A 71,713-nucleotide genomic window follows, 5' to 3' on the forward strand; every position below is an offset into this window, starting at 1 on the left:
GGAGAAGATTCGAGTTTGGAGCAACTTATCATCTGAATAGTAAACACCAGGGACGACAATGGCAGGGCAAAATGCAAGTTGTTCATTCTCTGCAAAGAAGTTATCAATGTTCTTATTCAGAACCAAACGGCCAACTGGCTGCAGGGGGAGAATATCCTCAGGCCAGGTCTTAGTTACATCAAGTGGGTCAAAGTCAAATCTGTCTTCATGCTCAGGATCAATTGTCTGAATGTAAAGTTTCCACTCAGGGTAGTTGCCAGCTGCAATGGAGTCATAGAGATCCTTGGTAGCATGGCTGTGATTAGATCCTCCAACCCTAATAGCCTCTTCCTCCAACAAACACTTGACTCCACAAGTGGGTTTCCAATGGAATTTCACATAGTGTGCCTTCCCAGTCTTGTTGATAAGACTATAGGTATTGACACCAGAGCCTTCCATGTGCCTGTAATCTTGTGGAATTCCCAAATCATCAAACAGGAAGGTGAACATGTGCAGGCTTTCTGGATGGTGGGAAAAGAAGTCCAGGATCCTCCAATCCTCTTGAATGTGGGACTTGGGGTTGGGTTTGAGAGCATGGACCATGTCTGGGAATTTCATTCCATCGCGGACAAAAAAGACAGGGAAATTGTTTCCCACTAGGTCAAAATTACCCTGTGTTTAAGAAGAATAACGTCACAACAGAAGTAACCATAGCACAAAAAACTAACCTATATCATTACATGAAATTAATAATAATGTTACCAAGAAACAACTATCCGCACAAGAAAAACAAAGTGCAAAAACCTTCTGTAATGTATGCTTAAAATTATGCTTAAATTTTTTTTGCATATAATCTGAATGAGCATTCTTTTACAACCTAGCCACCACCCCCCACCATCCCTTCTTTATTTTCAAATTAACAAAGAAACGAATGAATACCATCATTCAAAGTTGTAAGACTACATAGTTTTCGGATAAGTATAATTAGTTTAAATATGACTGAAGTACTTCATATGTTGTCCCAAGAGCCACCTGAGCTGCCACTACAGACACGACTAAATATCCCTTGATTAGAATTATGGTCATCCCTAGTGTCAAACTCATTTGTGGTTATACATCATAGTTCAGTATATTCGGGTCATACAAATTACAATATTATTAAGCCATTGAAACCTCACCTCTCTAGTATAAAACTTCACTGCAAAACCACGAGGATCCCTCAAGGTTTCAGGGCTGCCACGCTCATGGATAACAGTGGAGAAACGCACAATTACAGGTGTCTGAACTCCAGGGGCTCGAAGGAAGTCAGCACATGTAAGGTGAGAAATATCATGGGTGACCTCAAAGAATCCCTTTGCACTGGCTCCCCTAGCATGGACAACACGCTCTGGGATTCGTTCTCTATCAAAATTGGCAAGTTTCTCCACCAGATGATAGTCTTCAAGGAGAATTGGACCTAACAAATAGACACAGAATTTAACTTTTTAAATGCATCTACTCAACCCAACATATTTAAGCATATAATTCTTACTATGAATTACTATCTCTTTAATTAAGCAAAATTTTATGGGTCCCATAAACATTAAATGGATTACAGTTTTCACGTAGCCAATATAAGATAAAATAAAATCAGCTCTTATGCATTCTAGAAAGTGTGAAAAATCAGACATCAAATAAAGATAATCGCCTGCTCAGTTGCATAGGTCATTCAGAAGGTAGGTTTTGGGACAACCAGATGATCACAAAATGTAGCTATGGCAACCCAAAAATGAACCAAAAGGTGGCTGAAGGAATTAAATGAGAACAAATAGATTGGGTGAAGGTTTCAACTATAGTAAGTAGACTAATTTTAAAACAAATTACAATAAGTAAAAAAGAAAATTCACTTCAAATGCAAAATATATATATATATATCTTTAAAAAAACATCTCAAGCTGGTAGTTCGACTAAAATCCAAAATCACTTTGCAAGTCATAATCACATCAACAGAATATCGCAGTTTTGTTCATAGAAGTTTAAATTAGCCATCAAAGAAATTTCAACACCCAGGTAAGCCAGAACCAATGATAACAAACATGGAAAAAGTGTTTGGGTGCAAGTGCAAGTGTGCAAGTAATAAGAACAAAAACAAAACTGTATAGCAATTGAAAAGCCAGAAAATAAATAAAAGGGTCCATGGATATACCTCTAGCTCCAACAGTTAAAGAAGAGTTGTTGTTCCAAACTGGAGCACCAGAATTTGTGGTCCAGAATGGGGAATTGAAAGCACTTGAAGGGCGGTGCTGCATCATGTAACGAAACAACAAAAGACCATGAGCTAAAAGAACAACAAACACAGAATTTTGAACTAAACTGAATGGACAATCTAATTAATAATATAGCAATAAGCCTCTGTTTGGTTGCCAAGAAAATAGAATGCCAGAAATAAAAGCATCAGGTGTTGTTTGCATAAGATTTCTGAGCAACCAAACTGAATAACGAAACCACTAAAACTAATTTCATAAACAAAAATAATTGATGAAGAAATTATAGTAAAACGAATTAGGTGAACAAAATCCAAGAAGGTTTGGGAAATTAGTACCTTGTAGGGATCCATGGAAGAAGGTCAGGTGAAAGCAGGGAAAAGCCTCTTGAATTATGAATGGTGTGGGAAATGGCGATCGGAGGTTGAAACGTAGTTTTGGGGAATTTATAAAGGCTGGTGGGACTCGTGGCTCTCCTCAGGTCATCTTTATCCACACACACGCGGTGGAAGCTCAAGACGTATCTTATCTTCGCCAATTGAGCGTCACGACTTGCGACTCGCGACTCACGAGTCAGAATGGGTAATTTACTTTTCTTCCCTATTTTAGAAGGTATAGCTCAAAATTCTACTTTTATTTTAAAAATGGGTATTGCTATATTCATCAAATTCGTATATCAAATTACATTCACTAAATAATGTGGCATTTGTAATTCAAATTAAAGTTATAGGACCATCCAATATTAACACTCTCATGTTAGTATTTTACAAACTATGTCACTTGACCAAAAACATTAAACCATAGGCCAATTACAAAAACAAAAAAAAAAATTAATAAATATTTTCAATATTACAAAGTAGTCAATGAATTTTTTTCAAAATACCATGATAGTCATTATTGACCAAAATGAAATTAAGAGAAACTAAGTGAATTGATAACTAGACAAAAACTAACAAGAATTTACAGATCCTGCCACTATGCTGATATGCTGATGTCCAATTTTAAAAATTATATATAAGTCAATAACAACCACATACTGTTTTTTAATTGGTAACTGTAACACAGTTAACGTTTTTTTTTTTTAATTGTTAACTACCACATAATTGTTCTTTTTTAATTAGTAACTATCATACAATTACCGTTTTTTTATTTAGTAACTGTTTGACAATTACCATTTTTAAACTCAGTGACTTTGAATCAAACTATTTTTGAAAGGCATAATAGTAATTTAGCACGAGGAATAGTATAGGGCTGCCAAAATTGGGTTGGGCTCATTGACTATTATGTAATTAGAAAATATGTACAAGTGACCATTATGGGAACCCAAATTGTATTTTGACTATTCTAAAATTTTCAAATATTTTATTGATTTATTTGTAATTTTCTATTAAAGCATTAGGTAATGTTTTCTTTCCTTTTTTATCTAATGTTGGATGGTAATGATAAACAAATAGCCTCCTTATTAAATTCTTGTAGAAAATTCACTCTTCTACTTATATTCTTAGGGGTCTTGCCAATTAGAGCATGCCCATTGCAAGTAGCAATTCAATGATAATAAAAATAAAGAAAATTACAAATTTGATTCACTTATTTTATACCTATTTCAATTTTGGTTCACGATCTTTTTTAAATTTAATTTTAGTCCACTTATTTTATATCTAGTTCAATTTTAATCACGCTCTTTTTTAAGTTATTATTTTAAATCTGAAGTATAAGTTATATTTCATCATTTCTTAGTCATATGAACCAATTTGAAGTATTAAAATAAAAGAGAATTGAAGTTTGGTGAAATTTGAAAAGTCTGAAAAATTTTCTAAGCAAATTGGTAGTTTCGGATACCCTACTTTGGGGCCAATTATCTTGAGTTTTAAAACTCTTATTTTAATGATATTTATATGGTTGTAAAGAGGAGATATATAGTTTTAAAACGAGTATATGTTTGCTGAATTTGGCTGAGATTTGATAAGGTAAAAAGTGGAACAAATTTAAGAAAATAAATCTTGATCTTTATTGAACAAATGGAACAATTAGTGGACCAAAACAGAACTTAAAAAAGATCATAGATCAAAATTGAACTAAGTATAAAATAAGTGGTCCAAATCTTTAATTTTCTCATAAAAATAATATAAAATATCATATGGACATCCAAATGCAAAGGTTGAATTAATCTCGAGTGTTGGCTTTAATGCATGGTTGCAATAGCCTTTTCAATGTTAAAGTTTAATAAATACGTAAAATGTATAAATTTAATTATTTTAAAATTTATATCATTGTAAATATTTTAATGAAATCTTTAAAATGAGTGTAATATTTATTATAACTATCATTAATTGTGTGGCTATCTATTATCCTGTTTATTATTTATCTATTGTATTTATCTAGAGCAAATTGTATAGATAATTGCAAAGAGTCTAATTCGATATAAAATAAGAGATTTTAAGGCCTTATTTATGGTCATCTAAGAACGTATAAATAGAGGTCTTATGTAAATGAAAAATATACATTGAAATCTCTCTACTTCTCTATTGTGTTCTCTCTCAAAGTTTCTTTATTTCTTCTTATTTTATAACAATATTGAATATATTGAATTAATTTTATTCTAATACTAAAATTAGGATTCGTATTTTTTTTTATTCCATAAATTTTCTTTCCTCTTATTTTTTCCCAATATTTTGTACTTTACAATGCTTGAATCATGAAATTAAATTTTGAACGTTTCCTCAAACCATTTTTTTGAGGTTTTGAAATATTATCAAATCGAAATTGTCAAAATTTTATTAAAAGTTTCAATTATTTTAATTTAAATTTTTAACGAAATCGAAATTTTTTCTAAAATTTTATATTTTTTACTTCTTGAAATTTGAAATTTAATTCTTTAGTTTGAATCGATAAAAATAGTCAAGATCAAAGTTTCGTCCCAATATCCCTACCTTTAACAACACGAATGTATCGGGAAGATATGTGAGATACTGACATTATCGTCAATGTTCTTGTTCTAAGGTTCAGGGGTGGGACCCACTAAGAAATATTTTTATGACAAAAACTGTAAGAAATATTATTATTCTAATTATCTATTGTTTATATTTGATCTAGAGATGGGAAAATGATCAAAATAATTGAGAACGTCATGACTCATGACTCATAGTTCCTTATCCTGGTTTTGGTGTTTAGCTAAATTTAACGCACAACCATTTATGACATGGTCGACTTACAAGATGCCACGATTGCAAAAAAGGGCCTTGAAATGTGTGCTCGTAGCCTCTTAATGAGTGTGTGTGTGTGTGTGTGTGAAAGCTGACAATACTTCGAATCTGGCAATCTGCTAAGGTTGGAATGGGTGAGGAGAGAGCTTAGCCACAGAGCCTTCCTCTCTGGGCCCACTTCGAATTTTGTTACATCGAACAGTAAGGAGGAACATCGCCTTAAGGGATTAATCTTCAATGGGGCATGCCCCGTGGAAGACCCTCTCTCGCCTTAAGTCATATACGTAGCCAAGCATTATTGTTAAATATCTATTTTCCGATTATTTTATGCTGAGCATTTATACAGCATACAACATTAAAAAAAAAAAAAAAAAACGTGTTAATACTATAAAAAAGTGAAGTTTTCAAACAAAATGATAAACAGATATTTTCCCTCTTATTATCCCAAAGCACAATATTTGGTCCTAGTTAGTCTAGCAGTACGTCGAGCTATAAAGCCTATAATCATTAGTTGGGCAACAAAAACAAATTATAACCCCAAAAAAACTAACAGAAGCAAACAAATTAATTTGACCCTAAAAAAAGCTAAAACTTAATTATTATTGAAGCCCTTGAAGTAATTCAATAAGTTCGATTTTAATGTGTCCAACGGTGGCAAAGTTTTCAGTTCAAATAATGGAAGAATGCTAGTTGTTTTTTTCCTTTGTGCCTTCTCTCTTCTTTTGTCCATTCTGTAATGTAATCTCGTGATCAAAACCATTCATTTTCTACATCGCCCTTTAAAGATCATATCTAAAAAAAAATTAACCAAATCGAAAATCGTTTAGTTACCTAACTGATATCAAATAAACAAATGATGAATCTAACTGCTCCTAAAATTGTATATTTATTTGATAATGCAACTAAATGATTTTTTATTTGATTAATTTTTTGTATATATGATCTTCAAAAGGTGATTTAGAAAATAAACACTTCCGATCATAAGACTACACAACAGAAGAAAAGGCACAAAGGATAAGGTAACTAGAATTCTTCATAATGGAATATCATGACCCCGGTTAACCAAAGACATTAAAATCCAACAAAAAAAAAATTATTGAAAATGAACTGGAAAATCTTACCTCTTCATGCTCTGCTTTTTCCCATGGCACAATTTGTTTGTCCATTAATGCAAAACATGCTTCTATTTGCAAAGGAAATAAAAACAAAACAAAAACACAAAACACAAATTGAAGGCAAAATTACAAACATCAAACTATAAGCCTGCTTAAGAACATATGTAAATGTAATGCATTAGAACTTCCAAAAATGAGTATAACTTCCAAAAATGAGTAAAACTTCAAGGCTCACTATAAAAGCTAAGTATCAACTTATTATTGTCAAATGGATGCAAGCTCATTCATGGATGGGGCTGCAGTAGCCAGTGAGATAGCAGCTGTCTATGATACACTATCAGTATGTCATACTATCAGTGTGTGATACAAACACTGATGGTGGATAATTTATACCCTAGTAGTAGAAAAGTGAACCTGTCAACATATGAGGGTTAGAGGTGTGTTTGTATGGTAGAATTTTTTTGATAAATAAAACGGATGTCTAAAATAATTGATCCTGACTATAACTGAACTAATTGCAATACAACCTCTTCTGCCGTGGAAAAGTATAGAAAGGTACAAAAGAAGAAAAGAAGAGAAAATAAGTTACCCCTTTCCGCTAAAAACATTTTGGGGTTTTCTGAATTGAATTGAGATAATATACTGGTAAGACTACCTATTGTTCTTGTTGAGAAAAAGCAATGGACGGCATCTTACAGTAGAAGAATCAGCAGCAGTTCCTCAATGTGAGAGTTGCAGTAACAACACTACCTGAGCTATAAAGTAAGACTTTGCTTCTCACTTCTTGCTTCTTAATTGCTTTTCACTTTTGGGACTGAACATGCTAAAGGCTAATGAAGAATTGCATGTCATTGAAGACTTCCCCAATATATTAAGAGCCTCCATCCTTTGTATCTCTTTTGCTGCATAATGCATTGATTGCTAGAGTTAGTCAATTAGATCAATGAAAGAACCAGAAAATGAAAAGACTACCTTGTGCCATAAGGAAATAAAGGAATAGGAGAAATCAGAAAGGTAAGTTTGATGCTTTAAGAGACCCCATCCTAAAATGAATGGGAGGATTATGACTTTTGTAAAACAATCTTAAAAACAACTGATAACTTGTAAAATAATACTTGAAATGTTAACAAATATTTATTCTTCAAAAAATTTTGGACATTTTTATAGAATTACCTTCCTCAACTGATAGCTGCATTGATCTTTTCTCTAGCTCAACAGCATGTCTGCTAAGGTCAGATGGAGATAGATAACGAAGCACTAACATTATGAACAAAGAGCATTTTCAGTACTGGCAAAATTAAAGGAAGAAAAGTAGGTATCAAATTTTGTTTTGAAGCAGCACTGCTAGAATACAATGACGTACTCGTGATGTATTCACTCTGATCAGATTCATCAAAGTGCCTCAAGAGATTCTGTAGACATAGAAACCGTTCGGTCCTTTGCTCATCAATGTTCCTCTCAGAATCAACCAAATGAGGAACCACAGATTCAGGAGTAAATCTATGGTGCCTAGAATGAGCAGCTGGCAAACCATTGCCAGGCTTTCTGAGAAAATTGGAAACCAATGGTTTATCAGGTGAAAAGGTCATGGGAGAAGCCAGAGGAATTGGTGCAATTGCAGGTACACAAGATGTCTCATGCTCCTGCTTATCGGTTCTTTCTTCAGGTATGCCGGGCTGCTTTTGTAAGAGATGTCGTTTGGAATTGAGACATTCAGCATTTTTTCCTGTCACGTCTTGTATTCTTCGCTTGCCTAGTTCTGAATCAAATTTCCTCCCAGTCCCACCATGCATGACATGGTCACTTACACCACTGACGCTCAAGAACTGGTGGCAAGAGGGTTTCTGAGGACGCTCAGGGGTGAGTAACTTAGTTCCAGAAACCTTAATGGGATCCACAACCGGTCGTCCTAAAATACAAGAATTCTCAGGATGATTAGGCACATAGCTTCTGTTGTCATTCTGTACCTCTCGCAATGCTACCTTTTTCGTTGTTAATGTTGATTGCTTATGGTACATAGACGAACCACCAACCACACTGTTTCCCAGTACACTGTTGTTGAGGTTAGAGTTCACCATTTGAGGGACAAGCCTAACTTAACTCAGAGGACCCTGACTCCTGTCTGCAAAGGAATAAGCAGAAGAAAGATAACATCAACAAGGATGTCCTTGCAATGAAGACATTTTTAAACATCAAACATTATTTAAGTATATCTTAACACGGTTGTCAAAATGAGATGCAAATTTCTAATCAGATATCAACTGTTTCTTAACCAAATTATATTATAGTTAAACCTATAGTTGATAAAGGGAAATTTTTCCTTCCGCAGCACAACTCGAGCTGCAAGTTTCATACAAACAAACAAATATTTACCTGCTTTTCATATACAAATAGAGAAAATCATGAAGAAAGGGCCACAAGTAAACACATACTAATGATTTTAACTACGTAGATGTAATAAACATCATCCATAAATCCACAAACCAGCTCCCTGGGTCTGAGATCCTTCTGCTTTACAGATGCTTTAATGTGCAAGACAATATTGAGGTAATTCCACTTTGGCAGAGTGTAAAAGCCCGGTTACTCTTTTTCAAATCGCATAATGGAAATATTTCCACGACCCAATCTCGACAATTGGTAAAAAGAGAAAATAAAGTGATGAGCCCGTGAGTCCAGGTTAAATATATAACACTACCAGACTTTTCATAACCTATAAAAATAATAAACAGGAAAAAAAAAAAAAAAAGAGCCCCTTATATCTCAATTTTATGGTCTAAACTGAGAGTACAACTACGGATCTAAGCTGGGCACTGATTAAATTTTTTTTTTTTTTAAGGCAAAGTACGGAATCGAAGAGAGTTGCAGTCAAAACGGAACAAGAAAAGGGGAAAACATAAACTATTACTCTTTTATAAAACTACAAGAATCTCACAATTCATCTTATTTGCTTTTTTCTTGGCCAGACCAGAATGCAGAATTCAAGAATGCAAGGACATGTGAAACCAGTGGTACACAACCTTAAATGCCCGATATATAAACCCTAAGTAGAACAACTTCAAGACCCATATAAAATTAAATTCAACAAGATTCAATTATTTAATAAATACCTGTGCGTGTGCGTATGAGAGAGAGAGAGAGAGAGAGAAGGAGGGATTTTCATATTGTGATAAAGAAACAGCAGAGATTAAAATTGCAGAGAATAATTACCCGTGTGAAGCTCTGCAAGTTTTTGCAGTGGATCTCAGGCTCGGGGAGGGAGAGTGTTTTTTTTTCTCCTTTTTGACTGAAGGGAGGGAGAGTGTTCTTTTTTGGTTTGAGATAAAGCGTTCGAAAAAGAAAAATTGGCTCCAAACAAGGTGTAGAGATTCTAAGTTTCTATTTGAACAACCATTTCTTTTGATCAGATACTTTTTAGGCTCAACTGCTAAAGTACAAATATATCCACAAAAAGTATTTTAAATAACCAACAAAAAAAAAATTCAAATTCATACATTAACTAACAAAAACTTTTATTATAACACATCTACTAAGATTTCTGTCCTAAAATAAATTAAATGTCACATTGGACATAGTTAACGTGTAACAACTTAAAATACCCTTTATATATAGTTGGTGGATGTATTTATACCTGAGCCCTCTTTTTATTTAATTTAGGAAATGACAAGTTTTAATTCAATACAAAAGGACCATAAAAGACAACTATTATTTAAAAAGAAACAAGAAACACCAAACCTAACCCTAGTCCCACGGCCCACTCCACACCAACGGCCCTACCAATCGGCCAACCGATCACCTCTCTCTCTCTCTCTCTCTCTCTCTCTCTCTCTCTCTCTCTTTATCACACTCTCTCCCCTTTTCTCATTTTCTCTCTTTTTCTCTATCTCTTTGTGTTTCTATTTGCATCTCTTTCTTTTTTTGCTTCCCCATGCTATCTCTTCGAGCCCCCTCTCTGTCTAACTCAAGGGAGGCCAATGACGCCACCAGAAAGTTGCATTGATTGAATATTGAAGCCCATTATGGCAATGGCACTAATGAAGGATTTTATTGACTTGATAAAGTTTTAACAACCTCCCTAGCTTAATATAAATCATGTTTCGTGAGATCCATCTTGTTAGGAATATGCCATAAAGCCAATTCTAGGGATGCATATTTTCTATTTCTATATTTCTATTAATAAAAGGGCAAGTTGATCTTTTATGAGGCATCATCCATATATTGTGTAAATGCAAAAAAGAGGTCCAAGGTGTTCAAATTAAGGGAAAAACTGAAGGGTAATTAGAAAATTAACATGACAATCTAGGCTTACATAGTATGGCAAGTAGAAGCTAAATAAAACTTTCCTAGTTCTAAATCTAAGATCATATAGGTTGTAATATGTAAAACATAGCATTTCAAAACTTAAAACAAGAGAGGTCAAGATTATACCTTTTTCATCTCGAGAGGCCTAGCTAAGTAAACCACCAAAGCCTTTCTCTTTCCACCTTTGTGAATCTTGTTGGAAATATGCCATAAAACCAATGGTAATTGGTTAACCAAAGGTATTTTGTTAAAGTGACTTGAGTGATATTTCAATTAATGTGTATTACACATTAATAGGGTATAAACATTATTCACTACTTAGAAAATCTAAGAGAATGTGTATTACACATTGAATGCGTCCATGAAAATCTAAGAGAAGATATATGATGAGCTTGGAGGTCATTGAGACTCATGTTATCGGATACTTAGATTCTTAAAAGTTCTTGGTTGATGAAGGAAATGTTAACTGGACATTAACATTCCAATAAGTCAAAACTACTGTGAGACCCGGAAATTTTCAAATTTATTTTGGGATTTTTCCTTATAGATAGTTCAGGATATCGAAACTGATTTGCTTTCCAAAAGTCTAGAACATTCGAGTTTGTCTTCCTATCTACTTTTGGTTCATCCAAATATAGTTGCAATTGAGTCTTTTGTGCAGAAAAAATAAATTTTCACTCTCAAAGTCATCAAAATCTACATTAAATAGAAAATAAGTTAGTGGCATACTTAATTTGCATTACTTAGCTATATATGTAAATTAGATAGCAAATATCAAACAAGCACTAATCTAGATAGCAAACCAGATAGCTATACTAGTGATTTAGTGGCACTTTACAAACAAAAATTGATAGCAAATTTACAATAAATGTATGTAAACCAGATATCATATTTTTAGTGATTCAAATACATATAAATTAGATAGGAAATATATGTAAGCTATATAGAAAATTTAAAATAAATAGTAGTTTACCTTCATAACATCCATGCATTCTTTAGACACCATCTCATGAACATAAGAAGAAGTAATGTTTGGATTGCTTGATGTTAATGTATAACCAATAGACTTAGAATGGGCGGCTTGCATGTACAAATCGAAATGAGCAAAGAGCTTTTCATGAACCTTATTCATTTCAGTGGAGCCACTTTCATAAAGTCTTTTGTAACTAAACTCAACAAACTGAATTTTGTATCTAGGATCCAAGATAACTATAACTGCAAGAATCAAACTATACTCCGACTAATATTTTTCAAACTTTGTCATCATTTGAGAAGCCATCCTCTTCATGAATTCATTTGAATCATTCATGGCCTTATTCAAAGTATCTTGAATCACAGAGACTTAAGGAAAGTACAAATTTGTTGTGACATATCTAGTTCCAGAAAAAGGAAAGTAACATCATAGATCATTCTGGAGCCTTGTTGGCTAGTGTTTGGATTAGACTTGTGATTATCGATAAGGTACGCGAGGCCCAGTTTCATGATCCCTTGTTGATAAAACTAAGAGATGAAGTCAAAAGTGGGTTGAGAGCAGATTATGCAGTTAGAGATGACGGAGCCTTGGTCATGGGTACTAGATTGTGTATACTAGCAGATGAGGCGCTTAAGAGAGAGATTTTGGACGAGGCTCATAGTTCAGCCTATGCCATGCATCCAGGGAGTACAAAGATGTATCGTACACTTAGAAAGCATTATTGGTGGCCAAGGGTGAAAAGAGAAATAACAGAGTTGATTGCAAGATGTTTAGTTTGTCAACAAGTAAAAGCAGAGCGTCAAAAGCCTTTAGGACTCATGCAACCACTCTCGATTCCTGAGTGGAAATGAGAGCACATTACCATAGATTTCTTGTTCAAACTTCCTCGTACTCGAAGTACGTGGTCATAATGGTATTTGGGTGATTGTTGATAGACTCACGAAGTCTGCACATTTCTTACCCATCCGTGAGACCTACACTTTGGATAAATATGCAAAATTATTTGTGGATGAGATTGTGAGATTACATGGTGCCCCTGTATCTATCGTGTCAGATAGAGATTCACGGTTTACCTCTCGATTTTGGGAGAGTTTGCAGCAGGCTTTGGGTACGAAGTTACATTTTAGTATCGCCTTTCACCCACAGACTGATGGACAGTTAAAGAAGACTATACAGATCTTGGAGGATATGTTGAGGTCTTGTGTATTACAGTTTAGAGGCAATTGAGATTCTCATCTACTTTTGATGGAGTTTGCATACAATAACAGTTATCACTCGAGTATTGGTATGGCTCCTTATGAGGCGTTGTATGGAAGACATTGCATGAAGCCTATATGTTGAGATGAAGTTGGTGAGAGAAAATTTATTGGACCTGAGTTTGTACAAATGACATCAAAGAAGATACAGGTTATCAGGAGCAGGTTGAAGGCGGCTCAAGATCGACAAAAAAGTTATGTGGATACACGCAGAAAGGATCTTGAGTTTAAGGTAGGAAACCATATATGTTTTCTTGAAGCTATCACCTTGGAAAGGTGTGGCACGTTTTGGGAAGCGAGAAAAGTTAAGTCCTCATTTCATCGGACCTTATGAGATTACGGAACAAGTTGGTCCAGTTTCTTATAAACTTGCCTTAGCTATGGAGCTCTCTCGGATACACGATGTGTTTTATGTGTCTATATTACATAAGTATAGACCGGATCCTTCTCATATTTTGGAGATCCAACCCGTTGATTTGAGAGATGACTTGTCTTATGAGGAGCAGCATGTTGAGATTTTTGAATCGTAGAGATCAGGTGCTTTGTACCAAGACCATTCCTCTGGTCAAAGTTCTATGGAGAAATCATATAGTAGAATAGGCGACTTGAGAACCAGAGGAACAGATGAGAGCTCAGTACCTGCATCTTTTCACATGACAGGTACAAATTTTGAGGATAAAATTTTCTTAACGGAGGGAGTTTGTAACGACCTGACCCCAAGTGTTTTTTTAAAATTTAGTTAAGTTATTTGTTGGATTTTATTTAATTTTTTTAAGGGGACTTTTAGGATTTCAAGTAAGGGGTTAGTTTGATCCAATTTTTTTACTTTTCATCTATTGGGCTTTTGGTTTTGAACTTGGACTCGTTGGACATGTCTCGAACCCACGAGCTTGTAGACGCGAACCGTGCGTCAATCAAAGTTATGGTTTAAAAGTTACGGACGTTTGAAGTTGGGGGTATTTTAGACTTTTAACTTTTAATACACATTAAGATCTTATTTTTCTCTCCTCTCTCTAGAATTTTCTACATCTATCTATCTATCTCTATAACACACTCTCTCTTTCCCTCAAACTCTCACTCTCCCGCACACACTCTCTCTTTTTCTTCCTTCTCCCTCGCACGACCCTCTCTGCGCGTGTACACACCTGCCAGCTAGCCAGCTTCTCTGGTCGCCACCAACCAAATCAGATCACCAGTAAGCTCTTCTCGCCAGTACAAATCCCCATCGGTGCCCCTGGAAGCCCCGCCCTTGAGCGCACAGGAACGATGCTAGAAACGCCCCCCCTTTCTCGCAGAATTTCGGCCAAACTTCGGCGCTATTCACTTCAAAATTAGGTGGATTTTCTTCCTTTCTTAATGGGCTTTCATTCTATTCGGGTTTGATTGTTTGATTTTGAGTAATTGATGAAGATTGAGTACAGGGGGTTTAAGGCCATTTCGGGATTACCTTGGGTTTTCATATATGTGCATGAGAAATGTGGCAAGATTCATGCAAAGGTGGTAAGAGAGAAGATGACCATGCATGCGAAGAAGGCATGCAAGCCATGCACATGCACACAACAAGCCCAAGGGCGAGCCTCACTAGGCCAGGAGCAGCCCAGAGGGCAGGAGGGCTGGATGACCGCCTAGGGCCTTGGCAATATAGGGCCTCATTTTGGTCCACTAGTTTTTAAGCCCACTAAGAAATACAAAGTCTTCTTTATTTATTTTTTTGTGTGGACTCAATCTTCACCTGTTTTCTTATTTTTAAGCTCATATTTAGACTCCTCATCCTTCAAATAGATGGGCCTCTCTTTTTAAAATAAAGTAGCCTGGTCTTTAAAATAAGGCTTCTTATAACAAAGTAATATCTAACATTTTTTTCACTAGTTTTTCTTGTCATCTCTCTCACTCTTATCTTTTTCCATGACTTCTCTCTCTCTTTCTCTTTTTTGCTTTTGCTTTTTTTGTTCAATTAGTTTTTATTTGTCAGAAAATTTGTTAGAGATATTAGTAAAAGATTGTTTTTTGAGTTGGAGAAGGGGGAATTGAACTTGGGTGCATTGTGGGTAATTTTACGGCCCTTACAACTGGGCTGCCCAACAACTGCAATAAAAGATTGTTTGGATGGTAAATTTTTTACAACAATTTTTTATTATTAAATTTTTTTGTTTATACGAAAGGCCTCAACTTTGATTTTCGCCTAGGGCTTCCTATTTTCTTGGATCGGCTGTACTAGGCTTGCACGCACAAGGAGGAGTACAACCCACGAGCAAGGCTAGGCCTTGTTGTAAGAAGGCCACGCCACCCCAAGTCCAGCCCACACAAGCCCGCACGTGGAGGAGAAGAAGGAAGAGGACCCAACCCCCTAGCTTGCTTGCAAGGAAAGAACTAGGGTTTTTCGCTAGTATCTTGCTGCACATCCTTGCTTTCCACACACCCCTATTGCTTGCCCCTTAAGCAATCCTCATCCAATCAGATGCGAGTTAGCTTTGCACCTCCTCAACACCTATATAAATCCCCTCACACCCTCATTCTAAACATTACCCATTCTAAAGAGAATTCAGAGCTTTGAGAGAGAGAAGAGAGAATGAGGCATGAGAAGGGAGAGAGGAAGCCAGGAAAGAGAAGGAGAAGGAGAAGGAGAAGGAAGAGAAGAGTCTTGCCAAGCACAAGCCGCCACTACTGCCACTGTGCGCCGCCGCTGATCACCTTACCGATGCTCCCCTTTTGTATTCCTTTGGTTTTTCTTGTACCCAACTCTCATATTATTTATATAGTTTATAGTTTTGTTATTTTGATCTTGTTATTTCAATTATGTTTATGTTTTTCTTGTTAGTGATGGATCAAACCATCACTTTAATATGAATTAGTTAAGAACTCCATTACCATGCTAGAATTAGGATGAAACCCTAATTTGAAGTTTTAATCAAACCCTAGAAGCATGATAATTAGTTCACTAATTTAAATGATTGCATATGTTAAATTCTTAATCGCTAGTTTAAAGATAAATTAGGTATTTATTCTTAAAGATTGGGCGTCCTAGAGTATAATACATCTAATTAATATTAGGATTTAATGTGTAATAGACAAAGACATTGAATTCACAAGAACATTGAGATTAGTTTTGTAGGAAGTAAAGAATGCTTTGTCTTACCGCTATGACTTACATGTTTTGACCATTTCAAGAAACTTATAATGACTCTGGATACGTAAACAGTAAACCTAGGGTAGCAGGCCGTAGCCATAGGAGCATATTTAGTTAACTACTTAGTGATATTGTTTTGAGATCTAAGTATGAAAGTAAGGAAACATAATATGTTAAAAGCAGTTGCCACTAGTCACTAGCCAAACCTAGTTGGTAGACAAAACTTTAAGATAGTTAGGGTAGAAATTGAGAATTATGATGGATTCTGAATGCTATCATGTCAATGGAGGTTTATTTATTTTTATGCACTTAGGACGTAGCTATTTACCTCTCAACCCTTCTTTCTATTTATTGTTTTCAATAAATGCTAGTTAAGTAAATTATTACCAATTACCTACATTCTTCGTGGGATCGACCTCGTATTTATACGATATCCTTACATCAAGCGATTCGTATATTTTTGAGCTACAACTTGGTATTCATTTCAAATATCCAAGTAATTAAAATAAGTTGTACAAAAAGTGGCAACAATTGCCTATTATTTACTGTAAGTTTTAAATTGGGTAAATTTTATTCAGTTCCTTCTAAAAAACTATTATCTACAGGTTGTGCTTATATCATATTAACATATTTACTTCCAAACATTTTCATTAAATCTTGAAATTCTAAATTAAATTTATAATCTATTTTATGTTACTTTCCTATATACATTAGACTTACACTTAAGTTTTTATATTCACTTTCATGTTATAATTCTTTGTTCTTATACTTACTTTTATATGTAAATTAAATTAATTGATTTTCAATGGAAAATTAGGTATACATCCTACTATTGCTAAGTTCTTATTAGGCCTACCACAATGCATCTGAAAATGTTACCCAAAAACCCATTTTGGGTAACAAATGGGTAACAACTTGACAGGACCGCCCCCAGATTTCACCCTGAAACTCGGAGAGGTCATGCAGGAATTTAAAATCAAGGAAAATCCTACCGAAAATTCGGCAGAACCTCCCCTGAAAATGGACTAACCCAAAATTTTATAACCTGTTAAAACACATTTCTAAATTTCCAACTTCCCTACCACAACCAATTTGGGTCTCCGACCCAACATAAAATTTACAATTTTATAAGGTTACAACCAAACATCAGAGCCAAACTACAAGATAAAGTTTACAAGAAATCCTACACTATACAATACGAAGAGAAAGCCCGCCTCGACGAGAAAATTGTGACTGGCTGCCGCTTCCACCTGGGGGAACCATTAAAACACAAAGAAAATGACTCATGGTGAGAAAGACTCTGTGAGTGGATGAACAAATCAAATAATAACAAAGTTAATAAGGTAAAACATTTTATTAATATTCTCAATTGCACAAACACAATAGATTTCCCCCATTTTAAAATATGCTTTGGACTGATAAAAATAATGACTAAAAATATTTTTATCTATAAAGTTTTTAGAATTATCGTTGGCCATATAAGCACCCATTTGACGGGCTCCACATTGGTACCGTACAAGACCGTCGCACCAAGTGGAGCGTCTACTTAACCTTCCACCCGCACCGTCGTAACGCCGTCATGCGAGTGGATTTACGGTGTCCCTTGTACCGTCGCAATGCCGTCATACAAGTGGACACACGGTGGCCCTTATACCGTCGAATCGCCGTCGTACAATAAGCCAAAGTGTCGTACATGCACGTAGATTGCCCTTCCACCCGCACCGTCGCAACGCCGTCATGCAAGTGGACTTATGGTGTCCCTTGTACCGTCGAATCGCCGTCATACAAGTGAACATATAGTGGCCCTTGTACCGTCGAATCGCCGTCGTACAATAAGCCAAAGTGTCGCACGTGCACGTAGACTACCCCCAAAGGGCGAGGCATCCCGGCACAAGGCCCAAAGCCTATGTGTGTGCCGTGATGGGTCCCAAAGACCTACTTAATAATCAGTGGGTACTTAGACGGCCTATTAAATAATTTGTTTAATTATTTAATAACCCTTAGATCAACATGGCAAATAATTCAATCCATTTAAAATATTTATTAATGCAAAACGGACTTTACTCAATTCATTATTTCATTATTTAATTCAAAATTTCAAAAGTAATATAAAAACCATAAAACTCATAAACTTTGCAAGCAAAAGAAAATCCACTCACAATATTGGAGCCTAGTGTCGGCCTCCGGATGAATCACCTCTAGTCTCGGGAGCGTCGCCTAAAACAACCAAGCATACAAAACATAAATTAGACTTGGTATAGAACGTAGATTAAAGTGTGGAATTGAATCTAAGTGTTATTCTCTTGACTTCTTGGTCTCGTTTTAATTCACCCATCATACAACGCCTCCAACAACTTGGAAACAACTAAAATACTCCTCTATATACTTCCATAACCCAATCTAATCCTACCAAGTTAAGCAAATTTTTTCTCCATTCCTATTTTCTCAATTTTGCAAATTTTCCCTTACTTATTTCACTTATAACATAAACTAGGGATCCTAAGGATTTAAAATTGTCCTCAATGCATTTAGAAGCACTTCATTTTGCCAATTTCTCCATTAACCAATTTGGGCATAATACCTCCAATCAAAATTTTCAATTCCTCTATATTTCCTTGAAATTTTCTCAAAGTTTATGATCCTAATCCTAAATTTAAGATTCCTAGAGTGAAAATCATCTCAAACCCATCAAGAACACTCCTCCAACTTCGAATTCCTTAGGAAACCCGAAATAGTCTCAAATGCTCAAAAATCAAACTCTAATTTCTCAAGTTTTTAAACAGCAATTTAAAGGGAAAGGGAGCCCATTACCTAGAGAGGAAAAACCCCCAAAATTTCGTGGAAAATGGGGTAGAAAACTGGCCGGATTTTGAAAAGGTTGCCGGCTGCCTTTTCGCTCGTTTCTGAGCTGTTCGCTGCAACCGGAGCTGAGGGTGGCTGAGCTGGTGGCGCCGGCGGCTGGGGAAGGTTGTCAGCTGCTCAACGTCGGCTGGAAGTGACCAGAACTGGCCGGCTTGTCGCTGGTTGCTGGTGGCGCAGCTGAGACTTTTCTGTGCGCGCGGAGGCTGGTTGTTAGGGGCGTCGGCGGGTAGTCTGCGCATGCGAGAGTCGGGCGGTGGCTTTGGGTTGACGGGTGGTGGTCGGCGGCGAGACTTGCAGTGATGGCTGGTGGTGTGCGCAGGGGTGGTTGCGGAAGAAGGAAGAGAGAGCGGGAGAGAGAGAGAGAGAGAGAGAGAGAGAGAGAGAGAGAGAGAGAGAGAGAGGAAAAATAAGGGGGTGTGTTGAGTAATTTCCTGGGGGTTTCTAGAGAAGTCTGAATTTTATACTAAAAAAAATTTCTAGAACTTTCTTGTGGAAGGACAAAATTGCCCCTAAAATGTTACGCCCCACTCTCTCAAACCGTGGCCCAAATTTAAGGTCCGTCTTCGGAAATACGTTATGAACTACTACTTCATTACCCCCATCTATTGAAATTTTTCTAAAAGTTTTATCTTTCCTAAATTTCCCGTTTAATTACCCATTTCTTATTAGAATGTACAAGTCTCTTTCAAATTAAACTTTCTTACTGGATCACCACCGAATGTAATTAACTTGATCTTATATAAAAGAACGAAACTTGGGTCGGGTCATTACACAACTCCCCACAATGGGCCGGAATTTGTTACCTATATTCCCTTGTGGCCCAATGTGTTATCTATATTTAGATAACAGTGTAACCCATTTTTTTTGTTACCCAAAATTGTGATGGCCCACCATGTGAAGACTTGCAGGAGGAGAGAGGGGAGCTGACACCAAAGCTGCAATGTTGCTTTTTTTGTTTGTTGCCAAAGCCAGCATGTGAAGATCAAGTAAGGGGAATGATTAATTGACCGTTGTGGCTGAATGGGTAGGATTTCTTGGCATGATTGGGCCTTTTTCGAAATTGCTTAAATATGGACTGGTCCTTGAATCCAACGGCCCAGATTACATAGCCGTTGGATATCAAGGGCGTAGATCACTCTGATTCTATTTTTTTAAAAAAATATTACTAAATTAATTGTAAAATCCATAAAATACTCGAAATTTTTTAAAAAAATTTCAGAAAAAATTTCTAAAAATCTACCACACTCCCAACGACTATATTCTCAAAGATTATATATATACTACACAAGATCCATGATTTTTTCATTACAAACATCAATCTTTCATACCACATTTACAAAAAAAACAAAAAAAAAAAAAAAAATATTCTTTATCATGGCTCCTAGAGGATGTTCTTAGGCACAAGGTGAAGATCAAGCCCTAGTGAAGGCTTGGCTAGAGAAGTCTCCCGACGGTTGTCTTGGTGCAAATATAAGAAAAAATGTGCTTTGGAGTGACATTTACGCAATCTTCAAGCGTAACTTGGGGGGTGAAACCGTGCGTTCGATTGGCGGCGCTAAATCACGATGGGTTGATATAGCACGGGATTGCACCAAGTTTTATGCTTCGTTGATGGAGGCGGAGCGAATGTGTGGAAGCCGTGCAAATGATGCCAACGTGGTAAGTTTTTATTTATTTATTATTGGTATGATATTTAATTTTATGATTGTTTATTTATTAAGGAAATTTATTTAATTTTACGATTGTTTATATATCAAGACAATTTATTTAATTTGAAGATTGTTTATTTATCAAGGCAATTTTATTTAATTTTACGATAATTTTTTTATCAAGGCAATTTATTAATTTAAAGATTGCTTATTTATCAAGACAATTTTATTTAATTTTACGATTATTTATTTATCAAGGCAATTTATTTAATTTTATTGTTGTAGTTTGCGAACGCACTTGGGAGTTTTGAAGGCAAAACTGGATCCAAGTTTGGTTTCTTACATGTTTGGGACCTATTAAAAGAAAGTGCAAAGTATGCCGCGACAAATACCCCGACCCAGTTGAGTGAACCAGAGACCCTCGCCTATGACGATTTCGACACTCCCGAGAGTGACAATAATGTATGTACGACCATCCGAATTAGTGATGACGAACACCCACCACCATTTCAACCAATCGGTCCCTCGCGGCCAAGGCCACCAGGAAGAAACCATTCAAAGCGGGCCAAGGCCGCTGAGCCCATCCAAGCTCAAATGGTTAAGGAAGTGCATGATTTTAATGAAAATGCAAGAATAGCTATACAAATGAGAATTAACAGAGAGGCTGCAAAGAGTGAAAGAGAAGCGGCAAAGGAAGCAAGAGAGAGGATAAGGATCGCAAGACAGCTAGAATGAGAGGAACAAAATATTATGGGCCAAGACCTTTCCAGGATGAATGAGGCCCAACGGATGTATTGGGAGCAAAAACAAGCTGAAGTCATAGCAATGAGGCAGATGCGCACTAACCAAAGCTCGGAGTACACTCCATTTGGATACTACCCAGATCTTTCTAACCTCAATCAGTCAAATTCGGGGTACCCCCCTAACAATTAGAATTTGACTTTGAATTATGTTTGATCTTTAATGTTATGTGTCGACTTAGGATTATGTTTGCATTTTAAGTATCCATGAACTAGGTTTGTATTTCATGTATTTCAAGTTTGAATTTCTTGTTATATGGCATGTTTGAGTTGGTCACCCAATATTGTATTCCCTCTATTATTGCATAAGATGAATGATAAGACAATTGATAAGACGAATGCATGATACCAATTGCCCTGACGATTGATAAGACAAATGCATACTACCTTTATTCATACAACAATTGATGGGACGAATGCATGATACCATGACGTTTGCATATGACAAGACTACACTATCATGTGGCTTATTTATAAATACTACTATATTTACCAAGTTTCATTCACTCTATTTTCAGGATAATATCTCTATCCATTATTAACACAAAGATGAATCCTTTGTACGTGCATTCATCCTCCTTCTCGTCTTCGAACTCTGATAGTTCATGGGATAGGGAAGAGGATGAGAGAGAGGGGGTGGGGCAATTGATCATGTGCATGGGTCATAATGTCGTCGCCGGACGTCCACGACATGGTGGTACGTCTTCACATCGTCGTTACACACACCAAAATAGGGAAGATGCCCACGAACATCTCATGGAGGTCTACTTCATTCCAACACCAATCGAGGACACCGTGACGTTTCGGAGGCGATACCGCATGCACCAACCCCTATTCAATAGGATTCTCGAAGATGTTTGCCGCCATGATGAATATTTTCAAGCAAGACCTGACGCCCTCGGTAGAGTGGGTTGTACGCCTCATCAAAAGATTATTGTGGCTCTGCGAGTGATGGCATATGGCATGCCGTTTGATTTGGTCTCAGAGATGCTGACCGTTAGCCAATCCACCATACGACAATTATTTTCTAAATTTATAAGAGCCATCTCAGATATCTACGGGGTCGAGTATCTCCGGAGGCCTACTGCTACCGATATGAGAAAACTTTTACGGAAAGGGAGTCGGAGAGGATTTCCAAGTATGATTGGTAGCTTGGATTGCATGTATTAGGTATGGCAAAATTGCTCTATGGCCGAGCAAGCTCATTATCGTGGGCATTATCATGTCCCTACTATTATACTTGAAGCCGTTGCATCGTATGACACGTGGATATGGCATGCAAATTTTGGTATACCTGGGTCGAATAATGACATCACCGTGCTGGACTGTTCTCATCTCTTTGATGAGGTGATTTCCGGTCGAAACCACAGAGTGAGATTCACTGTGAATGGGGTAGATTACACACTCCCATACTATCTTGCCGACGGGATCTACCCTCAATGGTCAACTCTTATTACTTCATTGCACAGTCTTATTCTTCCCCACCACAAATTGTTTGCCGCTCGACAAGAGGGATACCGAAAGGATGTGGAAAGGGCATTTGAGATTCTAAAAGCCCGGTGGCAAATAATAAAACGCCCTGCTCGTTATTGGCGTCCGATTGACCTAGGGTATATCATGAAGGCATGTATAATATTACACAATATGATTGTGGAGGATGAGCGCCTTGGGGATGACTGTACGGATGACCCAATAGACCCAGAAGTGAGCACTAGAAGGGAAAAACAAGAATATGAAGGTGTAGAACCATGTCCGACCGGTGTCGCTCCATCATCATTACCTGAGATGAATGCTCGTCGAACTTTGCTTAGGGCCCGAAATGTCAACGAATCCCTAAAATCCAATTTGATTACGCATATTTGGATCCGAGAAGGGAACCCACCACTTGCACCAACACATTGAGATCAGAATCATGGTTCATCAATGTTGTTCTCATTATCGTATATATGTTAAGTTTATCTTTGTATGTTAGGTTAATCTTTGTTGTTTATCTTCGAAGTTTGTTTCCTGTCTTTGTGTTTGCCGTTTAAGTGTGTTTGTATTTGTCGGTTGCAGTTTGTGAAATGAAATAAAGACATTGATTTCTCTTAGCTGACTTGACATGACACAACCATCACATGCTTGCAAAATAATTCACTCAACCAATGACAAGACCATACACTTACTCCAAACACTCCATCCCATGCACAACACTGTTGCTTCACATGTGAGATTCGAGTATCTGTGAATCCATCAGGGAATCCAATGGGCAAGTTATCATGCTTTTTTCCCCTATAAATACCAATGTTTAACTGGTAGGCCAACACATCCACATAACTATCGTTTAGAAATGGCTTCCTCCACTAAGCAAGGCGTCTGTGAGAGTTCCAAGCAAGGCGCTGGTGAGAGCTTCAAACAACAGTGCGATCAAAGCTTGTGTAAGTGCCTCCCTAACTGTGTTGCTCCATTGTGCGATTATTGTTTAATGATGGAGCGTGCAAAAGAACCAGACTGGAGGTTCTGCAAGTGTTCGGATGATATTTTGGTCCCTTTGTGTGAATTTTGCATGAGATTGGAGCTCAAAGATTTGGCCAATCACCTAAATCTTCGCCACCAATGGTTGAACCACCTGCCAGAGCCCAAACCACCCATGCCATGCACCTGCGGGAAAAACCCTCCCGTTCAACCATGTGACGAGTGTGAAACCAAACAGAAGATCTCAGATTGGTATAATTACGTTGGTGTCAATTCTTCGTCATCGGACTCCGAATAAGAACTTCGCTTCATTTTCTGTTATGTTGAATGCAGTTGTTGTTGTTGTTTTTTCTTTTAATTATCATGTTGTTCTTGTTGTTTATGGTTGTTGAAGTTTCGATGTTGTATGGTTTATGTTGTCTAATTTATGAAGTTTTCTTATTTTAAATATATTCAATATTGGCCTTATTTTAAAAATCTCATTAAAATAAGACCAATGGTATAATTTATAATTATTTCAGTTTTAAATTATAAATTAAACATTACTTAATCAATATTAGTCATATTTTAAATATGTATAAAATACTGTTACCCAAAATGGGTCACAACACCATTACTGTTAGAAATGGGTAATAGCACTATTTGTGACCCAAAATGAGTTTTGGATAACAAAATTTGGATATCCCCATTGTGGAAAGCCTTAAGATCTACTTCAGCTGTGACTATGGCAGCTTGTTCATGATTTTCCCATTTATCATCATAAATATATACTAGTGCTTTTGTTTATACTTGTTACCTTACTAATCCTGCTATTCCTACAAGAATTGTTCCTACATGTATTAATCTATATTGTTGTTTTCTAAGTTTATTGTTGTTTTCTAAGTTCTTTAGTTGTTTTTGGACTTAATAAATATAATATGACTTCTTTGTCTATACAACTAATTTCTTATTGACTAATACTACTGACTATGCTTTTATTACTTTATAACATTCCTAAATGATATAATAAGTTTTTATGTTTTTGTGTTTTTTCAAATCCTATTCTAAGAAATTCCTGTGCTTCTATTTATGTTGGGTAGATGTCTTCGGTTCTGACCACTTTTTTGCCTTTTCTTCTAAATAATTTCATTTTGTATTATCAAAATGATTGATTTTATTATGTTTTGTTACTATTTTGCCTAGAGTTAATCCTTTTAATTTTTGTACTAATTTTGGAGGTTGTGTAGATTTATGATTTGTTAAAGTTTAATGTATATCTGCAATTTGTTCTTCAAAATTGTCTAATCTTTCACTTATATTTACTAAAAATTGAATTATAAAATTATTTTATCTAATAGGAATATGTATTCTAAATGTGTAATTTGAAAGTCCTATTGGTTGACTATTTGATTCGGCTTCTGAAAGTGGTTGTAGTGTTTCTATATATTTTAAGTTAATTTTTGCACTTTGTATTAATTCATTAACTGGTCTACTTTATTATGTAAAGTTTCTACTTGTTTTACTAATTTTTTTTTGTATTAATTGTATTTGTTGTATTTGTTTTTTAAGTTGATCTATAATTAAAGGGAATTTTTGAATATTGTTATTATTATCTTCAAATTGTTTAGTAATATAGTATAAGTTTTTTCTTATGACAGTAGTAATAGATTTCTTTTCTGGATTTTGTATAAAACGTTCTATTGACTTATTTTGTTTGTTTTGTTATAACTTAATATTTTGTTACAAATTAATTAATAAGTCTAAAATATTCTTTTTTATATGTTGATTTTTATTAGGTAAAATATGTTTATTTTGAGGGTTAGGAAAATTACAGAACAAAGTATTTTGATCTAAAGTTAAATTTTTTCTTTTGATGTTCACTTATATCTAAATTAAGGTAATCTATCACAAACTTTTTAACGGAACAAATCAACTAATCTATTCTATTCTAACTTATAATATTTTATGAAAATCTTTTGTGATTTAAGTCTAATTTTTTGCATAATATAACCGTGTTTGAATTACACATTTACGAGTGGCCAAAAAAAAAAAAAAAAAAAAAGAATTACACATTTACACACGCGTTGGTCTGATCATCTGGCAAAAACATAATTAAGAATGTAAAATAGAGACAAACATGGTGCCTGGAGTTCAATAAAATAAGAAAGAAAAGACTCGGAGGCTGGTGGTTGACCGTAGCCTGGTGGCGATCTGTAATGTAGACAGAGGAAACAAGTGAAATGAAATAAAAGCTCAGATTCATTCAGATTGGTTGGCTTTGAAATTGGGGTAGTCTTTCTCCTTCTTCCCAAGAAGAAAGAAGAAAGAAGAAGAAGAAGAAGAAGACGATGATGATTTTGTGGGAACGATAATCAAATAACTAATCAATCAGAAGAGCAAAACTACAATGGGGTGGAAGAATGCGTTTGAGAATTCGAAGCCACTGTTCGTGACTGTATACGCCACTGTGATAATTGGGGTCCTCTTCTCGTCTTTGTATGTGATTTCGGCTATCTACTCCGGCAACTCTGTTTCAGATTCCACCACTTCCTCCTGGCTTTCCCGTCAGTTTTTCTCTCCATTTTTTCTTTTTAATTCACTGACTTTGCCCTTTCATTTTTTGTTATTGTTTCTTACGCATACTATCTTATCCAACAAATCATAGAAATGGGATACAAATGGGTTTTGGAGATTTTAGTTGCCCGTCGAATAATTCAACGCGTATGTGCTTAGTGAAAAGTTATTTTGAGCTCCGAGAAACAGTTTTATTTTTATTTATTTTCCTATGAAGCTATTATTTATACAAGTTCCATTCCTTCCTCTCTACCACATCTCTAACTAATTACAACTACCAACTGATATTGTTAAATGATTTTACTGATGACAGCATAAGCTGGGGACATCTCAGCTACCTCATTTAGCAAATAAACTCAAAGTGAACTCTTTTCTTTGTGATCAAATATCTGACTTTTGGTGTTTTTATTTTTTTTATTGAGTAGAAATAAAGATGTATCAAATCTGTGGTTAATTTACTTATGTCAATGCATAAATGGTTACAGGTGTAGCTTCTCCTCCTTTAGAGCAGGTACCCAATGTTTCTCAACCAGAAATAGTTCAAGCAGTGCCCCCACCTACATTAGAGCCTCGAAGCATATCAACAAGACCTTTTTGGGAACCTCCCCCACGCACAAAGAAAATGCCACCTTTGAAGACATTCAGACTGACCAGAGAACTGGTTCAGCAAAGGGTGAAGGATAACATCATTATAGTGACCTTTGGTAACTATGCATTCATTGATTTTATCCTGACTTGGGTTAAACACCTGACTGATCTGGGGCTTTCTAACCTTCTCGTTGGTAAGCTACCCCATATTGTCAGCTGTGTAGTTTTCTTTCTTTTTGGCCTTTTTATTTTCTTTACATATCTTATACCATTTCCATGTAAGGGAACAAAAATATGCTCTTAGTTTTATTTGTGTCTGCACCCCTAAGGGAGTTTGAACTTGATGGCTTAGGTGCAATGGACACCAAACTGTTGGAGGCTTTGTATTGGAAAGGTGTTCCAGTATTTGATATGGGCAGCCATATGAGCACAGTAGATGTCGGATGGGGATCGCCAACATTCCACAAGATGGGAAGAGAAAAAGTTATTCTGATAGACTCAATCCTCCCTTATGGTTATGAGCTCTTGATGTGTGATACAGACATGGTTTGGTTAAAGGTACTTTTCAGCTAGTGCTTTAATTTCTTTTCTTTTAGTTTCTTTTGTTTAAAGATTGTGAGTTGTCAAATTTCTTATACTTGATTTGCTATCTTCCTGGAACAGGACCCCCTTCCGTATCTTGCTCGCTATCCTGAAGCAGATGTCTTAACTTCCAGTGATCAAGTTGTACCTACAGTCACTGATGACAGGTTGGACATTTGGCAACAAGGTGAAAATTTTATATAGAAAAATTTATTGTCATATCCTTCCTCTGTTTAAATGAAGCTTCTGAATTCGCATTTAACTCCTATGCATGCTACGATGTTTTCAGCTTTTCCATGTGGTGGATTTCTATAAACACTTGCATAAGATCTGGTGACATGAAATTGTGTCCAGTGACAAATGATAACTATGCTGACACTTCAGAAGAAGTCTGCCCCGTAGGGATACTAGTATAGGGTCCCAAACTCTCCCTATTGCTATAGATACCTTCATTACTATCCTTGGATATTTTGGCACTTAAGAAAAGAAGAAGAACAACTGAATATGCTTTTTGTCCTACTCTTATGTAACCTATATTAATTTTGTTACTCTTGTTGCTGTTTAATACTTTATGGGTTCTTCTTCATATACATACCAAGTCAGCTAATATATATTTAGGTGTAAGTGTAGTAAACTCCTGCTTGTTGCATGTTGTTGCAACTCCATTCCTGGATTAAGAAAATTCCCCTATGTTTATTTTTGAATATAAAACTTGCACCTGTGTCAACAAGTGATATGTTCACAGTTCATGCTCTAGCTGCAAACTGCTTACTGCAATCCAACTTTCACCCTGGCATTTTCATTAAAGTTTGAACGGCACAAATTTTCTGTTGACCTTGTTGATTGTATATGTTAAAATCGTTGCTTTGGTTATGTTTCTATTTATGATCAATAAAATTATAGCTATGATATACTAGGATTTTAAAAGATGTAGTGTCTTCACCTTTAACAGTTGGTGCTGCCTACAATATTGGAATTTTTCACTGGCGGCCAACAGAACCTGCTAAAAGATTGGCAAAGGAATGGAAAGATATGCTTCTAGCTGATGACAAGATATGGGATCAGAATGGGTTTAATGATCTCGTACGGAAGCAGTTAGGACCATCTGTTGATGAGGAGAGCGGACTTGTATATGCTTTTGATGGAAGTCTCAAGCTGGGAATTTTTCCTGCGAGTATATTTTGTAGTGGGCATACGTATTTTGTCCAGGTAAGTTGTATATTTTTCTTTAATAGTTTGGAATTTGCATCTTCAGTGCATGGATTTACTGTTTTATTCCATTTTTTCCACAATTGTGCCTCAAACTTAGGTGTCTTGCTTGGACCTAGTTCATATAAGAATAAAAGGATGTGTATCGCACAAGTCCTGAGGTTTAATTCTTTAATGGCAGGCCATGCATCAGCAATTGAGGTTGGAGCCATACGCAGTGCATACCACATTCCAGTATGCAGGTACTGAAGGAAAGCGTCATCGACTACGGGAAGGCATGGTTTTCTATGACCCACCAGAATATTATGATGCACCAGGTACTAATGGAAAATGTCACCAATATTTGTGCCATGCTTTGCACATCTTCTCAATCTTCTTAGGATGCATTTTTCTTGCAATTGCTTGCTGCTGTGAAGGGAATGATTGTTATCTCATTTCTTTGAATCTTCTTAGTAAAACTTTCCTTCCAATCTCATGGAACTTCAACTTGCATACACATTTTACAGTTCTGAAGTTAACTCTGAGACTAAAGAAACTAAGGTAGTGTTTGGTTGCTTGAATGAACATCGGAATGGAGTGGAATGTAGACACAGTTAGAGGGTAAGTAGGATGAATTGAAGATTGGTATAATCCATCATTTTGGGGGAATGGATATTCCATAGGTATGCCAGCCCATTCCAATGTTCATTGCAATGAACCAAACACTACCTAAATCTGAATTTGCTTGAAAACTTTCAACCTCATCAGCAATCAAAATTTGTGCATTAGACTGAAAAGTTGATCACTTGATTATATGGATTTACTACTCTGGCATTTGTTCATATTTGTACTGATGACTTTTCTCATGCTAATGCAGGAGGGTTTTTGTCATTTAGGCCATCTATTCCTAAGAGCTTGTTACTAGATGGGGAGCACAATGTTGAAACACATTTTTCTCTCATTAATTACCAAGTATGCATGTACTAACCTGCTTTCATTAACTTTTACCAACTGTCCGGATATTACAGTGTTGCATCTAATAATTTGTATTCTAAATGATTTCCTTCAGATAAAACAGATAAGGATGGCACTTGCTATTGCTTCCTTGTTGAATCGCACCCTGGTGAGAAATTTTTAAAACTTAAAACATCTGCCATTTATCTTTTATTTCACAGTACATTTTGCTGGACTGAAATGTTTGAGTGCTAAATGGTTTGAATTTTAGTTTTTGAAGGAATTTGATTTTGGTTTGTTTATAAGCTGAGTGAAATTTCAAATGTTCATTCATCATTATCACAATCGTTGATGCCATCATCAACATCAGCTGATACTATTTTAGTGTACAAAACCTTGGTCACTCATAGCCAATTGGTTTTGGATTTGATGCTCTAACCTTCACATGGTATCGAAGTGCGCAGTTCATCCACGTTTCAGGCCCGATTTGGCTACAAGTGCTCCATTTCATCCAATATAATTAATCCATGTGTTTGGCTCAGTCTAGTCGCACATGAGGGAGCGTGCTAAGAATATAAAATTCCCATGTCGGGTATTCTAAGCTTGCATCTCAATATGTAAATTCTTGGGCCTCTTCGCTCATAGCCAATCAATTTTGGATTGGATGCTCCAACTTTAAGAAAGTTCAATCAGATTGATCTACATACACTATAGACTCTATGCTGTTTTGCTCATTGGTTTTGTTCATAAAGATGAGGGACTAAATTATGCTCTCTAAATGATCAACCAACATTGTGCCATGGTTTGAAAATCATATTGAAACTACTATAACTGAGATATTTTACTGACTTCATAGTGCATGGATTAATAAATTGTTGAGATGAACTAGTGCATTTGCTTTGCATATGGAATTTATATTTTAATCTTCATTTCTTTTATTTGTGATTTTTAGGTCATGCCTCCACTATGGTGCAGGTTGGATAGGCTGTGGTTTCCCCACCCTGGAGTTCTTGAGGGATCTATTACTAGACAACCTTTTCTTTGCCCTCTAGACCATGTATTTGAGGTATATCCAATTTTTTTGGAGCTAATTTTATATATTTTGTTATCTTTGAGTCCTCAATAAACAGGATTTCTTGGAAAATTTTCTTTCTAAGAGGGTTGCCATCCATTGCTATAAGTTTCTATTAAAGCAGCTTTTGTACTAAAACAACTGGAAATAAGTTGCATTTTTGAAACCAAGACAGCTAATAGATTAACTCATGGCTTTTGCTGATAGGGTTTATTTGTTTGAAGTAGTGAGTTGAATTATATTGTCATTGGAGAAGAGTAGTGATCATATTATTAACTTAGTCATCCTTGCAATGGGCTCAAATAGCATTTTAGCGTTCCAAATGGGACCTTTTCCCCTCTCCACTTTTTAAATTATTGAAGGAGTTTTTGAACCTCTATTTGCACAGATTATTGTGTGTGACTACCCTGGTTAAAAAGCTATTAGGATTACTAGAACTGCCTGTTGAATTTTCTGATTGAAGCTCATTATGATGTCCCATTTCTAGAGGGTATTGTTTCTGGAAGTGTCTTTTCTTTGTCAATTTTTTTTTTTTTTTCGTTTTGATGTAGTGTGGCACCCTCATGATGGTTTAGGGATTAGGCTTGCCCTTGGATTTTTCTTAATTTATACAGAAGCCAGAGTAGTCAACTTCTAATATTATATTTTGTGTAGGTAAATTACTGTTACACCCCTCGTTTCCGTGGCCTATTACATGATGCTGATATCCTTTGTGATTTCCTCCGTTATACAAAACGTTAATCTCCTTTGTGTAGGAATTAAGCATGCATGTGGCACATGATTTTTAGTAAAGTTCCATGAAAAATGGGTGCTGAAAAGACCATATGACCCTTGTTTCCTTTGTTCTTAACTTCCATTTTCTATGGAGGAAACTGCAAGATAAGGATCGTATGGTCTTTTTACGAAAGTATTTCTTTTCACAGAAACATACTAAAATTATCATATTTCTTTTCACGGAAACATACTAAAATCATCATATTTCTTTTCATGAAAACATACTAGAAAACATACTAAAAATCATCATTCTATATGCAGATGATTCATTTTCTATCAAAACGGAAACCGCATAAAGCATAAGTGTCACTATAGTTTAGCCTCTGTCAACTTTTGGTTGCGTGTTTCCCAGGAAGCTCAAATTACAAATCTTTGTGATGCCTTGATGGTCATTTTTTGTTCCTTGTGCTTTGCCTTAGTTTTGGAGTATCATTGAATTGAAAATCATTTTATTGAAAAACATTTTGTTCGGGAAAAGATACATTTTATTCTCTTTTTGCCTTATAAAATCTTCTTTTGACGCAACTTAGTAAGAGGGATGTGGGGAAGGAGGAGACTGACACTTGGAGATATATTCATTTAAAAGGTTTTGTGCGACCATAACCTTCTCTAATCCTTGATTAACTGAATTTGAAAAGTTTCAAGGAATTTCATTCATGTTTGGATAGTTGAGAAGCTGGAATACAATATAGTGGAAAAAAGGGCTTGCCAAAAGAGAAATGAGATTGAAGATTTGACTTGGATTATTCTTTATTATATCGAGTAAGCATTTGATAATATACATAATATTATATTATATATCAATATAATAATTTGACAAAAGTGTTGTCCAATGTCCACAAACTACTTTCCACTTGAGCCAGACTGTATAATATATGTCAGAGATTCTCACATGAGCATCCCGGCGATACATGGTGCCCATCCTATACATGCATGAAGACATATTCGTATAGGATGGGCATCATGTATCATCATATAGTATCTGGGTTTGGACCAGATCCTCACGACTCGGGTGCTCATGAGAGGACTCATATATATACTAGATATTTTCAATGGATATATCGTTTCTCCTTTCAAATTCATGTTGACATCTGGAAATGCTGTATTTCATCTAAGCTTTTAAATGAGTACATGCTTTAACAGGGCTTGACACTGAACAAAACCAAATGAACATGAACATCTTTATACACGTACGCTGTTCTTTTGCTACACATACCCCCCATGACAGTTCAATTTCTCTTTTTTTTCCCCATTTTTCTTTAATACATTCCAAACCCTCTTTCAAATTAATCTTTTAACAAGTTTCTTTCTATCAATCTTTTATTTTTCTCGCTTTCTATCAATCTTTTATTTTTCTCGGAATGCTCTTACAATTTATATGATGAAAAATTATTGTTTACCTAATACCTGTGAATTTTCATTATTTATTCATGTTCGATCAAAGCTCATTACATGTTTAAACCAAATTAAAATCAGACCAAAAACAAAACCGAATTAAATTCCATTTTTTAGTATAATGGTTTTGTTTATTGAGAGAAGCTTCCTGATGGTTGAACAAACTTCCATTTTAGAGGTCTCATCCCATATTGCTCTGTTCTTATTTTGAATCCCCTTTGGAAGCTAAGGAAAGTGTACTGTGTTGCAGGTAAATGTGATGGCTAAAGAACTTCCAGAGGAGATATTTGGGCCTCAGATCAATTTTAGAGAGTACTCATTCTTTGACAATCCATTGATGCCAAAACAGGTAAATTTAAGTCAAGAGTATCACTTTTCTCAAGTGTCACCTAGTGGACAACTTCTACATTTGCGATTTTTTTTTCTCAGGTGAAAGAATCATGGCTTGAAGTCCAGATTTGTCAAGAAGGAACCCGGGAATGCCTCACTTCAAATAATACCGGCCCATCTGGAGTGCTCAGGTTTCCAAAGAGAAGCAATGAAGAAACGGTAAACTGAATATGTTTGTGTGTGTGTGTATATATATATATATATCATATAATATTTTTCTCAAGCCTGGACGTAACCTCTGCAACTTTTTAAGATATGGATTCATCATTGATTGATCGGTAGTGATGGCCGATCCGAATAAGAGAATTCCTGATATTATATATATATCTCTCCAAAAATTCTCTCTGCAGGACCTCTAATGAACATGGGTCTTTTTATGATATTTTTCCATTTTATAGGCCATTTTTGATAGGGTTCATTTTATTATATAGGGTTCTATATTTTAGGGGTATAAAATTATTGTTTGAGTTTATATTTTAGGTTTTAACTATCTAGTTTTGGGTGGTTGCCTAAAACTCAGAAGTTCAAACCTAAAATCTAACCGAGGAACATGAGCTCAAAACCATGAGAGTTAAAACCGAGGAAGAGGTCTTGATTGATGATTTATACCCTAATACATTAAACCCTGCCAAGAACAAGATCAAATGGTGAAAAACAAACCATAACATATATGTGTCCGTTCTTTAATTAAAGAATAGACATTCTGCTGGGTGAAAGGCTGTATATATCTACATATACCACTTTTGATAGGAGGTAAAAGTAACCCCATTGTTGGGGCCACCCTGCAATGTAGTTCAATAATCCGAACCGTCTAATTTTGGATTTCCATCTAACAATCATCCCTGCAAAAAATAAGCAAAATCAAAACTTGTCTGACAATTTGATTATCATAATGATATAAACACTGTGTTCCTCTATTTATTTGGTCATAACTTTATAATTTTACCCAGCCCATTTTTTTGCACTATACATGAGAGCTTCTATAATGTTCTCTAATTTATTAATATACTAAGCTGAACCTGGGCCAGTTTGTTCAATATTATCATTTAAAGAGACTTTTGTATTCACCATTGTCATATGAACCTGTCATTTGGCCTTTAAAGGGCAAAAGTACGATGACAAGATACTGTAGGTAGTCGGACCTATTCTGGAATTCCTGAAATAATTATTCAAGATTCTTATATTTTTTTTAACTGTGTCTAGCAGTGTCTACTAAACTCTGATGTTCCATCTCTCTGTGTAACTTGTAACATTAATGGATTCAACTTGCATATGCAGTTCAAGACAGTATTCTCCTCATTCAAGGATGTAAAAGTAATTCAGTTTTCTTCTATGCAAGATGCCTTCTTAGGTTTCATAGACAAGGCAAGTGTTTTCATTTTTTTTCTCTTTGTACATGCGTAGTTATTATTTGCTGATGTTATGTGAAATACACAGGCAAGGGAGGAGAGATTCAGGAATCGAGTGAAGCGGTATGTAGGTATATGGTGTTGTGTGGCCGAACATACTCCTGGTCACATATACTATGACATGTACTGGGATGAGAAACCAAGTTGGAAGCCTATCCCACCTCAAACCCCAGAGGATGATCACCCACCGCCGTGAAACCTGGTTCGCTGTAAGTTTATCTGTGTCAAAATACAACAAGCAGAGCATGGGAGAGAAACACAGAAACAAAGAAAAAGAGAAATGTCTTACAGCTGAATTTGTCCCTAAGTTATCATGGCATTGAAACTCGGACTGCATCCGTATCTGTACATGGGAGAGGCTGTATCCATATTAAGAATATAAAGAGATGCGATTATGTGTTTATTGTGTATCGGTAAAGAATGCTTTTTGACCTGTATCAATATCTCCATAGCTCAAATAAAAGAAACGGAGCCTCTTTTTTATTTTTTTTATACGGTATTGGAAATGGAATCCCTTTATTATCTTAAATATTGTTTCTTTTATATTCTTCTACTTGATAGTTTATTGTTCTTCAGAAAAGCAAGGCTTAGTATAATACCAAAAAACAGAAGGGGTTTATTTATTTATTTTTTTAAAACCCCAAAAATATCAATATATGAAATCTGAAACACATATAGTCTTATAATGAAAGCTAACGTTCTAGATTTAGAAGTGAACGATCTTATGTGAGATAAAACGTTTAAAAAATTGCAATTACCCAAACTTATTTCAAAAAGAAAACTTCTCGATATACTAAGGCGGATTAAAAGATATACATTTAATTCATCGCACTTATGCAACACAAAAATAATTTGCAAATGCATGAAGGTATGCCTGCCAAGAATGGAAAAGCCAGTAGCTTTCTAAGTGATACAGGGAAATACACACTCAAGATTATTTTGTCTTGAGAAAAATGCTTACACAAATATGACACTTACATATTGTAATCAGTTGGAAGCACCCTAAGGATATGCACAATTAGGTAGCAGTCACCAATTAGAAGCTTCTCTAATTGATTGCACACACTCCACCATGGATAATGAGTCATTCTTCAAATTCTAGATGTGAGGTTACAATCGAAGGATGTGGATTCTTGTGATGGCAGCAAAATTCCTTTCGAAGTTCGTCCAGAAAGATCGATTAGTCGTACAGCTAACTGTGTAAGGTAGTACACTCTCTGATAGAGCAGCATTTATCCAATTCATGCAGCTACGGTTCTTCTTGATCTATTTGCAATGAGCTGGTTTACAGTTTGATTAGCCAGAAGTTGGTTTGGACAGGGTTCAATCCAGAAGACCATACATATCATAGTTCATCAATAATGGGGTGAAAAGGGATTTCCAGAGAAGGCAATTCTCTATATTGAGTTTGATAGGAATGAGGTTAGGAACTTATTGGGAAGCAATAGGAGGTTAAATAAGTTTATTGGTATTATCAATGGTGGTTTTGGGTCTCTATACTTCTTGAGAAAGAAGATACAGTTGGATCTACTACTACGGTTAGTTTTAAATCTTTAATTCACAACATATTGATAGATAGCCCAATTCAAATTCAAAGTTAGGATGACAATTAGCTACTTATTTGTTGCTTACCCTATCTTTCTGATTATTTGTATTATAAGTGTTATAGTTATATCAATGCAATAGTTTACATTCCGTAATGTAACGGTTGACATCTCATATGTATATTAGTACATCAATCGAATGTCAATTGGAAATCAAATGCCAATTGGAAATCAAACTCCAGTTCAGATTACTTACCGTGCGGAAGTGTCTTGAATTAGTGTAACCACCTCGATGTTACGGCCTCGATGTGCAGTAATCAACTCAGCTGCTGTGGAACGCAAATCACAACTTCTGTGCACGTTCTTGTGTCTCCAAGGTAAGGGAATTGCTATGAAAGTCAGATCCCAAGATTTCCACGATCCCAAAGCTCCCAGACTCTTTTGGTGAATTGTCTAAGGTTGAGTTGCTGAAGAGTATATGCACAAGTGTTTATATATGTCTATCATCAGACTTTCTCTTTTTCTTGTGGTTTCCTAGAGAGAGTTATCAGAAGTGTGGTGAGATTGGGTCTCTGTTTGAATTCAAATTCAAAGACCACAATCCCCATCTGTCATCCTTATCTCTTAACTGAGATATGAGTTTTATCCTATCAGCTGAGACAAGATAGTATCCACCCCAAGTGGGCGGATAATTATTGAAATTACATGAAGTTAATTTCAGATAATTGTAACATCTCCCACTCGCCCACACAAGGCATGAAAACCACATAAGCATTTTCAATCTCTTCAGTACTCAATCCCTTCATACAGGAGATGGGACGTGCGACCTAACGAGAAAGAACGTACAGCTACGGGAGCAAGATTATTAAGTCATCACCTGACTAACAAAAATGCTACACCCAGAAGCATCTCGTATATATATACCCCAGATAACTTGAACTACACCAAATGAAATACTCTTAATCCCTCATAGAAGAAATGTTCCATCCCTCAGTATGTAATGTACTCATGACATACGTCGATAACTAATACAACGTATTCGCTGGCCAGCAATGAGTCACAAGATATGGTGTATTATCACAATTATCTTCCTTACGCACTCATGTCAATTCAATTAGACTTGACCACTTTCCTAGACATGCCCCTTAAGACCATATTAGTGAAAGTCCTAGTAAAACATGCTAAATTAGCGTCATCGATCAAGTATCCTCTGCATGACATATGCTTAAGTAACAAAGGGTAAAAATAAGATCAAAATAATGATCCAAGTGGCTCACACAGTGATGAAGCAGGGATTCATTCATCACTCTCACTATCGGTCATCAATTGCATATACAGTATGAAATATATACTATGACGTATTCTCATAAAAAGAGCATGTCACGTGTTTAGATAATAGACGTACGCCATACAAACCTTAGTCTAGTCGCTATACAAGCGTCTAACTTGAGTTTTCCAGCCCAGTCGCTCTCTAAGCGCCTGCCTGAAATCTCACGTTCGGCTCCAATAAGGCAACATAGAGTCATGGACAAGATCTCTATGATCGACCTTTGGTTAAGGTCTCATCCTAGCTCTGTCTAAGGCGACATATGATAAACATAGGTATATTATTATTTCTTGCCATCTTGGCGCCAAAAATATATACACGTCCTAATGCGCTACCTCCGCGCTCAAGGACTTAGATGTCTCATCTTGCTCGCTACCTCAGCGCCAAGGCAAATTACCCGTGTGAGCAGGCTGATCCAAGCCTTGTGACATTTATCTAAAGTGCGTAAAATGATTATTCAAATAACAACACAAAGTAATGAATAACTTCTTATTAACAAACTAATAAAGTCAATTACAAAGAGGCAAATTAAAACACATCAAATCCTACGTAGTCCCATACTCCTAATATGAGAAAGGAATACATCCCTGGCAATGGGCTTAGTCAAAGGATCAGCAACCATACTACCAGTGGAGATATGTCTCAAAACTACCTCACCCTTCGCAACCTTGTCTTTAATAAAGTGATAACGGATGTCAATGTGTTTGGTTTTTCCATGATACTTAGGGTCTTTTGCGTATGCTAGAGCAGAAGTGCTATCTGAATAAACAAGCACAGGCTCCATAGCACGAGCAGTAATACCTAATCGTCCAAGGAATTTCCTTAACCAAACAGCTTCTTGTACAGCAGCCGAGCATGCGACGTACTCAGCCTCCATTGTGGATAGGGCCACGCAAGTTTGTTTCTTGCTACTCCAAGAAACAGCTCCACCTCCAAGGATAAATGCATAACCTGAGGTGGACTTGCACTCATCTCTATCATTGCCCCAATCTGCATCGCCATAACCTATAAGTCTTAGGTCCCCACCATGGTAGCAGAGAACGAGGTCAGAGGTTCCACGTAAGTATCATAAAATCCGTTTCACCGCTTTCCAATGAGCGGGACCAGGGTCACTTTGATAACGGCTGACCATACCAACTGCGTAACAAATGTCTGGACGTGTACATAACATAGCGTACATCAGACTCCCAATCGCAGATGCATAAGGCACTGTGGACATATACTCTCTTTCTTTATCATTCTTAGGACATAAATCAATGGATAAGACGCATCCTTTCTCCATAGGAGTGTCAATGGGTTTGGATTGACTCATGCGAAAACGCTCAAGGATATTCTTAATGTAAGTCTCTTGAGACAAACCCAGAAGTTTTCTCGAGCGATCTCTCATGATCTTAACTCCCAGCACATAATTTGCTTCTCCCATGTCTTTCATTTCAAATTTAGAAGACAACCACTTCTTAGTGGCGGCAATGGAGTCCATATCGTTTCCAGCTATGAGAATGTCGTCAACATACAAGGATAGGATAACAATACTTTTCTTGGACCGTTTCAGATACACACAGTGGTCTTCTTCAATTATCTCAAAACCAAAAGAGACGATTGAATCATGAAATCTAATGTTCCACTGTCTAGACGCTTGTTTGAGGCCATAAATAGAACGTTTTAGGCGGCAAACTTTGCGCTCTTGTCCTTTGACCTCAAATCCAGTTGGTTGATCCATATAGATCTCCTCGTCTAGTTCTCCATTGAGAAATGCAGTCTTTACATCCATTTGGAAAAGTTTCAAATCCAATTGTGCGACAATAGCCAGAAGCAGGCGAATAGAGACAAATCTCACCACTGGGGAGAAAGTCTCATCATAGTCTATCCCCTCTTGTTGGGTATAGCCCTTCGCCACAAGACGCGTCTTATACTTGTCAATTGAACCATCTGCCATGCGCTTAAATTTTAAGACCCATTTGTTTCCAATGGTCTTGCGCCCAGGTGGCAGGTCAACTAACTCCCAAACCTTATTCTTATCCATTGAGCTCATCTCATCCTGCATAGCAGCCATCCACTCATTACTGGCTGAGGAAGACAGTGCTTCCTTAAAAGAAGCAGGCTCATCTACGTCCATTGGCAAACATACGAAGGCAGTCCCTTCAACCTCAAAATGTCGTTTGGGAACATTTCCTCGTCTGCTCCTTCGTATTTCAGGATCTTGAGAATCTAGTGGTACACTCCCACTAGGAAGAACACTCCCACTATCTTCAGCGATCACAGGATTAGGAGTTAATTCCCCACCCTCGCTTGAAGATGGTAAAATGTCATTGCTTACCTCCAACTCATGGAGATCAAGATCCTTTCTAGTGTCACCGATACCAGGAAAATCATTCTCAATGAAATTCACATCACGGTACTCTATTTCAGTCATTCCTCCATCAGGATGTTCACCAAACAACACATAGCCTTTCGAGTTGTCACAATACCTTATAAAGATATGTTTCTTAGCTCTTGGGCCTAACTTCCCATATCTATGAGAAGTGTTATGAACAAAACCAGCTGAACCCCAAGGGCGCAAATGCTCCAAATTGGGCTTTTCGCCTTTCCATAATTCATATGGGGTTGAGGAAACTGACTGAGAAGGCACTCGGTTAAGGATATATGTCGCAGTCAATAAAGCATCTACCCAAAAAATATTGGGAGGTTTGCTTGCGCCATCATCGACCTAACCATGTCTAATAATGTTCTGTTCCTTCTCTCAGCTACACCATTTTGTTGAGGTGTATAAGGAATAGTAAGTTGTCTGCGTATCCCCTTATTTTCACAAAATTCTTTGAACTGCTCAAATAAGTATTCGCGTCCTCGGTAAGTGCGAAGAGTCTTTAAACTCTTCTCTGTCTGATTCTCAACCTCTGCTACAAAACGCTTGAAACAATTCAAGGCTTCATAGCGGTGAGCGATCAGATACACATAACCATATCGCATATAATCATCTATAAATGTTAGAAAATAAGAGGCGCCATGACGTGCTTTCACATTCATAGGTCCGCAAATGTCAGAGTGAACTAACTCTAGCGGTTGAGATGCTCTTACAGCCTTACCAAAAGGCTTTCTGATAGCTTTACCAGCCAGACAACATTCACATATTGGTAGGTCGACCTTAGCGAGTGAGCCCAAAAGACCTTCTCTAGCTAATCTAGTCATTCTATCACGACCTATATGCCCAAGTCTAGCATGCCAAGTAACTGAATCAATACTAGCATTAGCTACATATGATAAAGAAGAGTCGGAATTATTTAAATCCAAATAAAATAAATTATTCCTTATAAAACCATGACCAATTATTGTTTCATCTAAAGAAATAGATAAAACACTAGAAGAAAAATTGAAACAATATCCCTTATTCAAAAATGATAAAACTGAAAATAGATTATGTTGAATTCCAGGAACATATAGAACATCATGCAAAAGCAATTTGCGCTCAGTGCGCAGCTGAAGCTGATATGAACCAACTCCTAATGCCTCCAAATGATTTCCATCACCCATGAACATGCCATGGGTACCGCTTGGAACTCGACGATAATCTATGAATCCTACTCGATCTCGCGTCACATGTCTGGTTGCTCCTGTGTCTACAACCCAATCAATGGATGTATAAGCAACTAAAACATGAGAACTTACACAAATGTAGAGAGAGTTTGGATCAGAATGTACCTTCTTCAGCTCAGTACAATCACGAGCGAAGTGGCCCATTTTCTCACAGTTATAGCATTTGACCTTGGACATATCTTTCTTCCCACCACGCTTGCCTCTACGCTGCTCGGTGCCTTTATTAACCTTAGCAGCAAGGGCCTTTGCCCCACCCTACTGGAATGCCTTTCCCTTGTCATTTCGCCTAGACCTATTTGTCTTACGAGAGCCACCTTGTGTAACGACCCGACCCAAATTTTCACTAGAAATTTAAATTTTTATTTAACTATGTTTTTAAGAGATTTTTTTTAGATGTGGAATTGTATTTTAAAGATTTTGAGATTTATTTGGAAAATAAAAAGGGTTTTGATTTAAATATTTATTTTTGTTTTAATTTGGGATTGACCCAAAGTTGACTTTTAAAATAAATGGGCTTCCGATTTTGACTTTGGGTCCGTTAGATAGGTTTCGAACCCACGATTTCATAGACACGTAGCACGCGTCGTTTCGAGTTACGGTTTAAGAGATATGGGCGTTTGAAGCGAGGGGCAATTTTGTAAAATTGACAAATTGGGTTTAAAAAAAATTCAAAATCTGATTTTTTTAGGGGTTTCTCTCTCTTTTTCTAGAACATTCTCGCTCTCTCTCTCTCTCTCTCTCTCTCTCTCTCTCCCTTTATTTCTCTCTCCCTGCACCCCCTTTCTCTCCGTGTTCCCTCACCCCTGCACACTGGCACCACCCAGCCACCCCCACTTACCATCGCCGGCCACCCTTGCCGGCCTCGACCTTCGGCGAACACCCCCGGCCGCCGACCACCCCCCCTGAGCTCACTCTCTCTCTGCCTTTTCCCTGTGCGCAGCCACTTAGCACCAGCAGCGCCGACCGCCGTCCACCAACCCGAGCCATTGCACCACCCATCTCGCTGACACCGACCACCTGCCCCGACCATTCCTCCAGCCAACCCAGCCTAGCCTCTGCACGCAAGTCCGGTTCGGAGAAACACCCATAAATTGCCGCACCTTGAGAGAGCTCACTCTCTCTCTCTGCCTTTTGGTCTTGAACCAGCCTCTTGAGCGGCAATCATCGAAATTTTGAACCCCCACTGCCTTTTTGTGATTTTGGGATTTATTTCTGGTAATATTTTGAGTGGGTGATTGGTTTTGGGTATGTAGAGTGTGGTTGGAGAAGCTGATACTGTTTTGGAGCGGAAATGTGAGACTTAGTCGATAACAAATTTCTCTAAAACGAGCTTTTCGACCGAAATAAGTCTTGTGCAGATTTTCTTTTAAGTTTAGGATTTGTTTGAATGGTTGGGTGACGTTGGTTAGTTCCGAGAAGCTTTGGAGGTTTGAGGAGGTGTTTGTGAGTTTAATTTTAGCATTGTAAATCGTTGTATTGGATGAGAGACGGGTATATCGTACACACACCTTTAATGTGGTCGAGTCGAGGCTGATTTTATTTTTATTGTTTATTTTATAGGCGAGACGACCGTGGTTCGTGACGATCCGGCGGAGGATCGAAGCTAAGGCTATCTCTGTGAGTGGACTTTTATTTTTGAAAATGTTTATGGAAGTTTATAATTTAATTTATACTTGTTTTTTAATTATTGTTTGAGAAATAAAAATCTTTGAGTTGGTTGTTTAATCCTTAATAAGTTATGAAAATCGTATCATTTTAATTATTCCGTGATGTTGATTTTAATTTGGGATTTGATCAATGGCGATGATTTCGAATTTCAAATGTGTTCATAAATAAGTTTTAAAACCATATATTTTCATATTAGTTTTAGCGAGTTGTTGGGCTTGGGAAAGGAATTTGGTTTCTCATTTTATATACAAAGTTTATTTAATATTTCATTTTTGTCGAAAAGTATTATTTCGGTCCCTGTATATTGAATTTGATTCGAATTTCATATATTGGCTTATGGATTTAAAGTTTCTTTCGGAAAAGGACTATGATATTTATTGTCAGTGGAAAAAGGATCTATTATTTGGTTTATGGAAAAATGGTTTTCAAATCACCCTTTGCAGTACCCTCCAGGTTATCAGATTTAATAGGTCTTTGGGACCCATCACGGCACACATATAGGCTTTGGGCCGTGTGTCGGGATGCTTCACCCTTTGGGGGCTGCTCTGCGTGCACATATGACCAGGATTGCCTGCACGTGCTGATTTATTCGCACGTGTGTATGGCCAGGATATTGCCTGCACGTGTTGGATTTACTCCACGCGTGTGTATGGCCAGGATATTGCCTGCCTGTGCGATGCAAAAATTCCGCACAAGTGTATGGCCAGGATTATTCAGGGTATATAGCATGGTGGAAAATGAAATTGGTATCTTTAGAGTTTAAGTATGGATTTTAAGTGAGAAATATCTTTCGAGTTTTATAATGATTTCGATTTTATTATTATTTTAATGACTTTGTTAAATTAAATGGCTGGTTATTAAGAAATGTGTTTTGAGTTATCTTTTCCTTGAGTTCCATGAGTTTTATAATATTCTTAAAGCTTGGAAATGGTTTTAAAACTGGGGGATTTCAAAGAGTGACGTGAGGTTTTAGAGCTAAACGTGGTTTTTGAAGGATTTTATGAAACATGAATTTTACTTATGTTTTCATTTTTATTAAACTGTCCACTCACTGAGTTATCTCATGGTTTTTCTTATTTGTCTTAAATTGTTCCTCCCAGGTAGTAGCTTTGGTGGAGGTCGAGCCAATCACGTCGAGGCGGTTATATCTCTATTCCTTCTCGGACCAGTAGGCGTCATTTTATTTTTCGGTGTAAAAATTCTTTGTAATAGATTTGAGGCTCTGATAACCACTTTAAATTTTAAGTTGGATTCTCTGTGAAATTGTTGGGTCTGAGACCCTATTTTGGTTGTGGTAGAGGTGGTTGCTGTTTAGAAGTGTTTTTCACAGGTTTTGAAATTTCTGGGTTAGTTCATTTGCAGGGGAGGTTCTGCCGAATTTTCGGTAGGATTTTCCTTGATTTTGGATTCCCGCAGGACCTCTCCGGGTTTTAGGGTGGAATCCTGGGGCGGTCCTGTCACCTTGGGCGACAAGTATAGTAGCATTGGCAGCCTCTTGGCGCTCTGCTTCCAGCTCAACATGTCGAGAGATATCAGAAAAGTTCTTGATACTCTCATTATGGGTCATGATCTGTTTCATAGGCCCCTATGATTCAGGCAGTGATCGGATGACAGCTTGAACTTGTTGCTCATCACTGAGATTGTTTCCAGCAGCTCTGAGGTCACGAATTAGACCAGACATCACCCGAAGGTGTTCAGCCATCGAGTGCTTAGGGTCTTTTCGGTACACCTCAAATTTCAGCACTAGGCTTCTGAGCCGAGTGGTAGAAGTACCACCAAAAGCAAATCTCAGCTGGTCCCACATATCCTTGGCAGTTTGGAAGTTCTCATACTCTCCAATAAGATCATCAGACATGCTGCTCAACATAATAAAGTGCGTGCTGCGATCTTTCTTAAACCAAGCATTGTAGGCCTCAAGTTCACGGCGGTGCTGGGCTGTTGTCCCAGTTTCAGGTTGGACAACAACATTGGTCAAGGTGTCCAGAAGCTCTTGCTCATTAAGAAGATACTGAATCTTCCTATGCCATATGTCATAGTTGGTTCCAATGAGCTTCTCACCCTTAGTGAGATCAGCAACAACATTTTTTGCAGCCATTGAATCTAGACAATATGCGAAAGATTTGACATTAGATTTGTTAAAAATACACACTTTCTATTTATTCTAAAGTTTAATTAAAACAACTTCCTTTCCTATGATTTGAGATCGAAAAATTGCTGTTCTCATAATCATCACTCAAAAAAAAAAAAAAAAAAAGGTCCAAAAACAATTTTAATTAATCTTTGAAATAAATATCTAAGCATGAGTTTTCAAAAAAAACATGCTTCTGTCCATATAACTTATTTAGAATGCACATTCACAATAGCATATGAGTTTAAGATGAGCCAAGCATGAGCACGACATAAAATTAAGTATGGTATGTAATACATCATCAGCCAAACAAATCACTACATTTCAAGTTTCGCTCAGCACCCATCAAAAATAATTTCACAAAGACTATAAAAAGAAGCTCTTGAGGAAGTGAAATAACATATAACATATATATATAAGTCAAGATCTATATATATATATATCAAATTGCACATAATCCTCCTATTTAATCATCAAATTGCATATTTCATAACAGATAGCATATTTCATAACAGATAGCATATTTCATTTCAGATAGCATATTTCATATAGCATATATATATATCAAAGATATGCACAAAAGAAAGACTCTCTCTGATGGTTCTTCAAAGGAGGAAAGCCAAAAAACATGCATCTTATTAAAGAGGCGAATAATCGAAGATGAAGCTCTGATACCAATGTTATAGTTATATCAATGCAATAGTTTACATTCCGTAATGTAACAGTTGAGATCTCATATGTATATTAGTACATCAATCGAATGTCAATTGGAAATCAAATGCCAATTGGAAATCAAACTCCAGTTCAGATTACTTACCGTGCGGAAGTGTCTTGAATTAGTGTAACCACCTCGATGTTACGGCCTCGATGTGCAGTAATTAACCCAGCTGCTGTGGAACGCAAATCACAACTTCTGTGCACGTTCTTGTGTCTCCAAGGTAAGGGAATTGCTATGAAAGTCAGATCCCAAGATTTCCACGATCCCAAAGCTCCCAGACTCTTTTGGTGATGTCTAAGGTTAAGTTGCTGAAGACTATATGCACGAGTGTTTATATATAAGTCTATCATCAGACTTTCTCTTTTTCTTGTGGTTTCCTAGAGAGAGTTATTAGCAGTGTGGTGAGATTGGGTCTCTGTTTGAATTCAAATTCAAAGACCACAATCCCCATCTGTCATCCTTATCTCTTAACTGAGATATGAGTTTTATCCTATCAGTTGAGACAAGATAGTATCCACCCCAAGTGGGCGGATAATTATTGAAATTACATGAAGTTAATTTCAGATAATTGTAACAATAAGTGTTATTGTATTTGTGATAGCTTAAATATTTGCTTTTTATACCACCTCTATAACACTACTATAAATTAATGCATACACACCTCACTAGCTTGAAGTTTTCAGCCTTGTTAATTCTCTGATATGGTCAGAGCCACAAAGAGTCCCACGACTAAACACTTCTCCTAAACCCTAAACACCCAGTCTTTTTCTCCCACACACTTTCTCGTTTATTCTTCTCTTTGTCAATGGCAGCTTCCAACATGTTACCCTAAAAAAATATCGTCCTACACGTGTACGATTGTGATAGGAGAGAACACGAGTGTCCTCCTTAATGTGTGCAGGCGTGCCACTATGTGGCTGAGCGTAGAAGAGTTGTGGTGAGTGTCTGACTTCTTCACTGAGCGCTGTGCAACCGGGGAATGAATGATTCCCAGTCTAGGCTCTTCTCACGCCTTGAAAAATCAAGGACTTCATTGGTACTCAAAACTTTTGGTAACAGTATTGGTAAATTCAAAAGTACGAATAACTAAATCGAAGGTAATTAGATTAATCGTAAAACAATGGACTTTAATGAAAAAAGTGGTATATAACTTGATTATCACGGAAACGAGTAACAATTGTGATCATAACAACGAATCTCATTATGAACAAACCCTAACTTAACCATAGAGATTACACATGAAACTCGATACCAAGATATTGAAATTTGAGCAGAGTTAAAACAAACAAAAATTGAAACTAAAAACTAAACTTGACCACTAAGAACAATGGATAACTTTGAGAAAACTATTTGCTAATTCAAAATTCTGACCTTGAAGACCCTTTGGAAGTTTGAATGTGTTGTTGAAGTTCCCTTCCACTTGATGTATGGACATTTATAGGGATTGTACCCTGGCAAGTCTCGATCTTTCAATCATACTAGGAAAAGGCCACCGCTTTGGAACCTTACTTTGTGCCCAAGTCTCCTACTTCTTTCCTCACTCTGATTCTTGGTTCTGATGGGTAAATCCTTGACTTGGATTGGGTTGCACGAGTTGGACCGTGTTTCCTATTTTTACTAAATTCTGGGCCTTAGGTCTGGGTAGTTTCAATTCTTAAGCCCAATTCGGAACTTGGCGTCAAATTCTATACTGATGTGTTATTATCTTCAAAATTCGGTGCAAACATATACCCCCCATTTTTGTGAGCCTCAGCCAGTCCGGCCAAGTGGTTAGGGTAATGATTAGACCATATTGCTCTTTTAGAAAAATCTCGGCGACATTTTACTAGAACTCTTACACTTAGATTTTTTCAAGCCTTTTCCTCCTAGTTGGTTGAATGCCAAGTGTTTTGTCATATCTTAAGGGATAAGTTTCTCTCACCTACCTCTATCAATCACATTAAATGATGGTGACATGTGCATGCCTTATTAAGCCGTTAGCGCTTGGATCAAGATCTGACATTATTGATTCCCACATGCCATCCCCTATACTATTGCCTAGGAACTCATATTTAATCATGGAACTTAATTTTAAATTTTGAAACACTCTAAATTCAAAGGCTGCATCTGTTCCCACTCAAATTTCTAGTCTTTTCATCTTCAATGCACTGTGTAATAATACCAGCCCTCACCCTCCATTTTACACTTCTAGAATTCTCAAGCCTTTGCCTTTTTGAAATTTCTTACCTCCAAACTCTTGCTTTTCGAACTTTAAATCTTTGTGGCAAGTGGAGTGAGTATTTGTCAATAGCAGAGTTTTTCTACAACAACAACCATCAAAGCAGTAATGGTATGGCACCGTACGAAGCATTGTATGGACAACCATGCAGATCACCATTGTGTTGGGCAGATCCAGAAGAGAATATTTCCTTAGGTCTGAAAGTAATAAAGGAGACCACTGAGAATGTGAAAGTTGTACAAGATCAATTGAAAATTGCTCAGAATCGACAAAAGTCCTATACAGATAAAAGGCGCAAGCCACTTGAGTTTCAAGTTGAACACTTTGTATTTCTCAGAGTTAGTCCTAGGAAAAGGACGATTCGTTTTAAAAGAAAAGGAAAGTTGGCACCTTGTACGTTGGGCCATTCCAGATCGTTGGGTGTGTAGGGTCAGTTCCTTATAGGCTCGAGTTACCGCCAAAATTATCATACATACACAATGTCTTTCACGTGTCCCAGTTAAAGAAAAGTGCCCCTGATCTACCACAGATCATGCCTTGGTTAGACTTACCTTTAGAACTAAATGTGTCATATCCAGAAGGACCTGTTTCTATTCAGGTGTATGAGACAAAACAGTTGAGAAACAAGAAAGTTCTGTTAGTCAAAGTGCAATGGCAACACCAGGGTATAGAAGAAGCAACCTGGGAACTGGAATCCGACATGAGCAAGAAATTTCCTCACCTCTTCAACTAATCAAGTAATCTCGAGGACGAGATTTATTTTAAGGAGGGTAGAATGTAACGCCCTAGAGTTTTCCTATACTTTATTTTGAGCTTATAGAAATTTTCTGAGATTTATTTGGAGTCATTACTGATTTTATAAAATTTATTTATTATTTTTAGAAATTAAGGGAAACCATTTCTAAGTATTCCGGAAATTATTCAACTAGGTTTTCGCCATTGAAAAAATAGTTTGAGGCCTTAGAATTGAAGTACTCGATAAGACGAACCCAATGGTACTAAGATCATAATTATCCAAGGACCAGATTATTTATAGAAAATTTCGGAAGTTAGATTGTAATTTTGAGGAATTAGAAAAAATTGATGAAAATAGGTAAACAAGAACTTTCGAGGACATTTTCAATTGTTTGGAGAAAACGTGTAAATCGTTGGAGAAACTAAAAATATGGGAAGATAGTATAGAATACCACGAACGACATCTTATTCTTAGATTACACTGACGACTACAAGATAATTTCTAGTAAATTTCGGAAGAAATTAGAGAAAGGACAAAATTTAAATAGAAAACAAGGATCACGATCTCGACCGTTGATCAAGTTTGATCTAACGGAGGAGTGCTTGGCAAGAAAATGGAGTGATGGCCAAGTAATGGACACGTGTCACGCCCACAATTTGCCACCCATTTTCTCTTTTACTCAATGTACCCACCAAAGTGCTAAGTAGATCCACCTAGCATTGCTAAGTGTACCCACCTTGAAACCTATAAATAGGAAGCCATTTCTCATTTCCAAATCACACCATCACCTTGAGAGCTTCTCTTTCTAAAGATTTTCTCTCTATCTCTCTCTAAAATTCGTCAATTTCTCTCTCCTGAAACTTCCCAACTTGTTTCCATCATAATTTCTTCATCCAACGTCCGATTCGAGATCCGTTTTTGATCACGCAATCGTGATGCTGAGCCCAAACTTTCTAGATGGTTTCTAGGCCAATACTCTACAGAAATTAGGCTTTCATTTTCAAAGGCTAAGGTTAGGCCCTAAACCTAGTCGAAGTTCTGCTGAATGGTTGTTAGAATTTTCTCATGTTAATTAGACCCTTATTATATTTAAATTAAAAACCAAAGTAGCACCGAGGTTTTGCCCGTGGGAAGTCTTCAACCAAGTAACCCAGCAACCTAGCTTATTTAAATTACTAATTATTTAAGTTTTAGTTATAGTTGAAATGCTACCCAACTTTTGTTAATTAATCAACCTAATAATGGATTGAGGAAGATATATTAATGCCAAACGATGTGCTATCTAGGCAAGTCCATGAGCAAACAGGCGTTGGACACTGTGCTTGATATCCCCCAGTCTCCCATGTACTTATCTGGGCACATTGTAGGGCATTAACTTATCAACTTTCAAGACTTTATTAAAATGAACTTGAGTAGAAACAAAATAGGAGTTCAGGAATTGTGCCGTTACTCGGTTCCTGAACAAAAGAATCTGACATGACTGTCTACCTCGGGCTGTGGGGTCATGTTAGATAAAAAACCCAGTAAATATAGAGATTGGTCTTAGTAGACTGGTTTCTGAAATTTTCTGGGAACATGACTGAAAGGAAAGGTCATGCTGAAATTATGTCAAAATTTACTTTTGATTGAATTATTGTCGGACTTGAAATTTCCAGTTACCAAGAGAAGAAGTCAGGACATTGGTGCTGTTGGACCGCATCATTAGGTTAAGCTTGGACTCTAGGTAGGGGAATCCTCACACCCTGTCTATGGTGACAGGACCGCCCCCGGATTCCACCCTGAAATCTGGAGAGGTCCTGTGGGAATCCAAAATCAAGGAAAATCCTACCGAAAATTCGGCAGAACCTCCCCTGAAAATGGACTAACCCAGAATTTTAAAACCTGTTAAAAAACACTTCTAAACAGCAACCAACTCTACCACAACCAAAATAGGGTCTCAGACCCAACATTTTCACAGAAATCCAACTTAAAATTTGTAGAATGGTTATCAGAGCTCCTATCCTATTACAAGGAAATTTTTATATAATAAAGTGTCGCCTACAGGGTCCGACTAGGGAGATGGATGTAACTGCCTCGACGTGTTTGACTCGACCTCCACCAAAGCTACTACCTAGGGGGACAATTTAAGACGAAACAAGAAAACGGTGAGATAGGCTCAGTGAGTGGACAGTTTAATAGAAATGAACATTTGAGGTAAACTTCATGTTTCAGAAAAATCCTTCAAAAACACGTTTAGCTCTAAGACCTCACGTCACTCTTTGAAATCCCCCAGTTTAAAACCATAAGGTTTATTTAAACTTAAGAAATCCCATAAAACAATATATATTTCTCAAATAACAATTTCTTAAAACAAACGAACTGTAAAACATCGTAACAACAACCTTGATAGAATTTAAAAGAAATCCCTCACTTAAAAACATATTTAATAATTTCTGAAAATAGCCAAATTCATTTTCCACCATGCTATATACCCTGAATAATCCTGGCCATACACCTGTGCGGAATTCCTGCATCGCACAGGCAGGCAATATCCTGGCCATACACACGTGTGAATAAAATCAGCACGTGTAGGCAATCCTGGTCGTACGTGCACGCAGAGCAGCCCCCAAAGGGCGAAGCATCCCGACACACGGCCCAAAGCCTATATGTGTGCCGTGATGGGTCCCAAAGACCTATGTATCTGATAACCTGGAGGGTACTGCAAAGGGTGGTTTGAAAACCGTTTTTCCATAACCAAATCGGAAAATCATTTTCTCACGGATAGAAAATATCTTTATCGTTCCCATAAACTTTAAATACTCAATCCACAATGCATAAACACAACTAGTAAAATAGTCCTTAATAAATCTCATTTGAAACACATAAAACCAATCAAATCTTTGACCATAGGCTAAAATATGAAATAATCCATATGTATAAAAATAAGAAACTAATTTCCTTTCAAACATCCAGCAATAAAACTTATTTGAAATAACATTTGAAATCCAACATTTAATACCAATGATCAAATCTCAAGATAAAATTCCCAAAGTATTTAGTGTGAAATGATTGATGAAATTTTCATGAATTCTTTAAAAAAAACCAAAAGCCCATTCAAACTTCAATTTCACAATTTAAAATTTATATCACTAGAATAAATCACGAATTTCATAAATCATTTGAAGAGACAAGAGTCCACTCACAGTGAGAATTCTAGCTCCGATCCTCCGCCGAATCGTTTCGAGCCACGGTCGTCTCGCCTATAAAATAAATAACAAAAACAGAGATTAGTCTCGGTTTTACCCCCTTTAAAGGATATGTGTGTGGAGTCTAACGTCCCACTCGACTTCATTCCTACGCGATTGGTTTACGACCTACACGAATTGACTAATAACACTTCCACAATCGCCCCTAACGTTTCCCGGTTCAATCTAACCACAATTACTATAACTAATATTAATAACCCACTCAACAAATGCTAAAAATAGCCCTTAATTCACGAATGGCAGTGGGGGGTTCGGAATCACTGTGGGTGCCGCCCAAGGTGGCTGCCCCAACTCCAAATTTAACCAAGAAATGCCTAATTTCTCAAACCCATTCAATCCTTCAATCTTAAACCACAATTGGGGTTCCTAGGAATAGAATTTATTACTTAAAACAACACAAATGGCCCTCTAGTCTGAAAATTAAACAACAACCCGAAATGGCTTCAAAAACTCAGAAACTTCAAATTCCCAATTACTCGAAATTGAACAACATGAATTTAGGGAAATGAAGGCCCAATAGAAGAGGAAGAAAACTCACCAAAAATATGGATGAAAGGGGTTGAGATTTGGCCGGAATCCGGTGAGGAAGAGGCGGCGGGCTGGGCTTCCTCTGGCCCTGTTTTCAAGCGTGTGGGAGTTGGGCTGGCTGGAGGAGTGGCCGGGAAAGGTGGTCGGCGTCGGGGGAGGCTCGCCGGAGCCTTAGGTCGCCGAAAAAGTGACCGGACGTGGCTGGGTGGCTGGGGCAGGTGCGTGCAGGGATGGGTTGCGACTGTGTGTTGTGGCCCTCGTCGAAGTGGTGGCTGGCTGGGGGGATCGGCGCCGACTCGCCGGTGGTCTTGGGTCGTCGAGACGGTGGCCGGAGCTGGCCGCGCCGGTGAGAGAAGAGAGGGGGAGGTGAGTGAGCTCGGGGAGAGAGAGGGAGAAGTGAGTGTGCGGGAGAGAGAGAGAGATAATAAAAAGGGAGAGAGAGAAGATTCTAGAGGGAGTGAGAAAGTTCTAAAAAAATCTGATTTTTTTTAAACCCAATTTGTTCATTTTACGAAATTGCCCCTCGCTTCAAACGCCCATATCTTTCAAACTGTAACTCGGGTCGAAGCGTGCTACGTGTCTATGAAATCGTGGGATCGAAACCTATCTAACGGATCCAAAGTCAAAATCGAAAACTCATTTATTTTAAAAGTCAACTTTGAGTCAAGCTTAAATTAAAACAAAATAAATAAATCAAAACCCTTTTTATTTTCCAAATAAATCTCAAAGTCTTTAAAATACAATCCAACACCTTTTTGTAAACCTCTTAAAAACATAGTTAAATAAAAAATTTAAATTTTTAGTGAAAATTTGGGTCGGGTTGTTACATATGGGACTTTTATTGTGTGTATGTATGATAATAAATATTGTTGTGTGCAAAAATGCATTGTTTTTGCTTGTCATGTCGTATAGATTTTCATGTATTAGCTGATTGATGATTTGAGACTAAAGAGTTGTATTTTTATAACCTTGGGTTCAATTCTCTAAACTTCTGGAAGGGATTTGTATGGAAGAGCTAGTCGAATGTCCGATAGGGAGGCTATCTTATGAGGTACTAATCAGAGATGGCTACTCTTGCTACAGTACCAAACTTTTGCTTGGTAAGCGTAGTTGTTCATTAATGTGTTCGATCATCAAGTAAGTTTCAATTATTGAGTACTCACAAAACGTTTGCAAAAGATTATATGTTCATACTCAAAGATTGTGGAAATTCAACTATCATTATTGTTGCTGGTTTTTGTGGTGAATCTTTTCCAATCGTTTTTCTCTTCTAGCCATATATCTATATGTTTATTTTAACCTACTATTTTTAAACCTAACCAGGGTCTCCCGAGGGGAAGCTATGAACGTATGTGATGCTTACCCCCTGCCTGCTTTCTTGCAGCTGTTCTTGGATTTGAGGATCTTGATTGATCAGTTAGGGCGTGGCACTCCTACATCTTGGTTGGCTTCCACAAGGTCTTTAGGTCTTTTACCATGTTCTTTTGCTACTACCATTGGAACCTTGCTTTCTTTTCTGTTGTTGTCATTTCTTAAAGTTGTAATGTATTTGTGGTCTTTTGTAAAATTTCGTTTAAGGTCTTTTGTGAACTCGTTACCCTAACGAGTTGGCTTTTTTATATAAACTAGTTTGAAGTGTGTTTAATTATATCAAATCCTGTGTGCAATTTAACTCTGATCCAACCCGTATTCTATCAAACAAAGGGCTTAACTCGTTTTAAGAAATCTTGGGATTATAACGCTCGAGATACGAGTATTATATTCTCAGGAATTCTTAAGACGGGTGCAACTGTAGTGATCCCAGATTGGGACGTTACAAAAAGGTCTCATATCCCCTCAAAACAAATATATCATGCAACCCAATTTCAGAGTCTAAGAAGTATTGACTCCTTAATGAAACATCACAGGCTTAATCATAAATCGATTGGCTAGATAACCTCCATCTCATCCTATTTCAGTCTCCAAAATAGTAGGTAAATAACAAATAATAAGAAACTGCTCAAACTTCTACCAAGTCGATTATGCTCCAATCCTTTGAGTGCATTTAGACGTCCACCAACCTCTTGCTTCTCCTTTGAGGAGGTGAGTTACCATCCTCACTCTATATTCGGGTGATACCTTCAGAAACTCAAATCTTTCTTGAATACTCTTGATCCAACTAACAGACTTTCCTTCTCAGAGATTCCTCAAAACTCATGAGTGTCAGCTCCATAAAAGTCATCAAAATACTTAGCTTACCGCCTATGCTCTTGTTCCTTAAGAGTCTTTCAAAATCCAACTTGATCTTCCAATTAACATTGGTCTAGATCGTTCTTTGGTTGAGTACGGTTGTGAGGTCGAGACAACATTTTGTCAACTGGATTAACTGAACATGAAGGAATAACAGTCATCTCAATGAACTGAGTCAGAAGAAGTAAATCAACTTGCATTCAAGAGATGGATTCTAAATCTTTGTGGAAACAATGTTCAATTCACAATTTTAAAGAAGATTTCCAAATTTGAAATAAAGAACTCGGGTTTAACTCTCAACAAATCTTTGAAAACCTAATGGTAATCCTCAAAAGATTTCAAAAATGAATTTTGTGTTTTAAACACATTTCAATCAAAAATTTATTGAAAATAATAAGTATTTCAAAATAAGAACTATTTGAAAATACTTCACCAAAATTTCAAAAGAAAACCTTTGAGAAAACAATCTTACAAGAGCCAATAAGAGATTTCACAAATTCAAAGATAAACGTTTGTAAACAAATTAGTTGTGAAAACCCGTTAAAAGCATTGCTCTGATACCACTTTAACTATCACACCTCAAACCCCAGGTATGCAACAAAGTAGGCCTCACCAAAAAGTTCAAGGCCCGAAGCCCACCCGAAGCCCGCCTGACCCATTAGGCTCGAAGGCCGATTTGGCTCGAAAGTTGGGCCGGCCGGGCCGGGCCCGAAAGTCTCTTGGGTTGGGCTTGGGCCATCCCCTTGAAGCCCATGGGCCGCCTGAAGCCTGGCCCGTTTAGGCCTGCCCAAAGCCCGACCCAAAGCCCAACACAAAGCCCAATTTGGGAATCATAACATATTTAATAGATTTTTCGTTTGTTTACTCTAATAAATTATTAATATGCTTATTAAGTTATTATATAATACTATAATGTTAGTAAATAGTAATAGTGTAAACTATGTAATACCATAAATAATGAAGTAATAAACTTTTAAAATTATATACAACATTACAACTATAATAAAACATAAATGTATATGTGCATATACAACTTTTATAATACAACTATAATTAAAGTTATTAAACCACGATCGTCAATTCATTAATTCAACGATCTGAACCATTTATTTTCTATTTTCATAGTCAAATATCATCCTTACAAAAAATCGGCTAAATCGGAATTCATCTACCCATTCAATTATCATTAGAAAAACCACGATCGTTCATTAATTTGACCACCGTTACGTCACTTTTACATCTCTAATTACGCTAATTTTTTGCAAGAATTCTCTTTGAGTGGGGAACTAAAACTTGAACAGTTCGGATCGTTGAAAACGCGATCGATATGTGAGCTTCTATATATAAATATACTTGAAGAGTATAATTCTAATAACTTTCCCGTTGAAACATTGTTGTTTCCATAATTATGAGGACTACAACGTGATTTCAACAATTTGAACCGTTCATTTTACATGCTCATAGTCAAAGATCATCCGTACAAAAAATCGGGTAAATCGAAATTTATCTACCCATTCGATCATCATTAGAAAAACCACGATCGTTCATTAATTCGACCACTATTTTTTCACTTTTACATCTCCGATTGAGCTAATTTTTTGCACGAATTATCTTTGAGTGAGGAACTAAAATTTGAACGGTTCGGATCGTTGAAAACACAATTGCATCGTTTGTTTATAAAAATATGTAATAAAATATATAATAAAACATATGTAAATTTATGTTTTCTTATAGTTGTAATGTTGTATGTAATTTTAAAAGTTTATTATTTATGGTATTACACTATTACTAACATAGTAATATTATATAATAACTTAATAAACATATTAATAATTTATTGAAGTAAACAAACGAAAGAGCTATTAAATATATTATGACTCACAAACTTAACAAATAAACTAGTCAGCTCAGTTGGTTGAGAGTTAAAGCTTGTTATGTGAGGTCTCATGTTCAAATCATAACATAGCCAAAATATTATATTTTTTTTGAAGATATATATGTGTCTAAACAGGCTTTGGCCCATTTTGGGCCGTTCGGCCCGACCCTCCAAGCTTGCAAACCAAAGCCCGATGGGCGGGCCTTGGGCTTGTGTATTAAGGCCCAAGCCCGGCTCGACCCTGCCCGAAAGCCCTATTGGGTTTCTAGAATTCAAGCCTGAACCCAACAAATTTGGGCCTGGCTAGCCCGGCCCGGCCCATTGAGATCCTTACAACAAAGGCACCTTGTAATGACCCGACCCAAATTTTCACTAGAAATTTGAATTGTGACACCTTGAGAAAATTTTTCACTACAAATTTAAAATTATTATTTGGTGGCCCATTTTGAATTCGCCAAAATGAATTTATTTGAAATTTACCTATTATGGTTTGATTTTATAAACGAGTTATTTTAAAGGTTTGACCCAAAGTTGACTTTTTGTTCTGTCGAGTTTTTGACTTCGAGTTTGGGTTTGTTGGAAAGGTTTCGACTCCACGAGTCCAAAGATGTGAATCGTGTGTCGATCTGAGTTATGGTTTGAGAGTTACGGACATTTGATGTTAGTGGCAATTTTGTAAAATTTCATTTATAGGTTTAAAAACCCAATTTTTAGAATTTTTTTTTTTTCTCTCTCTCTCTCTCTCTCTCTCTCTCTCTCTCTCTCTCTCCCGCAAGAACCCACTATTGCCGCCCTGTCACCGACCCGTGGGCGCGCGTCCAGTGGCGGATGGAGGGGAACAAAGGCTCCTCGAGCTCATCGTCTCTTACTCTTCCTTCCCCTGGCTTTGGTTTGTCTAGAAACATTCCAGAATGAAAACCCAGCCCAAATCTGATCTAAGCTCTCTCCGGCGATCTCAATTTTTCGGCGAAATTGGATGGCCGGACAACTTGGGTCTTCTTCCCCTTGTCACGGTGAGTCCATTGCTGGTTCTCGATCGTTCATCGGACCACTGCAACGAGCAAATCAAAGCTGTCAAGGCCGGCTGCTTCCGTCACCGATTCTAGCGTTTCCGGCAATGTTTGGTCATCGACCTAGTTATGAAAGTTGATCATCTAGGTATAGGCTTTCCTTCCTCTAAGGTGTGGTTGTTCAATCTTGAGAAATTAGAAAATCAATTTTTAAGATTTTTGCCTATTTCAAATTTCTTAAATTAGACTTGAATTTGAGTTGTTTTTATGCAATTGAATTGCCTTTTGTACAATTAGGATTAATTGGAGTTGATTTTGGGTAAATTCCAGGTCGTACCGCCGCTGTCACCGCCAACTCCGCCACTTGTGGTGGCGGGTTGGGTGGTTTTCCTTGCCAATTAGCCTCCCACTACAAGAAAAATGTCTTTTGACAACATGCGTTTAACAACGTTCGGCTGATGCACGTTGCGAAATAAGTTATTTTACAACGTGCCTTTAATGCACGTTGTCATTAGTGTTATGTAAAAGTATTTGACAACATGCGGGTTTTGCACGCTGTTAAAAGCTTATACTGCAACATACTCGTACCGCCGCTGTCACCGCCAACTCCGCCACTTGTGGTGGCGGGTTGGGTGGTTTTCCTTGCCAATTAGCCTCCCACTACAAGAAAAATGTCTTTTGACAACATGCGTTTAACAACGTTCGGCTGATGCACGTTGCGAAATAAGTTATTTTACAACGTGCCTTTAATGCACGTTGTCATTAGTGTTATGTAAAAGTATTTGACAACATGCGGGTTTTGCACGCTGTTAAAAGCTTATACTGCAACATACTCGTGCACGTTGTGGAATTTATTAAATATAACAACGTGCACCGTGTGTTAAACTCAGTAATATTAATGTAGATCAAAATTTTATGCAGGAATTCTCCTTCTCCTTTTTATCCTTGAAAAATCGAAACTTCTTTTTCACCAAAAAAAAAAAAATCAAAACCCATTCTTCCAAACTCATTATGCCAGTCCTCCCTCTCTCGCCGATCGATTGGCTAATATTACTTGTATCAGGGAGGTCCTACAAGAACTTGTTTACCTGTTTATATTTTACTCATTGGCTAATATTACTTTTATTAGGGAGGTTTTCTGTGGGTAGAGGAATTGGTAAATATAGCACGTACTGCTGCTGCTATTGAGGAACCAATTACTCCATCTGTTAAAGTTAACCATACTCAGCTTCTAATTAATGGACAATTTGAAAATTCAGCATCAAGTTAGTTGTTTGGCTAATATAATTTAACTTTTCATATGCATAGACCTGCTTATGCTTTTTAAATTCATTTTGTTGAAGATCTTGGTTTTTCATCTAAGTTCTTGTGGCCTAGACATGTTGTGATGTATGAAGCTGCTGGACACTTATAATTAGATTAAAATAGTTTAAAGAAGTTTTTAGCTTCATAAGTAGTCTTTGTTGCTTTTGGTTTTCAAAAAGTAACAATAATTTTATTAGAATAGAAGACATCATTTTGAGGCTATATAGAATAACTAGTTGTTATGTGAATTTCTTGGTAAATGTGATACTTGTCATCTTAGTTGAAAAGAAGTATATATATATACATATATATATGTGTGAGCTCCAATTTTAGAGTCCATTGCTACATTGTTGGAGATTATAACTATTTATATTTGATATGTTCATAAATTCACATCCTTTTATATTTCTCTTACTTAGTTTTTATGAGTTTATTTGATTAAAAGCTTTAAATTTCATTTAGTTTTGTGTTTTTAGATTCCGAGCAATAAAATGAGAAATTTCATCATTTATTCTTCTTAATAGATTTTAACATGAATTCAATTGGAGATAGAAGCTAAGACCTTTAAGTTATTCCAGGTGAAATTTCGTGACATTTAAAGACTTCTAAAGTATTCATTTGGAATTTCAAAGTCAGCCCAAAACTGCACCCGAGGAGAACTGAGTCAGCTGTATTGTGTGGGGCATAACGTTTTGGTTTGAGTTTCGATTGAGGCATATAATATATGGTTGGAAAGAAAACATCCAGAGCTTTCTATTGATATATAAAATGTAAATTTCAGAGTTTGTTAAGGCCTCCAAATTGCTCTCCAAAGACAGCTCCGAAATCCTGTCAGCAAAAGGATAAAGTGGTCCCAAGGCATCTTTCCATTTTGGGTAATTGCCTATCACATGCTCTCTTTCCTTCCCATTTTTTTGCTCATTCTAAGCAAAATTCAGAAACCACAATGTGAAGGCTCTAAATGAGACAAAGAGAGCATCTACCTATCTCAACATCCTTTAAGGATCATCCATTGAGGAATATGATGAAATATTCTCATTTTTTGAATTAACCAAACCTTATCCCTTCATTTCCTTTTAATCCTAGGCACATATCCTAGACATAACAACTCACCCAAACCATAAAACACTCTCTCATTTTCAAGCAGCCCCCTTCATCCTCTCTAATTTCACTTATTTCATCCTTCATTCCATCATCTCATCTAAAAAACACACATCTCATCTTCCATCTTCCAAAACCCTAGATTCTTCTCATTTCTGTTCATCATTTCTTTTCTCCATCTTCCCTCCATCAACTCTTCCTCTCCAAAAACCAAACACCATCACAACACCCATCTACCATATTCACCACCATTATTGCAAGAGGAGCTTGGAGGCACTTGGGACAAGAAGGTATTTTAGGCATCCTTGGAGGAGCGACACCCCTTGAGAGCATGGCTTCAACATCTAGAGTTTTCTCTTTTCCTTCTTGTTTCCATTTATGTTTCAATTTGTGATGTTGTTTGTAACTTTTGTGGCTAGTGAGTAGTTTCTTGATTCGGGGTTAGGGATGTAGCCCTAGCCCAACCATGTAATGACTTTGTGATTTGTGATATAAATGCCCTTTTAGATATATATGCTCTTATGCTAGTTTAAAGATCATGACTTATATGTGTGAATTTACCACTTATGCATATGAGAAATGTTGTCATGTAGAAATTGGAGATTGGTAACCTTTAGTTTCTAAAGCTTGTTGCATAAGAGCAAGGTAATTTAAAAGCACCTTGGTTGGATTGTTTTAATTGCTTGGATTCCTCATCCTTAGAACTTTATGCACCTAGGGTTTGCTATGACATTAATCTTAGGTAGTTACCTATCACCTTGGTTGGGATAGTTGATAACATGAAAGAGGATGTGCCATAATTTACCTTGATCGGGGGTTAGGAGGGAATTAATCTATCTAATTTGGCATAATCATTAATTGAATTGTTTGTTATATGGGAGGGTTAGTGTGAACCCCTAATAACCCCAAATCCTTCATCATCATTAAATTTAATTTGTACTTGAATTCGCTTGTATTTCTATTTGTTAGTTTCAAATTTTAGTGTTACTTATCATCAATCAACCAAACAACAACTCAACACTACACATTTGCACAAACCATTATGTTTACTCTTGGCTTTGCATAGTACATAGTAGATTGTTTGTTAGTTTTATAACTCTAAAATCAATGTAGCTTGTGATTGAAATCCTAATCCAATCTCTTGGGTATGACAATCCCCCACTTTCATTTCCATACTAAAACTTCACAACCTTGCACTTGAGGTAGGATAACAACAAGTTTTTGGTGCCGTTGTCGGGGATTGGAGTCCTAGGACTTTTATCCTAAGCTTGGGTTGCATTTAGGGTTAATTTTATTTAGTATAAAAGAAAAGAAAAAAATTTTGAATTTTTAGTTTTAAATTTGTTTTTACTTTGTTAGAAAACGTAGTGTTTCTTTATGGATTTAACTGCTTTGTTTGGTTGCTCTTTTGCGAATTTGGTTCACAATAGGTTCTTTACTTTTTCGTCCTGAATCCAACCATATAAAGAACGTCAAAATCGGATTAGCGGTTTAAAAGTTATAAGCTATAAACTGAGCAAAGGTCATAAAGTAGTTTTCTGTTGCGTTTTAGTTTAATTGTTTCACTTTTTGTGTATTACTTTGTGTACATTTGTTAGTTACCCTTTTCTTTTATTGACATTGGATGCTATCTTGAGTTTCTTTCTTTTATCCTTGTGACTTATAGTGTTCTTGCTCTATTGATAGGTGTACGAGTCAAAACCCAACCACTTCAAGTTCACACAATTTTTTGAGAAGTGGGAATGAATTGATAGAGTTTACAAGGGGTAGATCAAGATAAAGAGGTATAAGGAAGACAATGGAAAAATCACCTCCAAAGGAAGAAATGATGGGGGATAGGAATCCACCTCCACCATCACTAGAGGAAGAAAGACCCTTGAGAGATTTTACACTACCTTTTTTGGCCACTCATCCTAGTTGCATTGTGCTTCCACCTTATGCAAATGCATTTAAGATCATGCTGGGTACTTTGCAATTGTTACCTAGCTTTCATGGAATGACAAGTAGTGATCCTTATTTGCACATCACCGAATTTTGTGAAGCTTGCTCAACCATACAACTAAATGGAATTAATGAGGACAATTTAAGGTTAAGGCTTTTCCCATTCTCATTGAAGGACAAAGCTAAGCAATGGTTATACAAGTTGCCGGCCGCAAGCATCCACACATGAGAGGAAATGCAAAAGAGCTTTCTCCAAAAGTTCTTTCCACCATCAAAGACCAATGCTTTTAGGCAACTCTTAATGCAATTTAGGGAGCAACCTAATGAGCTATTTCATGAAGCATGAGAGAGATTCAAAGATATGGAAAATGGTTGCCCTAATCATGGTCTCACCAAGTGGATGATTCTCAACTTCTTCTGAAATGGGTTGACTCAAGAGACAACGAGAATAGTGGACTATGCATGTGGAGGAAGCTTTATGGACAAAACCGAAAGGGAGGTCGTAGAGGTTCTTGACAATTTGAGTGAGACTTCATAACTTTGGGACAATGTCAATGATAGGTTGCCAATGAAGGATGTGAACTTATTTATGAAAGAGCAACAAAGAAGATGAGTATTTGACATGGACACTCCTCACATCAATGTGTAACAAGAGTTGAAAAAGATAGAGGACACAAGGAACAAGAAACTTGATTTGCTTCTCAATGCTCAATAAGGGAATTCTAGCTATACACCATCTTCATCTATGGCAAGCAAGAAAGTGGAGCATAGTTGTATGATATGTGAGAGCTTGCAACATGAGACAATGCAAAGCCCTGAAGGAGATTCATTTCTGAAATTTATGGAGCAATGCAACCAACTTGGTTATCAACAAAGACCAATGAATGATCCCTATAGCAACACTTACAATCCGGGGTGGAGAAACAATCCAAACTTTAGATGGAGTGACCAACCACAAGCACTTCAAGCACCATCCTATCCTAGTCGTGAGCAAGGCCAAGGGTTTCAAAGGCCTAATGGTGGCTATCAAGGTGCTAGTACCTCTTCATTCAACAACCAAGGAGCCATCAATTCATATCAAGCTCCTAGGCCACCCTACCAAGCTCCTTCACAACAACAATAAATGCATCAAGAGGTAATCAAAAAACCCTCTATTGAAGATTTGCTAACTAGTTTCATCATAGAGAGCAAAGGAAATCAAGCCCAACAAGATGAAAAAATCAACATTCTAAGTAATGGTTTGAACAAACTTGAGATGCAAATGGGGCAATTGGCCAATGAGGTTAGAGAAAGGAAGCAAGGTGTGTTTCCAAGCATGGTTGAGAACAATCCAAAGCATGAGCAAGCTAAATTTATCACTACCTTGAGAAGTGGCAAGGAGTACAACAATCAAGTAACCTTGCCAAGCTTTAAGGAAGAGGTACAAGAGCAACCTAGGGAGCACACCAAGGCACAACAAGGAAAACCACTTGCACCACCCGGATTTGAGAAGCAAAAGAAGAACAAAGGGAAGGTCATGCAATTAGGTGATAGTGAGGTGAAGTTGGGGTACAATGGTGGTTATCCTAAGGCTTTGAAGGACAATCTTAATACCAAGGCCGAGAATAGCATCAAGGAGAAGTAAGATAAAGGGAAATCCGAGAGACCATTCAAGAGAGGTATCACAGTCAACCCTCCTTTGAATATAGTGCAAGATTTTGAGCCACTACTTCCATATCCTCAAGTTCAAAGGAAGCAAGAAGCCAAAGCAAAGAAAGAGAAAGAGAAGAATGAGCTTCTTGAGTTGTTCAAGAAAGTGGACATCAACATTCCACTACTCAATGCCATCAAGACCATTCCTTCCTATTCCAAGTTCTTGAAGGATCTATGCACAAACAAGAGGTACAAGACACAATTTGAGAAGAATGGCAAGGTGGTACTAAGTGAGCAAGTGAGTGTCGTTTTCCAAAGGAAGCTTCCACCAAAGTTGAAGGATTCGGGCTCCTTTACCGTCCCTTGCACTATTTGAAACCAACCTTTTGAGAGAGCCTTGATGGATTTAGGAGCAAACATCAATCTTATGCCTTATCATGTGTATGAGACATTAGGTCTTGGAGACATCTCTCCCATCACTATTTCTCTTCAATTGGCGGATATGAGCATTGTGTATCCAAGAGGAGTGGTGGAGGATGTTCTTGTGAAGGTTGATGAGCTCATTATACCGGCAGATTTCATTATTCTTGACATGGAGGAGGTACAAACAAGTGGAAATGACTTACCTATCATCTTTGGCCGTGCATTCATGGCAAAGGCGGGTGCCAAAATTGATGTTAATGAAGGGCTTATGACCATGACTGTTCATGACACTACCATTGCCTTTAGGGTTTTTGATGCATTGAAGAAGCCATCACAAGCTCATGATTGTTACCGGATTGAAGTGATGGATTGCATTGACAAATTTGTGAAGAATATATTCATTGAGACATCAACAAAGGATCCTTTGGAAGCTTGTATCATGCACAATGACATGGATTTCATGGAAGATGAGACACTTGAGGCCGTGAGGCCCTACACACCACACTTGGCTCCGAAGGTATATTCTTCTAACCCTACTCCTTTACTCCCATCAAATGCATGCCGCCCTAATCTTGAGCTTAAACATCTTCCTACACATTTAAAGTATGCTTTTATTGGTGAAACCACACGTTGCCCGTAATTGTGTCTTCTTGTTTGAGTGATTTGCATGAAAGTAAGCTTATGAGAGTGCTTAGAGAACACAAAGGAGCACTTGGATGGACCATAGACGATATCAAGGGATTGAGCCCTAATTTGTGCATGCATAGAATTCTCCTTGAAGATGATATCAAGCCAACAAGGGATACTCAAAGAAGACTCAACCCTCCTATGAAAGAAGTTGTTAGTGGGAAGATCATGAAGCTACTTGATGTGAAAGTGATATATCCTATCTCGAATTCAAAGTGGGTGTCACCGGTTCAAGTTGTGCCCAAGAAAGGTGGAGTGACCATGGTAGCAAATGAGAAGGGAGAGTTTGTGCCATAAGGACTCCCCACGGGTTGAAGGGTGTGTATTGACTATAGGAAGCTCAACAATGCCACAAGGAAGGATCATTTCCCATTGCCATTCATTGATCAAATGTTGGAGAGATTGGCGGGTCATTCCTACTATTGCTTCCTTGATGGGTATAGTGGCTACAATCAAATTCCTATAGCACTGAAAGATCAAGAGAAGATCACTTTCACTTGTCCATATGACACTTTTGCATATAGGAGGATGCCATTTGGTTTATGCAATGCTCCGGCCACTTTTCAAAGATGCATGATGTCAATCTTTAGTGACATGGTGAAGCGCTCCATTGAGGTATTCATGGATAATTTTAGTGTTTCTAGCTCCTCTTTTGATGATTGTCTTCACCACTTGGATCTTGTACTTCAAATACGTGAAGAAACCAACCTTGTGCTCAATTGGGAAAAGTGTCATTTCATGGTTCAAGAAGGCATAGTTTTGGGGCATATTGTTTCTCCAAGAGGGATTGAGGTTCATAAAGCAAAAGTGGAGCTCATTGAGAAGTTGCCACCACTTACAAGTGTGAGGGCCGTGAGAAGCTTCCTTGGCCATGCTGGTTTTTATAGAAGATTTATCAAGGACTTCTCCAAAGTATCAAAGCCACTTTGTGATTTGCTAGCCAAGAATGCACCATTTGTGTTTGATGAGGCTTGCCTATATGTTTTTGAGAAGATCAAGGAGTTACTTATCAAATCTCCTATCATTTGTGCACCAAATTGGAGTATGCCATTTGAGTTGATATGTGATGCTAGTGACTATGCACTTGAAGCCGTTTTGGGACAAAGGAAGGACAAGTTTCTCTATGCCATCGATTATGCAAGTAGAACCTTGAATGATGCTCAACTTAACTACACCACAACGAAGAAGGAATTGCTTGCCATCATCTTTGCTTTGGAGAAGTTTAGAAGCTACTTGTTGGGTGCTAAAGTCATTATGCACACGGATCATAGTGCATTAAAGTATCTCTTTTCCAAGAAAGATGCAAAACCGAGGGTTATAAGGTGGATACTCTTGCTACAAGAGTTTGATATTGAGATCAAAGACAAACCCGGAAAGGAGAACTTGGTTGCAGATCACTTGTCAATATTTGTAGAAGGAGGTGATGATTCTCACATCCCTTTGTGTGAATCTTTTCCGGATGAGAGCCTTTTTGTCATGACTACTAGAAAAGATTCTTTGCCTTGGTTTGTACATTTTGTGAACTACCATGCTAGTGGAGGCAAATGCCTAAAGAGTTTGACTACCAAGCCAAGAAGAGGTTTTTAAAGGAGGTAAGACACTACATTTGGGATGATCCCTTCTTGTTCAAAATGTGCAAAGATCAAGTAATGAGAAGATGTGTGCACCAAGATGAAGTTCAAAGCATTCTTAAGCATTGCCATTCATATGCTTGTGGAGGACACTTTGGAGGCAAGAAAACCGCACTAAAGGTACTCACTAGTGGATTCTTTTGGCCTACCATATTTAAAGATGCATATGCTTTTGTTACTAGTTGTGATAAATGCCAAAGAGTTGGAAACATTTCATCAAGAAATCAAATGCCCCTAACTAATATTTTGGAAGTTGAATTGTTTGATTGTTGGGGCATTGACTTTATGGGACCATTCCCTAGTTCCTATGACAACCTATATATTTTTGTGTGTGTTGATTATGTGTCAAAGTGGGTTCAGGCCATGGCATCCAAGACAAATGATCACAAGATGGTTATGAAATTCTTCAAGGAGAACATCTTTTCAAGGTTTGGCACTCCTAGGGTTCTCATTAGTGATGGATGATCACATTTCATCAACAAGCCCCTTGAAGCCTTACTCAAGAAGTATGATGTGAAGCACAAAGTGAGCACTCCCTATCATCCACAAACTAGTGGACAAGTTGATATTTCAAATAGGGAGATCAAACATATCCTAGAGAAGATGGTGAACACTTCAAGGAAGGATTGAAGTTTGAAGTTGAATGATGCTTTGTGGGCATATAGAACGGCATTCAAGACACCTTTAGGAATGTCACCTTATAGGCTTGTGTATGGGAAGACATGTCATCTACCCGTGGAACTTGAACACAAAGTTTTGTGGGCACTTAAGGAGTTGAATTTTAACTTTATCAAGGCCGGTGAGAAGAAGAAGTTTGATCTTTATGAGTTTGATGAGTTGAGGTATGAGGCATATGAGAATGCCAAGTTATACAAGGAGAAAACCAAAGCATATCATGATAAGAAGCTTGTGAAGAAGAATTTTAAGCCAAACCAACTTGTGCTTTTTTACAATTCAAGATTAAAGTTGTTTTCGGGCAAACTTAGATCAAGATGGAGTGGTCCATTTCAAGTAGTTCAAGTCTTTCCCCATGGAGCCATTGAAATCAAGAACATGAAGAGTGAGGATGTGTTCAAAGTGAATGGCCACCATTTGAAGCCCTACGTCTCGGCTAGCTTCAATGAAGAAGAGGAAGTCTTTTACTTTAAGGATGCTCCTTGTGCACCATAAAGGCAACCCAAGTGTTGGAGGTCTACAAGAGGGAGTTTTTCTTGACCCTTATCTTGTTTTAAATTTATTTATTTATGCTTTGTTGTTTTATGTGTTGTTGTTGTGTTTTATGTTGTGTATTGTGTGTTGTTTATCTTTCACTCCATGCATGAATTTTTCATTACAAAACTTTCAAAGTCACTTTTTAACATTGAGGACAATGTTAGATTCAAGTGTGGGGGGAAGGTAACTTTTGTTGAAAATTTTTAATTTTTGTTGTTTAATAAGGGCAAAGAAGATAATGAGCATGTTTAGGTCTTAGAAGTTCCTCTCTTGTTAATAGTGAGTTATGAGACCTTGTTTGAATCTATTTACACAAACTTTGTCAATTTGATGCATTGTAATGAGAGAAACATAGTAAGACTTGTGTGAACCAATTATGCCATATATGTGAGTTTTGAGCCTAATGGAAGTGCATATATTGTTCATAGCACTTTGTTCTTCATGTGTGATCAATCTTGTGCATATTGCATCTCTAGAACTTGCTTAATATCTCTAAAAGCTTTGTGTCATGTATGAATCCATCTTGGAAATGATCTAGGCATTAGGAATCCACCATGGCCAAATGAGCATAATCCCTAAATATGTTATATCCATTAGATTGCCATTTTGTGCCTTTATGTTAGCCTTTCATTTCTTTCCACTACAAATGTCTTACCCTTTTGCTTAAACATTAGCCTTACCCTTTTCAAGCTAACTAGTGAGCAATATGAGATTGAGTTATGTTAAGGTGCTTGTAAAGAAATAAGTTTGAGGGTTTTGGGAAATTCAAGTGTGGGTGTGTTCTATATATGCAAAAAAAAAAAAAAAAAGTGATTGTGATTGCTTGTCCAATTGTCAAATAGGGTGTAGATGTGATATCTTTGAAAATGCAATTGCATCTCTGGCTTGAAAGGATTGGATAAAAAAAAAATGTTATTCAAGAAATAAAAAAATGTTTTTAGTTTAAGTTTGGGGGAATGGTTTGAGGGTTGAGTTTTGGCAAGTATCTTAAAGTCTTTAAAGCTCTTAAATCTAAACAAGAGAATTGCTTATTATGTTTGCTTGGAATTGGTGATAACCTTTCATTTTCATTTCTTTAACCCCTCACCCTAAACCCCATTACAACCTAATAAAAGTCTTTTTGATCCAAGATATTTTGTGCATGACTAGTGGAGATGAGATTGAGTAGCAAGAATATTGAGGCATATGCACAACATTACATTGAGTGCATAAACTAACCCTTAAACACTTGTGTGAAAATAGAGAGCATTCCAATGAGTGTTTGGTTATTCAAGTTTGAATTGCAAATCTTGTGAATGCATTGAATTGACATATGGTTTATAGTGCACACACTCACTCAAGCACGTGTTTCATGTCTTGTTATTAGCACTAGAGGAAAATCTAGAAAATATTCTGTGCTTATGAAATTCATAGCCCTATCTTGTATTTTTCTTTATTGTGTGTTTTGTTTGCTCGAGGACGAGCAAAACCTAAGTTTGGGGGTATTTGATATGTTCATAAATTCACATCCTTTTATATTTCTCTTAATTAGTTTTTGTGAGTTTATTTGATTAAAAGCTTTAAATTTCATTTAGTTTTGTGTTTTTAGATTCCGAGTAATAAAATGAGAAATTTCACCATTTATTCTCCTTAATAGATTTTAACATGAATCTAATTGGAGATAGAAGCTAAAACCTTTAAGTTATTCCAGGTGAAATTTCGTGACATTTGAAGACTTCTAAGGTGTTCATTTTGAATTTCAAAGTCAGCCCAAAACTGCACTCGAGGAGAACTGAGTCAGCTGCATTGTGTGGGGTATACCTTTTTTGTTCGAGTTTGGATTGAGACATATAATATATGGTTGAAAAGAGGACCTACATGGATTTCTATTGATATATAAAACGTAAATTTATGAGTTGGTTAAGGTCTCCAAATTGCTCTCCAAAGACAGCTCAAAAATCCTGTCAGCAAAAGGATAAAGTGGTCCCAAGGCATCTTTCCATTTTGGGTAATTGCCTATCACATGCTCTCTTTCCTTCCCCTTTGTTTGCCCATTCTAAGCAAAATTCAGAAACCATAATGTGAAGGCTCTAAATGAGGCAAAGAGAACATCTACCTATCTCAACATCATTTAAGGATCATTTATTGAGGGATAAGATGAAATATTCTCATTTTTTGAATTAACCAAACCTTATCCCTTCATTTCCTTTTAATCCTAGCCACATATTCTAGACATAACAACTCACCCAAACCATAAAACACTTTCTCATTTTCAAGCTCCCCTCTCCATCCTCTCTAATTTCATTCATTTCATCATTCATTCCATCATCTCATCTCAAAAACACACATCTCATCTTCCATATTTCAAAACCAAAGCTTTTTCTCATCTCTCTTCATCATTTCTTTTCTCTATCTTCCCTCCATCAACTCTTCCTCTCCAAAAAGCCAAACACACACCCATCTACCATATTCACCACCATTATTGCAAGAGGAGCTTGGAGGCACTTGGGACAAGAAGGTATTTTAGGCATCCTTGGAGGAGTGACACCCCTTGGGAGCTTGGCTTCAATATCTAGAGTTTTCTCTTTTCCTTCTTGTTTCCATTTATGTTTCAATTTGTGATGTTATTTGTAACTTTTTTGGCTAGTGAGTAATTTATTGATTTGGGGTTAGGGATGTAGCCCTAGCCCAACCATGTAATGACTTTGTGATTTATGATATAAATGTCATTTTGGATATATATGCTCTTATATGCTAGTTTAAAGATCATGACTTATATGTGTGAATTTACCACTTGTGCATATGAGAAATGTTGTCATGTAGAAATTGGAGATTGTTAACCTTTAGTTTCTAAAGCTTGTTGCATATGAGCATGGTAATTTAAAAGCACCTTGGTTGGATTGATTTAATTACTTGGATTCCTCATCCTTAGAACTTTATGCACCTAGGGATTGCTATGACATTATTCTTAGGTAGTTACCTATCACCTTGGTTGGGATAGTTGATAACATGAAAGAGAATGTGCCCTAATTTACCTTAATCAGGGGTTAGGAGGGAATCTAATCTATCTAATTTGGCATAATCATTAATTGAATTGTTTGTTACATGGGAGGGTTAGTGTGAACCCCTAATAACCCCAAATCCTTCATCATCATTGAATTTAATTTGTACTTGAATTTGCTTGTATTTCCAAATTCTAGTGTTACTTATCATCAATCAACCAAACAACAACAAAACACTACACATTTGCACATACCAGTATGTTTAGTCTTGCCTTTGCATAGTACATAGTAGGTTGTTTGTTAGTTTTATAACCCTAAAATCAATCTAGCTTGTGATTGAAAACCTAATCCAATCTCTTGGGTACGACAACCCCTACTTCCATTTTCATACTAAAACTTCACAACCTTGCACTTGAGGTAGGATAACAATAATATTTCACCAAATAGTTCTTGTTTTGTTGGCCACAATATGAGAAGGCTAAGTGTATTGTCCTCTTTTCAAATTCTGATGAAAATCTTCTTATTGTGATATATATATATTAGGTTGTCATATCAAATGTATCATGTGGTATGCTTCTCACTAACAATCCAATAATCTTCAAAATGCAAAATGTGAGCTCTTACATTGGTATAATTTTGTAGTTGAGGAAGTTGTGGTTGAAGGACATGTTGCATCAATTGACCCAAATACTAAAGTTCATCATATGCCTCTTGGACGTGGTTGCTGGAAGGTGTGGGTTGACCAAGTAATTGATGAAAATCTAAATTTGTATAGAACCACAGATGAATTCAAAAGGCTTGGTGAAGCTATGGGAAGTACAGTTGCATGGCCAAAAAGCTCCATCAAACTGTTTTAGTAAAGGTAATATTCCTGAACCCTCACAAAGTGTGATTTGGTGCACTTTCATACAAGAGAGCTATGAAAGTTGCATACATTTGGTGCATTTCTAGAATATTCACACTTGCACTTACTCCCACTATTGACATAATTTTTCAGCACTAGCAGTTATGAGGACATGTCTTTTAATGTCGTTTGATCAATTTGTATTTTTATATATATATAGTTGGATTGCTATATGAGGACATGTCTTTTATAGTTGAATTTAATGTCTTTTGA

At 36.9% G+C, this 71,713-nt stretch overlaps 6 protein-coding genes and 1 long non-coding RNA gene across 7 annotated transcripts in view; 4 read left to right on the top strand and 3 right to left on the bottom strand.

Moving 5' to 3' along the window:
• Positions 1-2,714, bottom strand: part of LOC147273130 (catalase isozyme 1) — a 4,081-nt gene extending 1,367 nt beyond the window's left edge. Inside the window, exons 1-4 of the mRNA XM_086227770.1 lie at positions 2,561-2,714; positions 2,165-2,261; positions 1,158-1,435; positions 1-651 (exon numbers count right to left, since the gene is read on the bottom strand). The exon at positions 1-651 is cut by the window's left edge and continues 126 nt beyond it. Coding sequence (XP_086083896.1) covers positions 1-651; positions 1,158-1,435; positions 2,165-2,261; positions 2,561-2,575 — 1,041 coding nt within the window. The 5' untranslated portion in view covers positions 2,576-2,714. The remainder of the gene's footprint in view (positions 652-1,157; positions 1,436-2,164; positions 2,262-2,560) is intronic.
• Positions 2,715-6,996: 4,282 nt separating this feature from the next.
• Positions 6,997-9,822, bottom strand: LOC147273131 (uncharacterized). The gene is made up of 4 exons (XM_086227955.1): positions 9,748-9,822; positions 7,904-8,662; positions 7,714-7,797; positions 6,997-7,442 (listed from the first exon to the last, which is right to left on the bottom strand). Exons 2-4 carry the CDS (start codon positions 8,616-8,618, stop codon positions 7,318-7,320), a joined length of 924 nt encoding a protein of 307 aa, XP_086084081.1. The 5' UTR covers positions 8,619-8,662; positions 9,748-9,822; the 3' UTR covers positions 6,997-7,317.
• A 7,433-nt stretch (positions 9,823-17,255) lies between these two features.
• Positions 17,256-19,408, bottom strand: LOC147273132 (uncharacterized). Its single transcript, XR_015119767.1, has 3 exons — positions 19,007-19,408; positions 18,355-18,412; positions 17,256-17,445 (listed from the first exon to the last, which is right to left on the bottom strand). It is a non-coding gene; the product is annotated as an uncharacterized LOC147273132 (long non-coding RNA).
• Positions 19,409-22,055: 2,647 nt separating this feature from the next.
• Positions 22,056-23,408, top strand: LOC147273133 (uncharacterized). Its single transcript, XM_086256766.1, has 2 exons — positions 22,056-22,644; positions 22,753-23,408. Exons 1-2 carry the CDS (start codon positions 22,056-22,058, stop codon positions 23,406-23,408), a joined length of 1,245 nt encoding a protein of 414 aa, XP_086112892.1.
• A 2,647-nt stretch (positions 23,409-26,055) lies between these two features.
• Positions 26,056-35,191, top strand: XEG113 (xyloglucanase 113). The gene is made up of 13 exons (XM_086256726.1): positions 26,056-26,503; positions 26,999-27,295; positions 27,454-27,659; positions 27,765-27,870; positions 28,636-28,892; positions 29,074-29,209; positions 29,749-29,843; positions 29,941-29,994; positions 30,778-30,891; positions 33,317-33,415; positions 33,496-33,615; positions 34,735-34,821; positions 34,894-35,191. The coding sequence occupies exons 1-13, from the start codon at positions 26,347-26,349 to the stop codon at positions 35,059-35,061; spliced, it is 1,896 nt and encodes a 631-aa protein (XP_086112852.1). The 5' UTR covers positions 26,056-26,346; the 3' UTR covers positions 35,062-35,191.
• A 28,871-nt stretch (positions 35,192-64,062) lies between these two features.
• On the top strand, positions 64,063-64,725 carry LOC147273135 (uncharacterized). Its single transcript, XM_086256773.1, has one exon. The coding sequence runs from the start codon at positions 64,063-64,065 to the stop codon at positions 64,723-64,725; it is 663 nt and encodes a 220-aa protein (XP_086112899.1).
• A 2,041-nt stretch (positions 64,726-66,766) lies between these two features.
• LOC147273136 (uncharacterized) lies at positions 66,767-67,573 on the top strand. The gene is made up of 2 exons (XM_086256779.1): positions 66,767-66,831; positions 67,069-67,573. The coding sequence occupies exons 1-2, from the start codon at positions 66,767-66,769 to the stop codon at positions 67,571-67,573; spliced, it is 570 nt and encodes a 189-aa protein (XP_086112905.1).
• Positions 67,574-71,713: the final 4,140 nt, after the last annotated feature.

The sequence above is a fragment of the Dryas octopetala genome, chromosome 9 (genome assembly GCF_963921425.1).
Source record: "Dryas octopetala chromosome 9, drDryOcto1.1, whole genome shotgun sequence".
Taxonomy (NCBI): Eukaryota; Viridiplantae; Streptophyta; class Magnoliopsida; order Rosales; family Rosaceae; genus Dryas; species Dryas octopetala.

What these genes read in the sequence shown, in the direction of transcription:
- LOC147273135 (XM_086256773.1), top strand. Translation starts at nt 64,063, where the DNA reads ATGGATTTAGGAGCAAACATCAATCTTATGCCTTATCATGTGTATGAG.
- XEG113 (XM_086256726.1), top strand. Translation starts at nt 26,347, where the DNA reads ATGGGGTGGAAGAATGCGTTTGAGAATTCGAAGCCACTGTTCGTGACT. An exon ending in GTTGGACATTTGGCAACAAG is followed by an intron (nt 27,871 to 28,635) that starts GTGAAAATTTTA and finishes CACCTTTAACAG; the next exon opens with TTGGTGCTGCCTACAATATT. An exon ending in CTCTAGACCATGTATTTGAG is followed by an intron (nt 30,892 to 33,316) that starts GTATATCCAATT and finishes ACTGTGTTGCAG; the next exon opens with GTAAATGTGATGGCTAAAGA.
- LOC147273131 (XM_086227955.1), bottom strand. Translation starts at nt 8,618, where the DNA reads ATGGTGAACTCTAACCTCAACAACAGTGTACTGGGAAACAGTGTGGTT. An exon ending in TCAGAGTGAATACATCACGA is followed by an intron (nt 7,798 to 7,903) that starts GTACGTCATTGT and finishes TCATAATGTTAG; the next exon opens with TGCTTCGTTATCTATCTCCA. An exon ending in GCAGCTATCAGTTGAGGAAG is followed by an intron (nt 7,443 to 7,713) that starts GTAATTCTATAA and finishes TGCATTATGCAG; the next exon opens with CAAAAGAGATACAAAGGATG.
- LOC147273136 (XM_086256779.1), top strand. Translation starts at nt 66,767, where the DNA reads ATGGCATCCAAGACAAATGATCACAAGATGGTTATGAAATTCTTCAAG. An exon ending in AAGGAGAACATCTTTTCAAG is followed by an intron (nt 66,832 to 67,068) that starts GTTTGGCACTCC and finishes GTGGGCATATAG; the next exon opens with AACGGCATTCAAGACACCTT.
- LOC147273133 (XM_086256766.1), top strand. Translation starts at nt 22,056, where the DNA reads ATGAATCCTTTGTACGTGCATTCATCCTCCTTCTCGTCTTCGAACTCT. An exon ending in GAGTCGGAGAGGATTTCCAA is followed by an intron (nt 22,645 to 22,752) that starts GTATGATTGGTA and finishes TTATACTTGAAG; the next exon opens with CCGTTGCATCGTATGACACG.